General features: G+C 59.8%; 5 protein-coding genes across 7 annotated transcripts; 2 read left to right on the forward strand and 3 right to left on the reverse strand.

Annotated features, from left to right (window-relative positions):
- Positions 1-526: 526 nt before the first annotated feature.
- Positions 527-13628, reverse strand: CHRD (chordin). Of its 2 annotated transcripts, XM_031968085.1 has the most exons (24): positions 12573-13627; positions 11838-12411; positions 11518-11621; positions 10982-11111; positions 10582-10710; positions 10152-10251; positions 9893-9980; positions 9339-9480; positions 8698-8838; positions 8469-8551; positions 8223-8370; positions 7997-8103; positions 7753-7872; positions 7134-7290; positions 6763-6983; positions 6123-6236; positions 5441-5755; positions 5249-5342; positions 5081-5137; positions 2546-2649; positions 1931-2033; positions 1403-1557; positions 1105-1201; positions 527-990 (listed from the first exon to the last, which is right to left on the reverse strand). In XM_031968085.1, exons 2-24 carry the CDS (start codon positions 12151-12153, stop codon positions 938-940), a joined length of 3078 nt encoding a protein of 1025 aa, XP_031823945.1. In that variant the 5' UTR covers positions 12154-12411; positions 12573-13627; the 3' UTR covers positions 527-937. The 2 variants fall into 2 exon arrangements, with proteins under 2 accessions (XP_031823945.1, XP_031823946.1); XM_031968086.1 differs by having other exon boundaries at positions 1403-1554; positions 11838-13628.
- An 818-nt stretch (positions 13629-14446) lies between these two features.
- Positions 14447-19710, forward strand: THPO (thrombopoietin). The gene is made up of 5 exons (XM_031968087.1): positions 14447-16349; positions 16756-16886; positions 17018-17104; positions 18412-18579; positions 18770-19710. Exons 1-5 carry the CDS (start codon positions 16121-16123, stop codon positions 19448-19450), a joined length of 1296 nt encoding a protein of 431 aa, XP_031823947.1. The 5' UTR covers positions 14447-16120; the 3' UTR covers positions 19451-19710.
- A 2841-nt stretch (positions 19711-22551) lies between these two features.
- On the reverse strand, positions 22552-28903 carry POLR2H (RNA polymerase II subunit H). 2 transcript variants are annotated; one of them, XM_031968098.1, is made up of 5 exons: positions 28666-28903; positions 25517-25600; positions 23570-23663; positions 23202-23285; positions 22552-22947 (listed from the first exon to the last, which is right to left on the reverse strand). In XM_031968098.1, the coding sequence occupies exons 1-5, from the start codon at positions 28736-28738 to the stop codon at positions 22830-22832; spliced, it is 453 nt and encodes a 150-aa protein (XP_031823958.1). In that variant the 5' UTR covers positions 28739-28903; the 3' UTR covers positions 22552-22829. The 2 variants fall into 2 exon arrangements, with proteins under 2 accessions (XP_031823958.1, XP_031823959.1); XM_031968099.1 differs by lacking the exon at positions 28666-28903 and adding an exon at positions 28057-28132.
- Positions 28904-32141: 3238 nt separating this feature from the next.
- On the forward strand, positions 32142-54956 carry CLCN2 (chloride voltage-gated channel 2). The gene is made up of 24 exons (XM_031968757.1): positions 32142-32301; positions 35210-35366; positions 35546-35677; positions 36160-36288; positions 36374-36507; positions 36591-36668; positions 36794-36872; positions 37141-37266; positions 37933-38017; positions 38220-38321; positions 39155-39239; positions 39486-39641; positions 41448-41517; positions 41759-41995; positions 43426-43529; positions 43640-43698; positions 44156-44289; positions 45935-46107; positions 46854-46959; positions 47111-47184; positions 47330-47528; positions 47632-47675; positions 54235-54321; positions 54438-54956. Exons 1-24 carry the CDS (start codon positions 32242-32244, stop codon positions 54630-54632), a joined length of 2805 nt encoding a protein of 934 aa, XP_031824617.1. The 5' UTR covers positions 32142-32241; the 3' UTR covers positions 54633-54956.
- FAM131A (family with sequence similarity 131 member A) lies at positions 54912-60656 on the reverse strand. The gene is made up of 5 exons (XM_031968100.1): positions 60509-60656; positions 59634-59727; positions 58619-58801; positions 58388-58516; positions 54912-56976 (listed from the first exon to the last, which is right to left on the reverse strand). The coding sequence occupies exons 2-5, from the start codon at positions 59701-59703 to the stop codon at positions 56507-56509; spliced, it is 852 nt and encodes a 283-aa protein (XP_031823960.1). The 5' UTR covers positions 59704-59727; positions 60509-60656; the 3' UTR covers positions 54912-56506.
- Between the last annotated feature and the right edge of the window lie 292 nt (positions 60657-60948).

The raw sequence follows: 60948 nt of genomic DNA on the forward strand, positions 1-60948 counted from the left end.
CCAGGAAAGAGGAAGACCGGACGCCTTCGTTTGGCTCCAGCCGTTGGAAGGCCCCCATTTTGCACCAGGGCTGCTCTGGGAGGGAAGCGCTCCCTGCCTGTCTGTGTGTTGGCAGAGCTGGCAGGTTAGCCGGGCTTTTTGCCAAGTGGTTACTCATGGGGCCCGCCCAGCATGCTCCAGGACTTCCATCACTGGCCCAGCTGCCAGGAGTGAAGCAGGGAGCTCGGGGCAGGCCCCGGGGGGACAGACCCGGGGGGAAGCCAGTGCCCCGTCTGCCAAGATGGGCCGCCCAGCCTGCGCCTGGTCTTTCCTCTCACCCTCGGAACAGCCCCCAAAGCCATGCTGGGCACAGTTTCTGCCTCCTGCCTCTTTCTTTGGGCTCCCGACCCCTGAAGGCAGAAGCGGTAAGAGCTCGTAGCCCCGTCCGGCCCAGAGAGCTCATCCCCATCACAAGGGACTTGATGCCCCAGCTCGTGCCCATGGCTCTCCCTCCCTCCTCAAGTATAAGAAGAGAGCCTCAGAGCGATGAACTGAAAAACATTTTTAATAAATATACACATTTCCAGTATGACTCTGCTCAGCTCAGGGCGAGGATGGTGAGGTTGGGGGCGGGGGAGCCTTGGTGCTGAGTGAGGATAAATTAAACATCCCAAAAAGCCGGTGGCGCTATATACAGGGGCTGGGCAGCGAGGGGCGAGGGGCCCGAAGGCCGGGGCAGGGGCAAACAAGTGGGGGCAGGGAGAGGTGGAGCAGGCAATGCAGTGTCGGGGCCGGATACTGGCGCCAGCTTGGAACCCGGGTCCCCGATAGAGCCGGGGCCTGGGGGCAGAGATGGGGCCATGCTGGCATCGGTCCTCCCTTGGATGACCTGTCCGGCCGCCCACTCCCCTCGGCCCCGGCCTTCTCGCACACACTTTGTTCAGGTTCCGTCAGTCGCCTAAGAGTCGGCAGCTTCTTTCTCCAGCTCGGGCTCCAGCCTGGTCTCAGAGGCTGCAGGAGACACGTGGAAAGGTGTCGGACAGAGGAGCCAGCGGCTGCTCCCACCCTTGTCTCTCCTTCCCAAGGCCCCGCCTCAGTGGGAACTGCCACGGATTCCACACTTACATCGGGGTGAGCAGTGAGAACAGCAGCGGTTTTCCTTCCCGGAGCCACAGGCCAAGGCGGGGGGGCAGTCGTCCCTCTCACAGTGAGGAACCCCGGCCTAGGACAGAGAAGACACTGGTGGGCTCCCGGCAGGCGTTGGGCACCTTCCAGCACCGGGGCTCCCGGTGTCTCCGGATCCCGGGCTCCTGCCTCTGCTGGCACCTTTCCTGCTCCTCTGGGTCTTCCCACATGGATCCCCTGGAAGCTCTCCCGCTGTGCCCCTCCCACTATCACTCCCTGGCCCAAATAGAGCACTCACCCCACACCTGCACGTAATGCAGGTCATCTCCCCAAAGGGGGGCACCGACGGATGCCACCGCTGACTCTCAGGGAACCACTGACCCCCGAAGCGACAGCCTCTCGGCCCGTCCGCCTGCATGGGATCCCCCAGCCAGGCCCGAGCTCCAGAGCCTGCTGCGGGAAGAGAGGAAGGGAAACGGGAAGGAGGAGGATCAGAGATGGAATTCAAAGGAGGAGGAGGATTCAGAGATGGGGACAGATCCTCTCCCCCCAGCCAGGGAACTCCAGGCGCAATGCCAGCTGGGCCGGACCCGCTCACCTGGCCTGGACCCGCTCACCTGGGGCAGACCCGCTCACCCGGGCCAGACTAGTTCACCTGGGCTGGACCCGCTCACCCAGGCTAGACCCGCTCACCTGGGCTGGACCCACTCACCCGGGCTAGACCTGCTCACCCGGGCCAGACCCACTCACCTGGGCTGGACCCACTCACCCGGGCTAGACCTGCTCACCCGGGCCAGACCCGCTCACCTGGGCCGGGCCCACTCACCTGGGCACTGTTTGCAGCAGTCGGTGGGGTTGGCCCGGATCGGCTGGGCGCAGGTCAGTCGGGGACACTGCACCTTCTCGCAGTGCACCTCCCCCGTGGCTCCCTACAGGGGAATCAGCAGGATTGGAAGGGACCAGGAGGCTCGGGAGGGGCGAGCTAGCCCACAGGCCCCATCTGACCCAAACCCTTAATACACAGCAACATACATTCATTAAGTGCCTACTGTGTGTCAGAAATGGGGCCAGATACCAAGGATACAGTCACAAACTATTCCCATCCTCCCCACCCCCAGCCCATGGATGCCCACACCCTCTCTCCCCATCCAAACTTCTGCTCCTTCCACCAATTTTCATATGACACAGACGCAGGCTCTTCCCCACAGGCCGCCCTTCTCAAAGCTCCGGCTTCTCAAGCCCTTAAATTGCGCCACAGAGAACTGAACACAATGGTCCAGATGTGGTCGGAGCCGCGCAGAGCCCGGAGGGACTGTCACCCCTTGTTCTTGGAGGCCAGCCCTCCCTTGAAGCCAGAGATCAAATCAGCTCCTCTGGCGGCTCGTGCTGAGGAGGGGACGGGAGGCTGGTTTGGGAGGCCGGTTTGGGAGGCTGCCCGTACCTTACAAGTACACACGGCACACTTGATGAGACCAAAGGGGGGCACCACGGGATGCCATCGGGTGCCTGCCGCCCGCCAGCTCCGGTCACCGTCAAAGTAGCAGCCTGGGGAGAGAAAAATAAGGTCCAAAGTCAAGATCAGGGAGGCTCTTTCCAGGCCACAGACCGATATCAATCAATCAGTCAGTCAACTAGCATTTGTTAAGTCCTTACTACACACTGCAATGCAAAAAGGAAAAAAAGTCCTTCCCCTCAAGGAACTGACATTCTAACGGAGGAAACGGGTAAATGGACAATACCAGACAAGAAACCTCAGAAGGAAGGCACTGGCAAGGGGAGAGACCAAGAGCGGTCTCTGGAGAAGGCCAAAATTGGGTCAACGAAACTGGGAGACCAAGATGATGGCACGGGGGACAACGGGAACTAGAACAGCCGGGAGGCCCTTGTCACCGGCTTGTTGAGGTCGTCCAATAGAATGTAAGAAAGGCTGGGAGATGAAGGGCTTTCAGACAGAGCATTCTGTCTCTGATCCTGGAGATGAATCAAATTTAAAGTCCAGAAACATTTGGTAAGCACCTACTGGGTGCCGGGTACCGTCCGAGGTACTAGCCCCTGGAGAATGTCTGTTTCATTCTTGGCAATGCTCATCCACAAATAGGAGCTTCATAAATCCTCACTGTATCATTCATTAATTGAAAACAGAGAGGAAAAACAATAGACTGTGCTCTCAAGGAGCTTAAGTGGGGGAGGAAGGGTCACAAATCAATATGACAAGGTAGAGGGTAGTGAGTACAAAGGGGGGGGCCGAGACAGAATTAGAAGTTCTTGGGAGAGGGAGAGTTTGCTTCAAACTGAGGCAGAGCAGGAAAGGCTTCTTGAAAGGGGCAGAATTGGAGTTAGGTCTTGAAAGGAGGAACTTAAACAGGCAGCAATGAATAGAAGTCCTTTCTGCACAAGTAAAAGCTCAAGGGCAAGAGGGGAGGACAAGTAGAGGGATGGGAAAGCACTAATCCCCCAGAGGGATGGGAAGGGAAATCAGACCCAGAATGGGTCTCAAATCCTAGGCTCCAGAGGTTAGATTTTCTGAAGAGGACAGGAAGGAGCTGGGAAGACTCTACGATCACATGTGTGCCTTAAGAAGTAGATCCAGTAAAGGATGGAGTGAAGAAGAGACAGACAGACCAGAGGACCGCAGCACCTAAGCAGAAAGGGATCTCAGAGGCCGCTAGGCTAGCTCTCTCATTTTACAGATGGGAAAACAGACGTCATCTCCAAGCATCTCAACCAAATGGAGCCAGGGTAAAATTCATTATTGTCACTGTCCGCTAACTCGACAATCTGGTGACAAGGGCCTCCCGCTGTCCTAACGCCTGGCTGGGCCCCAGCGGAGCCCATGTAGATTCATCATTTTTAGTTCAAAACCTTTTCCTCTTCCAAGATGACTGGGAGCACATCCCCACCGTTCCAATGGCCCATATTGAATTCCTGAAACCATCTTTTGTCTTCCCTCTCTCTAAGCCCCCATAGTTGGGCGGCTGCAAAGTCTTGGCTATTTTAACTTCATCGCTCACTCATTCTCCTCTCTCCACCATCACCACTTCTCTCCTGTATCATGTCCTCATTGTTCTCCCTCCTTCCAAGTCTCTCTTTCCATCTTCCATAAAGCTGCCAAACTGATAGTCCCCAAAACAATTTCCGATTACGCCCCTTTGTTCCCCCAAAATCTTAATGAGTCCCTGTCGGACACAAACTCCTCAGCCTGGCATTTATAGGACTCCATTAGATGACTTCCCCCTAAGCTTATTTCCTATTATTCCCCTTCACGTATTCTGTTCCAGTCTCACCATTCCGCTAGCCATTCCCCATCCATGATGTTCCAGGAGACCTGCGTCTATTCAGGCCTTGGCCCAGGTGGGCCCTCATATTCCAAATGCCCCCCTCTTCACTTCTGACTTCTGGAGTCTCTCCCGATTCCTCTAAAACACAATTCCTAGGCTACCTGCTAGATGAGACCTTTCTTCATCCTTTCAGCTGTTAAGACTCTCTGGCTCCTGTTCTCTCTGTGTCTCTGTGTCTCTTTCTCTCTTTTTCTCTCTCTCCCCTCTCCCTCCCTTCCTCCCTCCATCTCTCTCCCTCCTCCATCTCTCTCTCTCTCTCTCTCTCTCTCTCTCTCTCTCTCTCTCTCTCTCACTGTTAGGTGCCCTGCCAAGGCCTTGCCCATAGTAGGTACTTCAGAAATGTTGCTTTAATTGAAGGAAGCTGCAGGTAACCCGTTACAAGCCTGTGGCCCCCAATCCAGGGAAAAGATGAGGAGGGGGCCTGCGCTAGGGGAGGGGCTGGGGAAGGGTGGGGCAGGAGGGCGGCAGATTCCAGGGAGGAGGATTTGATCTTCCCCCAACGAAATTGGTTTCCTTAGAGGTCAGCTTCCACCCCCGGCCCTGCATTCATGCCCTTCGTTCCCCTCTCCTGCCGTCTCCTAGAACCATCAGCAGCTCCCTCTTCTCCCTCCCCCTCCGCCTCCCGGCTCCTCCCTCACCTTCTCCGGGATCCCGGCTCCGATCCAGCCCTTGTCTGTCTGCAACGTCCGATTTTTCTGCGGAGCAAGGAGGCGGGGCTCAGTTTCCCCCCGTGCCCCAAACTTCCCTCTTGCCCTTTCCTGCTCCTCTCCTCTGTTCCTCCCCTCCCCCCGTCCCTCTTTGGTTACTGGGACAAACTGGGCAGCACTGGTCTGGAGCCTGCACGGGGTGAGGGCAGCTCGGGGGAGGGCACACCACGGGGTCACAGATCACCGTCCGCCTCTGTCGGGAGAGAGGGCCGCGGGGAGGATGAGGAAGCTCCGGGGGCCCTGCCCCCAGCAGCCCCCGTCCCCTCCTCCCCGCCCCCGGGGCCCCCTTACCTGGCAGGTGCAGAGAGAGCAGAGCGGGTCGTAGTTGGGAGCCCAGCGCGCTCCGTGCGGACGCTGCTGCCCCTCAAAGAAGCACGTGTTGGGCTCGAGCAGGGGCCCGCCCCCGACCCCTTTAGAAACCGACGCCAGCGAAGCTTCGGGCGGGGGCGGGGGCGCCGCTGGGCCCACGGACGCGGGCACCGCGGGCGCGGCCACCTGCGGGGCTTCGGGGCTCAGGTAGCTCCTGGGCGGCTCAGGGGCCGGCTTGTCGGGCAGAGGGGCCGCCAGCCGCAGGCTGCCCACCTCACACTGGTTGGGGATGTGCACCTGAAGGGAGAGGGAGCGGGGACTGAGGGCGCCTCCCTCCCGCCCGCTCTCCGGGAGCGGCCCGGAGCCCCCCGGGACCCCCTCCCTCCTACTCTCTTCTCTTAAGCGGTCCTGGGGCCCCCGGGACCCCTTCCCTCCCATCCCCCAAGCGCCCCGGAGCCCCCCGGGACCCCCTCCCTCTCTCCCATCCCCTCCCCCTAAGCGCCCCGGAGCCCCCGGGACCCCCTCCCTCCCTCTCTCCCATCCCCTCCCCCTAAGCGCCCCGGAGCCCACCAGGACCCCCTCCCTCCCATCCCCTCCCCCTGAGCGACCCAGAGTCCCCGGGGACCCCCTCCCATTCTCCTCTCCCTGGGCAGCCCCAGCCCACCTGTCCCCGCAGTTCCCCACGGGGGCTGTTCTTGGTGCTGACCAGCAGGAAGGCCCTGCCATGGGAAAGGTGGTGCAGTAACTCGGACTCCAGATCCTTCACAATCCCCTGGGCCTGTGGACACAGACCCAGAATGGAAGACTTGATCTAGAGCTGGAAGGGACCTCAAACATCATCCATTCAACTCTTCCATTTTACAAATAAAGAAACTGAGGCACAGAGAAAGTGATTTGTCCACAGACTAAGTGGAGTCAGGTTCTCCCGCTCCAAGCCCGGTGTTCACAGTATCAAACAGAATAGTCTTTATCTCTAAGAGAAGCCCGGGAGGTTTTATCTTCCCAACCCTGTCAATGAGGCTCCAAAGCTGCCACCTGGAAACGACCTCAGATGTTTTCTAGTCTAACCTTCTGATTTCCCAGAGGAGAAAACACAAGGAGTATCAGCAACACTCACACCCAGGACCTCTGAGTACAAATCCAGGGCTTTTTCCGTGGAACCTGGATCCCCAGCCTTCCATCTCCCCCAGGAAGGGCCCAGCTAGCGGAGAACGACCGGAATCCCCGTTCCCCGGAGGGCCATGGACTTGTTTCTTTATTTGCCCACATAAGGCCCCCCGATAATGCTCAGCGAGTTCACTCACCTCAGGACCATAGAATCCCTTCAGCAGGCGCTGGGGCCCTGGAAGGCCGGGGGGGCCGATGAGGTGGACAGTGACGGTGCCCTGCTCAGAACCACTGAGTCCAGCCAGCAGGACCTCATAATGCAGATGGCAGTGCCCGTCCAGGAAAAGCCAAGCGTGCCCTGCAGCTTGGCTTCGGATGGGAGGCAGGGCCAGAGCTCCTGCCAAGGGCACCGGAAGCACTGGAAAGGGAGGGGATGGACAAGATAAGGGGAGGACCTGCTTCCTACAGGGAGATCCTGGCCCAGGGTGCCCGGCCACATGCCTGGGAAGTCAGCCATCAGATCCTCCTGACCGGTAATGGGGTGAAGGGAAAGCACTGTGGTACTCACCATTTTGACGGGCATTATACCCACTGTAGGGCACGGTGGCAACATGCCCACGCAGCTCCCCCTCAGGGAAGTCCTTGGTGCCCACATTCAGAAACAGCTCATTCTGTAGCAGCATGTGGACTCCCCGGGCACCTAGGCCTGGACACATGCCCACGATCTGGCAAAGCAAGGCAGGGGAGGGGGATCCCACCCAGGAAGGTGGGATAGACAGAAGCAGGTCAGCAGAGGTAAAGAAGACTTTAGCACCCAAGCACACACACACACATACACACACACACGTGTACAGTGCACACATACATGCCTACACACCCCTCAACTATTATGCAGAGATGGGGGCTGGTTTTGAATGTAACACTACAAAGAACATTGGATTTTTTTCAATGGATTGGTTATTGGTTAGTTTTGTGGAACATTTTTTTTTCTTTTTCCTTTTTTATTCTTTCTTAGACAGGATGGCTCTCTAGGAGAGGAAGGGGGGAGAATATATTGGGAGATTTAGGTGACAGTAAAAACAAATGATAATAATAAAAATGCATTTTCATTCAGCCTCCTCAGCCCAAGGGAGGGCTCTTCTAATCCTGCACCCCAGCCCTGCCCTCCTTCCCCGGGATTCCCTTACCATGCGCCCTCCTTGTTGGCCCCTGGTCATCTGACACAGGACACTGCGCTGGTTCCTCCTGTGAGGCTTGGTCTCCAGAGTCACGGCTGTGACCTCACTGGCCGTGCCCACTACTTGCACCTGAGGGCCAGGGACAAAACGCAGAGGGGAGGAGAGGATCAGGGGCCCTGAAGGCCTCCAACTGCAGACCCTCCAGTGCCCAGCCTCCCCTGCAGCCAACTCCCCAAGGACTGCAGCCCCTAACCTGGTAGAGCAGAGAGCCGTTCCCCAGAAGCCGGAGGCTGGCCGAGCCCGCGGCACCAGTCTCCGCTGGCACCAGGGCTTCTGCGCCACACAGGACACTTTGCAGGGCTTTGGAGAAAAATGAACGAGGATGTAGAGGAGCAGGAGCGGGGCAGGAAAGGCCATCCTATTAAAAAGCCCACACCCCTCCCTCCAGCTGGGGAGGGTGGCCCAGGGCAGCCACTCACTGTCACAGCTCTGCCTGGCAATGATGTGCCCACTGATTCGGGGGCCAGGGCCCTCCTTCCTCTCCAGGGATATCTGAAGCTCTCCCAGAGCCAGCCACTGCATCTCCTGAGCCGTGAGGTCGGGCAACACTTCAGCAAAGCCAGGCTCCTGGAGAGGGTTAGGGAGAGCGTTCAGGGAGAGAAGAGTTATGAAGGGCAGGATTCTGGCCCGATCGAGAGGTCTGGGAGGACAGGCTGGGCCCTTACATGAGCAGAGACATTGGCCTGGAGCTCTCGGAGGAGCTGGTCCTGGTGTTGAATCTGCAGTCGCAGGGGAGTATGGAAAGATCCTGCAGAAACATGGATGGGTGCCTGTCTGCTTTAGATATCCATGCCCTCCCCCCTCCCCCCTCTTGGCTCCCTGGAAGGAAGGTGTAAGACCTGCAGGAAGGGTCCAAGGCTCACCAATGCCTTGCTCCCACTTCTTCTCACTCACCACCACTCTTAGAGTCCAGCAGCCCCTGGGAAAGCAGGAGGAAGTGAAGGGAGTCTTCTGTGTCACTCAGGGTGAGCAGAGCGATGCCCCCAGTATTGGCTTGAGGTGGGCCCTCTAAGGTCAAGATGGCACTAAAGGTCTCTGGGTACAAGGGGAGAGGAGGAATTTCAAAGCAGGCCTCCCCTTTCCCCATTGGACACAAACCTCCACAGAAATGGCTCAAAAGAGGGGGGCAAAAAGATCCCCCTCTGCTAAGACTAGGGCTCCCATTTGGATGGATGGGTGGATGGATGGATGGAAGGATGAGTGGATGAATGGGTAGATGGATGAATGGGTGGAAGGATGAATGGGTGGATGGATGGATGGATGGTTGGATGGATGGATGAGTGGATGGGTGGATGGATGGATGGATGAATATTTATTGCGTCCAGCATTGCACAAAGGGATGAGGATACAAATACAAAAAAAGTAAAATGGCCCCTTGAGAAACAATAGGGTAGGAGGGGTAAGGTGCCCGGGACAGCGGTTTTGTTTGGGGGAGTCACAAGAATCATGCATGGGGACATAGAGCAATTGACTGAAATCTCCAAGCCAAGGCTCAAGGTCTCACAGGTTCCCCTCCTCCCCCCATCAGTCCTCACCTGCAGCCAGTGCCCGGTGGCGAATCAGGGGCCCCCAGACCTCCCCTGAGGGGTGAGTGGGTGTGACCAGCACCACGTGCAGCTGCTCAGCCCGAAGGAGCCGAAGGGACAGCCGGGGCAGTGCCCGCCACATCCCACAGACCTGAAGTAGATGAATAGAAAGAATAGACAGAGGCAGGCAGAAAAAGTGACACCGACACAGATAGAGAAACAGATAAATGGATAGCGCTCAAAGCAAGAGGACACAGATAAATATAATCCCCAAGAGGACTTAGAGGAAAGAGCCCCAGCTTACTCCGGGGGACTGGGCGCACCACTTCCTTCTCTGAGCCTCTGCTGTAACTACAAAATCGAGGCTGGACTGGGCGGTGAGGAGGGGGCTCTTTCAGCTTTAAATCTATGAGCTGACATGATCAGCCGATGGCCCAGGTCGGCGGCACCTTCCCTTGGTCTCCACCCCCGCCCTCCCCTGGTCTCCACCCCCGCGGTCTCGTCGCCTGGCTCAGGAGCAGGGGGAGACGGGCGAGGCCGCCAGGACTGGGGAAGGGTCTCACCAGGCCATCCTGGGCTTGGAGAGCAGGATGCTCGAAAAGGATGTTGCCACTTGGGTCTGTGAATCGGACTCGGGTGACGCGCTCCAGCCTGCAGGGGAAGGAGAGGGTTAGGGAGGGGGGACCAGGACGCAGCTCCTCGGGCGCCCCTTGCCGCTCTGCCAGGTCCTCCTTGCCCTTCCCCCCGGCTCCGGTTCCGGGCCCTCCACACCAGGACACTCTGTTCCCCCAGTTTCTCTGGCCCTTCTCCCTCTCGGCTCACCCTCGATAGGAGACGGAGAAACGCAGGGTGGACCGCAGCAGCAGCACCCGGCTTCTGGCTACTGCCTGCGACCCTCTGCCGGTCAGCAGGGCCACAAAGTCTGCGGGAAGAGAGCAGCCCCGAGCTCCACTCAGAACTTCGCGCCCTGCGAGGGCCGGCCAATAGCCACCCACCTTCCCCGCCCCCGTGCCCCTGCCCGCACATACCCTCCCGCCAGATGCCCCAGATCGTGCCAGTCCTTTACCCTCTGCCCATCCTCCCTCCCCCCATCCCTCCCGTACCCCCGTGCCCATCCTCCCTCCCCCCATCGCTCCCGTACCCCCGTGCCCATCCTCCCTCCCCCATCCCTCCCGTACCCTCTGCCCATCCTCCCTCCCCCACCCCCTCCCGTACCCTCTGCCCATCCTCCCTCCCCCTCCCCCTCCCGTACCCGCGTGCCCATCCTCTCGAGCCCTCTTTTCAGCTCCAGGGTCCCCGCGGTTGCTGTAGCTGCGGTGCTCCGGGTCCCGGGGGTACTCGAAGGCCGAAGCGGGGGGCTGCTTTTCGGGAGGGGTCCGCTCTGGTAGGAGCGGAGGAGGATCGAAGAGAAGGGCTCAAAAAACTTCATCCCAGCCACCAACACAGAGGGGGGAGGGTCCCCTGGGACCCACGTCCTCCCCCACCTCCTAAGCTCTGCCACCCGACGGGGCTATCGGCGGAGCGGAAGAAGAACCCAGGGCCCCGACCCCCAGGGAGCCAGGGAGCGCGCAGGACGAGGGGCTGAAGCCCGGAGCAGCCCGTCTCGGCACCTGGGGCGAGGGGCGGAGCCTAGGCCTGGGGGCGGGCCTTACCAGGGGGGCACGTCTGACAGCAGTGCCCCGGCAGCTGCCGGGGCTGCCCGCAGTTCGGCACCGGACACTCGGGTTTGATGTTCTTGCAGCTCACTCGGCCCGGCCCCCGGCCCCGGCGACCCCAAGGGGGCTACGGCCAAAGCAGGGACAGGAAGAAAACGCGGTCAGGAAGGGGGGGGGGCACCCCAGGCGCTAGAGAGTCCGCTTGGGGAACTGGGAGCGAGGTGGGGGCGGCCCTCCCCACGCATCCGGGCCAGGAAGGAGGGGGAACTGACAGGGCGGCCCGGAATTACGGAGGGTCGGCAGAGGCTGCCCCCAGTGCCCGGGGGTGAGGGAGCAAGGGAAAGAACCTGGCCCCTCGCCCTCTCCCGTGCTCCCCACAGACCCGCCGAGGGCGTCCACACCGTGTCCCGGAGGCCTGGGCCCTCCCCCACCCCTCTCCATCACCACGGGATCATCTGGGCTCCCGGCAGTCCGAGGTCCTCCAAACGGGCGGCCCGGCGCCGAGGGGCCTCCGCGTCCCGGCAACCACTCACCAGCTCGCAGGCACAGAGCACGCAGCGCATCACCCCGAAGGGCTCCCCCAGGTCCGGGTGCCACGTCTCCTCCAGGGCATAGAGCTTCCCCCCGAAGGAGCAGCCTGCGGGACGGGCACTCAGCTGGCAGCCGCCGCCTCCCTGCCCGCTGCCCTCCCGCCCCTGCGCCCATCCCCTCCCGGGCCGGCCCCGCTGACGCCCTCCCGCCCCTGCGAGCTCGCGCTCTGCTCGCCTCGCTTCGCCTCGCCTCGTGCCAGGCGTGCCCCCCAGCCCCGTGCCCGCGGCAGCATCGGGCACCTGTGCCACCCGCCGCCACCTACCTGCCGAACCCCGGGCGGGCAGCGGCTCCTTCTCGGGCCGGATGGGCAGCTGGGGGAGCTCGGGGCCGGAGGCGCGGGCCGCCCGGGACCCCAGCGCCAGGAGCCCAAAAAGGAGAAAGTGAGCCGGCGGGCCCGAGAGGCTCCGCATGACGCGGGCCGGCGAAGGCGGGCAGCCTCCGGGCTGGGCCGGGCCGGGCGGGGCGGGCGACGCGAGGCGAGGAGGTCGGGCGGGCCGGCCGGCCGGGGACTCTGGGAGGCCGGGCCGGGGCCGGGGCCGGGCCGAGCCGAGCCGGGGACTGCGATGCCGGCGGGGCATTAGAACGGCGGCGGCCGGGCGGGACAGGGCGGGCGGACGGTGCCTAGACGCGGGCTCCAAGCGGCTCCGCTGCCCGGGGACGGCGGCTCCGGCCCCAGCCCCGGCCCGGGCCCGTTTTATGCCCGGCGCCCAGGGCCCCGGCCGGGGGCCTCCTCGTCAGCAAACGGGGCGGCGGCGGCGGCGGCGGCGGCGACACTGCGAGGGGCCGGGCCGAGCCCAGCCCGGGGGGTCCGGCGCTGCAGACGCGGCCCGCTGGAGCTGGGGGAGGGGAGGGGCAGAGCGGGAGGGAGGGGCTGGAGGGGGGCCAAGGGAGGGAATGTCCCTACGCGGGGGCGGGGCGGGAGCCCCCCGTGCCCCCCCTCCTCCGGGGGACGCCACCTGGGGGGGGGGGGGGCGGGCAAAGCCGAAGACGCACTGACCATTCTTAGCTAGGTGCCGGTGACACCCCTTTGAGGGGCTCCGGATGGGAGGGACTTCTGCGGCTCGGGCAATCCGGGGGGGAGGCCTGGGGTGGCGGAGAAAGTGGGGTTCTTCCCCGAGAAGGAGCGCAGCCCAGGGGCCAGGAGCTCAGGGACAATCTTAGGGAGGAAGCAGAGGAAAGCCTCCCCTCCCCCCCTCGCCCCCCGCCCCCAACACCTGTCTCTTGCCCGGGGATTTCGGCTCCTTCGCTCAGGGTCCAGTTCCAGCTACCCTCCCCCATCCGTTCCAGCTCCTTCCCGGCTCGGCTCCCGCTCCGCCACTCGCCCCACCCGGATCCATCTGCCTTGCCCTCCGTCCAGCCTCTTCTCTAAGCACTTTCCGCTCTCCAGGCTCCGGGGGACCAGGGCCATGTAGCAGGGACGCCTTTCCTCCCGGTGGCCCCTCCCGGCCCTTCAGGAGCTCGGGCAGAGCGGCCCAGCTGCAGGCCCAGCGCCGCCTGCTCCCCCCTCCGGCCCTCCAGCTCCTGGGACTCCCCTGGCAGAAGCTCCCCCCTGACTTTCTGACCCTGTCTGCCTCCCACCTGCACACACTCGCACACTCACACTCACTCACACTCACACACACACACACACTCACACACTCACACTCCCCACTACCTCAGCTCCCAGCCACCCCTCCCTTCCTAATCTGCAAAGACATCTTGTCTGGCTAGACTGGAAAATTCCAGGGTTTGGGCCTTGTTCCCGAGGAGACAACGCTGAGCGAGGAGAGGAGCCCGGGAGCGAGGAGAGGAGCCTGGGAATGAGGAGAGGAGCGGGGAAGGAGCAGCAGCCGGAAGGAGGCCGGGGGATCACGAATCAGAAGCCGAGAGTTAGAGAGAAACCGAAGGGGGTGTTCAAGGATCAGGGATGCACTGGTAAATGTTTAACAACCAGCTCTCCGAGTGTAACTACAATGCCTTTTCGGCTTCATCTGCATTCGAGACATTTCATCCATCACCTTCTTAGGTCTAGATGATGAATAAAACAATAAATCAAGACCCCATTTGGAGCATTTACTGATTTCTGAGCTGGAAATGCTCACACTGAAGATTTAACAACTCACTCCGGGGCTCTCGGAGCTCCCGGGATCTAGCTCGGGCCCAGGAGGAGGTATTCCCCGACCGGAGGTTCACCAGCAGTTTCCCAGCAGAAGTACACAGAGACCTAGTTATTTCCTCTGTCACATCAGTGAGCCTGTTATGTGCCAGACACGGTGCCGAGTGTTGGAGAAAGCAAACACAGGCCCTCCCCTAAGGGAGCTTCCGTTCCAAAGGAACACGGGACGTACACAGAACCGCCGGGATTATCTCAGAGGGGAAGGCAGGTGGAGCAGAAGGAGGGAAGAAGATGAGGGAGAAGCGGGCAGAGGGGAGGAGGAAGGGCCAAGAGCAGGGAATTCCAGCTGCCCAAAGTGGCCGGTCCAGCAAAGGTCGCACGCCCTCTCCCTCCTGCTCTACTGGGCCCCCAAACACACCTGCATTGCCTTCCCTGGGCAGTGAGTCCTAACAGGATCGTTTTCTGTCCAAGGAGCCTCCAATTGGTGGAGAGGGTGTAAAAAAAAGAAATGGGGAAGAGTAAAAGTCAGTACAGAAAGAGGGTCAGGGAACAAGGCGTCCCATCAAAGGGTGTCATTAATAAATGTCAAAGAGACACTGAGATGAGGGGCAGGGGAGACAGAAGCAGAGATAAGAGACAGAGAGAGAGAGGCAGACAGAGACAGAGACAGAAAGAGAGACAGAGAGAGACAGAGACAGGACATTTCCCAAACCAAAACAAGCTACAGATGTGCTTTCTGGGGTGCAGTGAGACTAACAGAGACGGCCTCAGATGCACAAAGACAAGGGTTCAAGCCCTGCCTCTGACAGTTACTGGCTTTGGAAAACCACTGAGGTCATTTATTCTCTGAGTGCTCTCTAGAATTCCCAACAGAAAAGAGCTCCCCTCTAACCATGAGCTCGGAGGTCCGGTCCCCCCGGGCTCCGCTAGGGCTGGGGGTCTTCTTGTCAGGACCATCCCAGGAGAAGGCTTGGGTTCCAATTCCCACCCATCCCCTTCCTAGAAGAGGTGCCATGTTTCCCATTTCCTGGAGAGGAGCCCCCAAGTCCAACTGAACAAAGTACTCTCCAATCTGGGAGTTTCTGGAGGGGCTTTTCTGGGTGAATGGACCGAGGCGCGGCTGTGGGCGGGAAGAGGAGGGCGTCACATCCGGGGGCCCCAGTCGGTGCTTGGGTGGCTCCCTGCTCTGATTGGGCAGGAGTGACCAGGCCGGGCGAGTGACCCTACTGCTTTGGAAGGGCTGGGCCCCAGGACTCCGGGTCCCCTGCCGGGCCATCTTCAGCACACCTGCGCCCAAGGCTCTTCCCCACCTGGTGAGTGTGGGCACGGGGGGTGAGGGCAGGCCGTGAGGCTAGTCAGGGGTTGAAGAGGTAGGAAGGAGGCTTTGGGGCTGGGGGAAGGGCAGTTACACTGGAGCCACTGACCTTTGTCAGGAAGCCTGGAGCCTCTTCCCAGAATGGGAGGAGCAGGCCCGAGCCAGAGCTGGAGTAGGGGGTGGGGTGTGGGGGAGAGGAGGGAGGCCCGTTCCTAGAGGCAGTTCATCCTGGGGAACTATAAGGGGTATAGCCCCACAGCGGTAAAAAGAGAGGAAGGTGAGCTGGCTACAGGGAAGCTGACTCAGGCCTGGAAATCCTATCTCTGGGGGTTTGGGGGGAGGCAAGAACTTCTTGGGATGAATGCGAACCTCCCCATCACTTTCCTGGCCTGTCCCCGTCCAAGCTGAGGCTGCTTTCGGGGCCTCCGGGATCTGGGGGGAGAAGAACGAGGCAGAGGAGTGGAAGGTAAAGGGGGGGAGGGTCCAGCCCTGTTGACAGACTTACAGGAAATCCCAATATTGAATCAGGTGCAGACCTCTTTGCACAACTTGTGAAAAGAGGAAGCCGTGTGGGGGGTCTGTGAGGGGCTGGAAAGGGGCCTGCTGGGGGCAGGGAGGAAGGGACAGACTTGGAAGTGCAGAGGCCACAGCCCCAGAAAGGAACCAAGCAGGAACCCGATTCCTGGAAGTCTTGGGGCCACAAGAGGATCCCCACTCCCCTAATCCAGGGCCCAGTCTGTCTGCTTGGGAACCAGAGATACCAGGAGACAAGTGAGGGGGCGGAAAGATCCAAGTGGCTTCTAGGTGAACAGAGAGAGGGACAAAGCTAAGCGAGCGGGGAGCTCTCTCTACTCTCCCCCTCCAGGCCCCGGTTCTAGCAGCCGCTTCTCAGTCACTCCCAAGTGTTCCCACAGCCGCCCCCCTCGGGAGCCCCAAATCCTTGCTCATTCACACCCCGACCCCACCCTCCAACCGGACACTCCCGGAGCCTAAGCCAGCAGCTGTCCCCCTGTGGGCAGAGCCCGCCTCTCACCCACCCCGTCCCCATGCCCATAGAAGCCAAAGCGTGGGGGAGCTCCCTACGGGCCGGGGTGCTCGAGCCGAGGTCGCCGGGTCCCCGGGAGGCGGCCCGCAAATGCCAACGACCGCTTCTCTCGCCGCCAGAGCTCCGAGCGGGCCGGGAGGCGTTCTGCTCCGCAGCTGCTCGGAAGGAGCCCCCAGCCCCTGCCCCCGGCGCCAGCAGCCCACTCTGCCCAGCCGCTCCGCGCTCCAGCCGCCTCCATGGCCCCGGGCGGAACCCAGGGGAGCAGGCCCCCCGCAGGGAGCCACCCCGGCAGCCCGCCTGCTCAGCATGGAGCTGACTGGTGAGTGACCGGGGCGGGAGGGGCTCGAGCCGGAATGATCCTTCAAGGCTCTAAATCCTCCTGGAATTAGGGTTTGGAGCATCAGTCTTTGGATGGCCGGCCTGCATTTAGAATAGGAATTTCTGGACCGTCTCCAGACTAATAATAGCTTCTATTTTTACAGCACTCTAAAATTTACAAGGCACTTTCCTTTCAATATAGGGAATATTGTCATCGTTTTACAGACAAGGAAACTGAGGTTTACCCCGGGGGAAGTAACTTGCCCAACATCATATAGTTAATGGGTGGCAAGGTAAGGATTTGAACCCAGGACCTGTGGTTTCAAATCCCTTCCACCATCCTCAAGCTGGCAGCCACATCTGTGTCTATTGCAACTAATACCCTCTGACTGTCCTCCTCATGCCAGAGCTGCTTGTTGTGGCCATGTTTCTCCTCACTTCGAGATTAACCCTCACCCTGACCAGCCCCGCTCCTGTCTGCGACCCCCGGCTCTTCAACAAGCTGCTCCGAGACTCTGCCGCCCTGCACAGCCGACTGGTAAGACTCCTGGGGGACCCTCCCGTGGCCCCATCCCCAGTCACCCACACGGGCCCATGACTCCTCGCTCCTTGCCCCCGTGACCCCACGCTCCTTGCCCCCAGACTCAACCCCACGCTCCCGATTCACAGAGTCAATGCTCGGACCTCGGCCCTCTGCCCATCCCTGTCCTGCTGCCCACCGTGGACTTCAGCCTTCGGGAATGGAGAGCAAAGACGGTGAGATGTCCCAGGGCCGGGATCCCAGGCCCGGCTCCCCCAGACCCGCAGCCACGAGCCCTTCACCTCGGCCCCATCTTCTTGTCCATCTCGGACGACCATGGCAGCCGGCCCCCGAGTTGTGTAATCCGGCCTCCCTTTCAACGCTGGGTCATTCACAAATTGGAAACGTGTCCAGCTTCCTCCAAGTCTTAATAAAATGAAACTACAAACCCGACCCCGGGGCCAAGCTCTCTCCCTGCAGGATGACACAGGCGGGAACCGACACTCGGGGCTCAGCCCCAGGTTCCTCGGAACCTGGAGCAGCCCGAGAAATGGGAAGGGAGGCTTTTGGAGAGGGCAGGAGGCTCCCTGAAAGCTAATGGAGCCGGGGGAGCCCCATGCCTCGTGTGAGGGGGTGAGGGGGACCCCACGGCCCCATCCTACTTGGAGGAGAGATTTAAATGCACCCAGTTGAGTCCCACACGTACGTTAGGGACCAAGGGAGGTGGCACAGAGAGGTCCCGTCGGGGAGGGCCCGTCCCTGCCCACCCACCCCCTCCATCTGGCACTTCTAGTGCTGATTTGTGGGCCCCTAGCAATAGTTGTAGGGACGCAGTTGCAGCCCCCGTTCTTTCCCTACCTCAAAGGGAAAGGTTCGCCCTTCAGCCCTGGCTGAGATGCCGGGTGTTAGAAGCGGGTGGCGAGGGCTTGCCCACTGACTGCCACGGGTCCTCCTGCCGCGGGTCGTCCTGCTGCACCTTAGGAAATTCGCTCACAAAGGGAGGGGGCTCCCCACTGCCCGCTTGGGAGGCTGCTCTAGTTCTGAGCCTTTGTCGGTCCGGTTGGGCCGGTGAGAGGATCACAGACCGAGACCCAGAAGGGGCCTTTGGCGTCCCGGCTGGGCCGGCCTGCTCATTCTCACACCGAGGCTCAGAAGCCCATATGACTTGCCTATGGTCACAAGTGGTAAGTGACTGGGCTGGGATCTGACCCTAGAACTTCTGGCTGCTTGGTGTCTGCTGGGACCTCCCAGAGCTTCCAGCCCATGATGGAGGGGGGGATGCAGGAGCAGTCCCGGGTTCTCCGCCCCGGCCAGGGGGACACCAGTCAGAAACAGCCATGAGGAACGAGCTTCAGCTACTGCAGGGGCCTTCGGGGGGGGGGGGGGGCCGAGGGCCGATCGAGGACGAGGAGAGGGGTCCAAGAAAACCCAGGCGGCCTTGGTTAGGGAGGCCACAAAAGGGAGCACCTGCGTTACTCTCCTACAAGCGTCCCTCCCACCAGCCCCTTCAACGTGGTCTTCCTGCCCCACCTTTCTTCCTCAGGAGCAGACCAAGGGGCAGGAGGTCCTAGGAGCCGTGACCTTATTGCTGGAAGGTGTGATTGCGGCCCGGAAGCAGCTGAGCCCCAGCTGCCTCTCGTCCCTGCTTGGGCAGCTCACAGGCCAGACGCACGTCCTCCTGGGAGCCCTGCAGGGCCTCCTGGGAACTCCGGTAAGAGCCAGCTCGAGGCACCCACGGAAGTGCCTCTTCCTTGCACCATCTCCTCCCAGAGAACCAGGAGCGCCCAGCAGTGGGCAACGGGTGTCGGGTGGGCCGTGTTCTCCCTCCTTGCCCCTGGGCCTAGACCCCTGCCCTTGTCAGAGACATGATCTCTGGCCTTGGGCCCGTCCTCTGCCCCCAGTCTCTCCCAAAGGGCCAGACTGCAGCTCACAGGGAGCCCACGGCCATCTTCCTGAGCTTCCAGCAGCTCCTGCGAGGAAAGGTGCGTTTCCTGCTGCATGCACTAAGGCCCATCCTCTGCGCCAGGCAGGACCAGAGAACCCCAGCGACCCCCGGCAGCGGCTCCGTGCCCTCCATCAGGACCACCCCTGGGCTCACGGACCAGACCCTGGCAGCGCTGGAAAGGGGCCCGGGGAGCTCCACCACAGAAGCCCCCGATCCCACCAGGATTCCCGGACTGCTGAACCACACGGCCCGTGCCCTGGACGGTGCCCCTACGCACCCGAACGTGACCGTGGGGCCCTCAAACAGAACCCAGGCTCCCCCTCCCGGACCCTCAGGCAATGCTCCGGCAGACTCCCCCCAGCCTTCCAGCCAGGAGGGAACCTTCCAACCACCCATTCCTTTGGTCGAACTGCTTTTTCCCCCAAGCATCCCCTCTCCTGCACGCCACATGCTCCCCTCTCCCTCACCCAGGGATCGACTGGGCCCCACACCCAGGGCTCACATCCCTCCTGCTCCCTCCTCGGCCACAAGCTCAGGTAACACGGCTCCTGCAACGTGCTGCCTTCACTCCCGGGACGACACTAGGGACCTCAGCCCCCACCTCCGTCCTCCCAGGAGCCGGCCGGAACACTCGTGATCCCCAGCCTGGCCCGAGCTCCACTGCCCAGCCTGGCCAGACTCTCAGAACTCGAGGGCCGGGTACAGAAACCCGGAGGCCTCCCCACGACCCCCCAGAGCCTTCTCCAGCCAGAAGGGAACATTTTTCACTGTACAATTTCAGAAAATATTTTTTTAAGCAGATAAATATTTGTCAGAAAAGTGGATTTTCTTGGAACCTTTGGTTCATTTCTTCCCAACTCCCCCCACACACACACCTCCTGGTGATCTCTGGTTCTCCATCACCCCAAAATGGCCTCTACCTGCAGCTCTCTGGAAATACAAAAGCAGGTTTCTTTGTTCCACATGAAGAACCAATCCAGGGCTAAGCCCTCTGGCCCCCATTGCTTTCTGGGGGGACCGTGCTTACAGGAAAGACTGTGATATTCCAAATCCAAATATATCCAAACCCTCCCCCCCTCCTCGAATCTGCTCCGATCCTGCTCAGCCACCGGCCTGGAGCCCACGTCAGAGCGGCCCCAGAAAAGCAGGGGAACAGAAGGGAAGGTGAGGGGGGGGATTCAAGCATCAGCAGCACTCGGGCCTTCTAGTAGGGGAAAGTGGGATCCCTGAAAGCTGACAGGAAGTCCCGGGGCACCTCACACCTCAGCTAAGGTTTAGAGACAGCCCCAGGGAAGCCCCGGCCTGGCTAACACAGCTGAGCAAACAGCCTGTCTCCGAGAGGAAATTTCACCGGGTCCAAGCTCCCGATTCCCTCCCGTGGAGGTGGGGAGAAGTGCAGGAAGCATCCTGCCTGCTCCCCCAGTCCCACCGCAGGAGGGGAGAGTCTGCCCTATTTCCCAGAAGCCCTGAGTGACTAAAGAGGGGCTCTGTAGGATTCCTGTCAAACTCTGCTGAGCATCAGATAATGAATCACAGAACAAAGGTTAACAGAGCTGGAACACGGATCTTAGTGATTGAGGGCAGCTCATTTTACAGATGAACAGACTGAGGCCCAGAAAGCATCCCATGCCCCCCTCACCCCCAAGGCCACTAGGTCTGACTCTCCAGGTTGCCCATTTCTACTGGCCCTGCCCAGTGCTCTCTGCCATCTACCACACCGGGGTTTTCCGGAACAGGTAGTCCAAGATGCCCAGCAGAGGCAAGCTCCCAGTATAAACCAGGGAGATCCCCAAGAACAAGGAGCAGTAAACTCTCCAATGGAACCCCCCAGGATGCTGATGCAAACTGGGTCCCCAAAGCCGGGACGGGAGGCGCCGGGGCACTGCTGCCTCGGTTCCACCCGCAGGGCCAAAAGGTCTTATCTGGCTGTTGGAGGCCAGGACAATGTGCGGCCTCCAGCCCCTTCCCTTTCTCGAGTGGCGCCGGCCGGGCCAAACAGTGCGAATGCCAGGCCTTCAGGATGCCTTACTGCCCACTGGGCCTGCTCGGGCCTGGCTGAATGAGGATGGTGAGGACATCTCCCCCCAAGGGGTCTCGGAAGGCACTAGATGGGACCACCTTGGAGCTGCCTCTCCCCCTTCCCAGAAGAGGCCGCACCGACCCTGGGCTGCTGGGAGAGGCCGATTGCAGACATGAGCTCCTTGCGCCCACACAAGTCTGCCTGCCCGGGCTAGGAAGGGAAGAGTAAGTGTTTCCTGCAATTTGCTTCTGGGGAAACCGGATGAGAGGCAGGGATCAAATAAAACTCTTTATGGCATATAAATGAGCTAGCACTGACACAGACTCGAGCGTGGCTCCCGGGACCGTCCGATTCAGGGCGACTCACACACACACTCCAGGAAGTTCCAAGCGGAGACTGAAGGCTGACCTACATAGCTCCGGACCAAGAGCCTCCCTACTCATAAGAGAAAAAAAGATCTTTCTAGTCCGAACTAGTCCAGTCCCGAAGCCAGCCCACAACTGGAGGCCCGCCAAGCCAAGGAGAGCAGAGCCTTTCTTCCCCTGACAGCCAGGCCCCGGCTTCACTGTCAGGACACCAGTATTTCATGTGGATTGTCCCAGAGCCTCCTGGGGCTGGCCTTCCTTGGGCCCACCAATTTTGGGAGACAATTGTGTTCTCCCTCCATCCACCTCGAATCCACTCCCATTCCCTTCCCCCCACTTAAGATTTCAGAAAGCTGCTGAGATTCCCAAATACATTCATTTCCATTCCCCCCTTCCCTCCCCTTTCTTTCATCTGCCCCCCCCTCCCCCAGGGAGAAACCACAAAAACACTTTTCCTTTCTCCCTGCAGAGCTCATTCACTTTCAACCCATTTCCCTAAATCCGTCCTTAACACCTTCTTCCCAGACTTGAAAGTGGCAGGGAAGGACACAGCAGGAAGTATCTAAGGAGACCAACCCCTGGGATAAAGCAGCTTCCAAAGGACAGATCCCTGCTGTACCGCCCAGAATTTCCCAGAACTACAGGCTCCTGAGCTTGCTTCCCTTCATCCAAAAAAGAAAACCAGGGACTCTCAGGCAGTTTGAGGCCTCGGCTAACATGCCGCCATTTCCCAAGATTTTCCCAGCCTGCAGTCTCGAAAGTTAAAGGGACATACTGTTCTGAAGCAAAGAGACCAGACCGAGTCTCCCTGGGGTTGCTGGTGCCCTCAGAGGTGTTCGGAGCAGCCCCCTCTCCCTCTTCATTTATTACTGAATAGCAAAAACCACTGCCTTTTACCTTCCCTCCTGGATCCCTGGCAGAAATGCAATCGGACTCAGCCCCCCATTGGCATTCACATCCATCAAATGCTCTCCCATGTTTCCATTCTCCCTAGACACAATCATGCCTCGTGTCCGTGTCAGAAGGCATCCACTCACGATTGCAAAACACAAACACGCACATGCACACGCATGCATGATCAATTCCAGGCTATGCAAATGACTCCTCCAAGATCTGAACAGATTTCCTAGAGGGAAGCAAGTGCTTCAGTAGCTATCCTGGCCAACGTGGCCATCCCCAGGGCTAGGCCCAGAGACTCTGAGCAGAACCACACAGATTAAATACTGAGGCACGCTGAGTGAGGCTGGCCAGAAACATCGCCTCCCAGCCCTAAGTCAGATGCATGAAAAGCTTCGGGAGAAGAACCTGAAAAGGCAATTTCCAGGTAGGCAGGAGGACAGGAAGAGAAACAAATACAAAAAATCACAGTTTAATTGAACCAGCACACAAAGTATCTGAAAGCTCAACCTGAGCTCCTCCTGTGGGGATCCAAAGAAGGTCAGTTTTCCACTGAGTTCGGACAAACCACAAGTGATCCCCAAGTCCATTAAGTGAAGGAAGAACCTTTCTCCCAGAGAACGAGGCCCTTCTTCACCCCTCCTGCTCCCCCTGGAGCCACACTCAGGAAGACCAAAGCCTCGGCCGGGCCCCACCAGATAGGGAGGAGGGGACAGCACGAGCTCCCGCGTGGCTCAGAAAGCCAGCTTCTTCATCAGGAGGTACACACGAGAGTCCACTTCAAAGCCGTGCAAGTTGTTGGCATCTCCCTGGAGTCTCATGAGCAGGCCCCCGTAAGACACATATGCGGAGCTAAAGCAAGAAGATGCAGCCAAATCAGTCTGGGGTCCGAGGCAGCTCAACCACAGTAGTAGTTCTCCCCCACCCGGGGGCGAAAAATGGGCCAGAAGAGCCAAAGCTAGGGTAGCCCGGGAAGGCGGCCAGGGCACCAGAAGCCTCACACCTACCCTCTGGCCCCAAGTCCCTGGAAGTGCAAGAGCCCACTCTGCCCTACCCCACCCGCAGCCGGCTCTGGGACAAAGCACGAGGCTAGTAAAAGCACTTACAGGCGAGTGGCCGCTTCTGTGGAGGTCTCGTCCCCCTCAATTCTGTACACCTTTCCATACATCACGTACTCAAACTGGTCGGCCCTGCAGTGAAAGGAAGATGCTCCTGGGTCCTACTCCCCGCATTGTCCCCTGCACAGCAAGCAGCAGCCGCTGTGCCCGGAGCCAGACAGACGACCCCACGAGCGTGTGCTGGCCCGGCTCTTGCCCGGAGCAGACGGGGGCGGGATTTCCCTCTGGTGCCTCAGCTCCTGCCAAGCTCCAGGCAGCCAGACAGAGGTCACCAGCGAGGTCTCCTTAAGAGAATGTCATCAAAGAAGTGACTCAAACCCAGGTTAAAGAGCACCTGCTCTTCCCTGATCTCTCACCTGGAAGGCCGGTCGTCTGTGGGGTTATACTCCCCATCGTCCAGGGTCCCATCTTCATATAAGGTGCTAGCTATCACCAACCGGAACTTGTCACCTGAAAACCAACCACAGATTTGGTGGAGAGTCAGACCCGGCACTTTGTCCTTCTCATTCTGTTCACTGAAACCTGGCTTCCTCCCGGCCGTGACACCCTAGTTCAAGCTCTCTGGACAGTCCTGGCTGCTTCTAGGATTGCTCTTCTCCAACCCATGACTTTTTCATCTCTGAATACATCACTGTTCTGCTCAAATACCCGCACTAGCTCACTAGGGCCTACAGCAGGATTTCTTTTTTCTTTTTTCCCTTCAAAAGCATTTTATTTTTCCAAATACTGGTATAAAGATAGTTTTCAACATTCATTTTTGTAAAACTTTGTGTTCTAAATTTTTCTGCCTCCCTTCTCCTCCCCAAAAGAGCAAGTCATCTGACGTTACATATGGGTTATTCTTTAAACATATTTCCAATTTGTCGTGCTGTGCAAGAAAAGTCGGACCAAAATACAGCAGGATTTCTTAATATACACTAGGTACATCAACTTATCTATGTATATGTATGTGTATGTGTGTGTATTTATAGCTCTTTCAATACTATTGCTTTCCCTTTTATTTTATACATTCAAAGCATGATTCTGAGAAGGGATTCACAGGCAGTCAAGAAAATACCAAAAACCTTAAGAACTGTATAGAATAAAATACAAATTCTTTAGCCCATGATTCAAGGCCTGCCACAATTTGGTTGCTTAATTTCACATTATTCTCCCTCCCTTCCCCCCTCTATAATCCATCATGTTCCTGTCAGACTAGACTATTTATTCCATGAACCTGACACGACCCACTCTTAATATTCCCTCAGTCCTGGAGCACAGCTCTCCCTTCTCTATGTCCTTATCACAGCCTTTCACCTTTCCTAGGTGCCCCTAGCTGAAAATCCTCTCTTGCCCCTGAAATATTTCTAGAGCCCTTTTTATCCTGATCACTCTTCTGGCCCTATCACACTGTTCTCAGTATAATGTAGCTCTGTCTCTACTACATCCTTATCTTGCTCGCCTCTCCAGCAGAAGGTAATCTCTTTGAGAACAGGTACCATAATTTACCTCTGCATTCCCCACTATCTGACACAGTGCCTCAGATATGGTAGGAACTTAAATCTTGGCTGAATTATTATATCAATTCCTAAGTCTTCATATATTTCTCTGTATGCTTCTTGGCTGTCATTTTTGATGGCACAAGGGTCACATGTTCATTTATCATCCGTCGTTCAGCCATCCCTCAACTGCTGACTGTGCAACCTCTTTTCAGCTCATTATGGCAAATGCTGCCATTGTGGATGTCTAAGAGCTACGAGTCTTGTCCTTTTAACCACAGTCCTTGAAAGCACCAATTACAAAATGCAAACAATTCTGTGGCTCTTATTGTATTTGGCTACCCCGCTTTCCAAAGGATTCTGTCAATGCACCTTTTCCTCAACAATGTGGACAGTGTGTCTACTTTGCTACAGCCCCTACAATAGGGAAGAGCATCATTTTTCACTCTCTTTGCCAATTTAACTCAGAGGAGGTGGCCCCTCTGAGTTACTGTGCTTTCCATTTCTCTGCTTAGGGAGGCTGAGAAAGTTTTGGATGACCACTGATCATCTATATTTCTTCCTTGGAGAACTTCATAAAATCCAAAAATAAATCTGTAGAAAAGATTGAGGGGATGACACAAGCAAATGGAGATTTTTGTTATTTTTTTAAACTGTAAATAATGTTTTTAGCTTCATGGCCAATCTCTTCCTTCTGATTTTGTTCTTCATTGCTTGTTTTTGTTGATGACATCTATGTGTAGAATACAAATCATTTTCAATCAATAGCAATCGCCAACAATAGAAAGAATGGCAGATTTTCTGGTCATCTCCTCCATTACTCACCCAAGTCCACTGGATAGATCTGGATGTTAACGTCTAAGATGAGGTCCATCTTGAAGGATTCACTCTCACAGTGCAACCGGGACACTAATGACAAAGAGAAAGATGAGATGCTTGTAAAAGTGCATTTAAATCTCTGGATTCTAGCCCATCTTCTATAACTAATTCACTATGAACTGAGACAAATCATTTCCTCTCTCCTAGAAAATTTGATCTGTTTCCATATATGTAAAATGAGCAGGCTGAACCAAATGATCCCTAGGGTCCTTTCCAGCTGCTGCTGTGAGAATGGCCAATAGTGGAGTGTCCCTGTAGAGTATGTGATGAGAGCAGGAAAGAATCCTGATGTGGGAAGTTACATTCAAGTAATACGTACTGATGCTGGGGAGCAGGGAGCATCTTCCCCAGAAAGGGAAAATGGATATGCATAGTGTGGAAGTGGTGCTAACAAGAAGGGACTTGTGTATTAGGCTTAGGAGTAAAAAAAAGAAAGGATCTCCTGAGTTGGGGAAAACAGAGAAAGCTATCAGAAGGACTCTTGTGTATGAGCATGTGAGTGTGTATCGTTGTCTATGTGTCTGACTTTTGTTCAGAGAGGCTATGTGAGAGGTAAGGAAAGAAATGTCTTTGCATTTGGTAGAAAGGGGAGTGGGAGAAAAATCCCTTTGGAAAACTATCACAAATGAGGGTCTATGAATACTGAGCATAGGTATGTTATGGGGAGGGGGGGGGGACCTCTGAAGAAGAGAAGGAAGCAGAAGAGGCCCCAGATCACTAAGGAGACAGTTGAAACATCCCAATGTATGTAGGTGGAGGGGAAATTTAGTAATGTGACAGGCTCTGTGCTAGAGACCGAAGATACAAAGAAAAAGCAGTCATTATCCTCCAGGAACTTATATTTTAATAAGGAAGACAAATGGGAAGAAGCACAAGATAAATAAAGAGTATCTAAAATAATCCAACTTAACTTTAAGTGGTCTAATCTCAGAGGAGAAGGCCCTAGCAGCTGAGAAGACCTAGAAAGACTTCTGCAAAATGCTGGTGACAATCAAGCAGAATCATAAAAAAAAAAAAAAAAAAAAAAAAAAAGTCAAGTTTTCTATGGAGGTAGAAGGAGGGAAAGTATTTCAAGGACAGACAGCCAAGAGGGAGAATACAAAGGATCATGAATAAGGAACGAGTAAGTTAGCCTGGTCGAAGCTTGAGTGGATAGGGAAGAGGGAAGTATAAGAATAGGAAGCAGCCAGGCTGTAAGGGGCTTTAAATGCAGACAGACAGATAGATAGATAGATATAAAACATGTATGTGTATATAACAGGGAGAACCAGAGTGCAATGATCTGGTCAGGCTGGGCTTCAGGAAAATCACTGGCAGCTACTGGGGAGAAATCGAGGGCAAGGAAACTAGTTAGCAGGCTGTTTGTCAGTTCATCAGAAAGTGATTAGGGTCTCAAGTGGCTCCTGACAACGCGAGGGGAGGGAAGAGAGGTTTTTAGATCCTTTTGTATCCCAGATGCTCGGCACTTATTGCATGTGTCCTGACTGAGAAGATTCAACTAAAGTCATGTCATGGACAGAGGGCAAGATTTGGAAGCTGCCTTGATCTGTGGGTGACGGAGAACGTGTGAGGGCTAAGGACAAATGCGAAGGCTGCAAACCTGGGTAATGCAACAGGGAAGTTTGAAAGAAGGGCAGCTTTGGCTGGAAAGACAGTCTGAGCTGTCTGGAACACAAGACATGAGACTTCTAGAAACAGTCAGTTCACACTGTCCAACAGGCCACAGGTGGCAGGAGGCAGCAGGATGGGATTAAAGGGGAAGCACGTCCCTCGTGACAAACACAACCTTGAGACTGCCGGCAGAAGTTGGTCACTGGCTCTCCACGCCCTAATGCAGAAGGTGTTTGCTGCCCTAAAAATCCCTGACAACTTGATACACAAGAAATCCTGTCCCGCTGCCTGCCTGGGGGTGGCATCCTTAGCTGACAGCCTCTGCCTGTCAGGATGAAATTCCTCTAGTCCGGCAAATGCACTAGGGAACGTCAATGTCTCTTTCTGCAAACGTGTCTCTCCTCCTGACACCCCGGTTCTGGCGGGGCTCCTGGCTGGCTGGCAATAAGCGCTCCTCAATGCCGTTATCCGCGCTGTCCTGCGAGTCCTCTCCTCCGCACTTCAGGATTTCAGGACTAAATGCGGAGAGCACAGGGATAACGGACCCCACGGCCGCCTCCACACAAGAAGGCATTGAGAGAGAGAGAAGGGCCTTGGAGAGGGCCAACCTGCCGAGGTGCGGGTCTCCCCAGGAAATGGACGCTCCCCGAGACCATCTTCCCTTTCCCCCAAACATCTCCAGCCCCAGCACTCGGGCCCAGCTCCCTGCCCCCCTCAAGCCCCCTTCTGTGAAGCCACAGGGGATTCAACCGCTTCTGCTGGGGCCCCCGCATCACACGCCCGCCTCGGCTCTCTGCCGGGAGACGACGCCCACCCTCTCCTTCCCCGCCGGCCCCAGAGCTCTCGACAGGAGCCTTCCGGGCGGGCCCTCGGACCTGGCGCCCCTCGGTGGGTGACCGGGCGCTTCTCCATCCGGGCTACTCCCCACAAGGACCCTCGCGCTCCCTTTGGCCGCCCCGGCAGTTTTCCCAACGAGAGACGCTCCCCCTGCCCCCCGGGCCTGCCTCGCGCCCTCAGGGACGGCGGCCCCGAGCTCTCGGGTCACTATCTGCCGCTTTCCCGCGGGTAACTTGGGGACTGCAGCAGCTCTCGGGGAGAGGGGGACGCAAGCTCTCGGTATCCCCGCACTCGGCGCGGCAGCGGCACACAGTGGGTGCTTAACACACGGCGGCGGCGGCACACAGTGGGTGCTTAACACGCGGCGGCGGCGGCACACAGTGGGTGCTTAACACGCGGCGGCGGCGGCACACAGTGGGTGCTTAACACGCGGCGGCGGCGGCGGCGGCACACAGTGGGTGCTTAATAAACTGACTGGATTCCGAGACTTGGGAAAGAAGTCTCCGGAGCGGGCGGGAGGGGGAATCTCCGTGGGGGCGGGGCTTCCCATCCAAGGGGGAGGAGGGCGACTCTGGAGTAGAAATGAGAGGAGGGGGCTCCTCGGTGACGCACGGAGGGGGGCGGGGTCTCCCCGGGGGGAGCCTCACCTCGGTCGAACTTTTTGCCCTCGGGATCGATATCCTTCACGTCGAAAATATCCTCGAACAGGATCCCAGCCATGGCTGCCCGCGGGAGGCGACGGAGGCCGAACCAACGCGAGCGCGAGGCCGGCGCGAGAGCCGCTCGAGACCGGGGGCCGCGCGTGCGCAGAAGCGCAGCAGGCAAACTGGGGGCGGGCGTCCATACACGCAATTCCGCTTCCGCTCTGCCTCTTCACCGCTTCCTGCCCCGCTCCCTCTCGCCTCGGGCCGCTGGCCTTCTCGCGACCCTGCTCGGAGCATGCGCACTTCGACGAGGGGCGGGGCCCGGCTCAGCGCGTGGCTCTCCGGGCACCGGCCCCGCCCCTGTCCCTGACGCTCCTGCAGTTTCTCGGACCCCTTTCTGCATCTCGTTTCCTCCCGTAGTTCCTAGCATGAATCTAGCCGTGGGTCCCCGAGCTGCGCTTGAAAACCCGCACCGCTGCGGCTGGAGATCAAGCTCCGCCCCGAAATCCCAGCCCCGCCTCCCACACCCCGGAGAGCCAAAGACGGGCGCCAGCCCCGCCCGTGGTACCACCCCCAACGCTCCAGAGCCTCTAAGAACGTGGCAGGGTCTCCCCGCCTCCCGGATCCTCCTCCCCCTGCGCCCGCACGGGCCTATGAAAATGCCGAGAGAGACTTCTTCCCCCGCCTTCTGGACTCGGCCCCGCCCCGAACCCGTTCGGGCCTATGAGAAACCAAGATAAGCTGTTGTCCCGCCCACGGCCCCGCCTCCCTGCTCGGCCGCACCCCCAGCCGTGACCTTGATCTGGTAGCTCAGAGTCCAGTGCGCGCCCCGCCCGTCCGCGGGGCGCCCCGGGCTTTGGCACACTCTGTTCCCGACTGGGGCCGGGCCCGGAGCGAGCCTCGCCTCCCTCCTCCTCCTCCTCCTCCTCCTCCTCCTCCCTCCAGCCCGGGGGAGGTGAGCACAGTCAGTCCTCGGAGTGACCGCCTCCCCCGGGCGGCGGGACCAGAAGTCCTGGGATGGGGCCCCGCCCCCCCGGGGGACCTGCCCTGAGGTCGTCGGGCGGCGGCCCTGCCCACCCCGACCCTCCCCGCTCGGCAGTCTCTTCCCGGCCCTGTCCGTTACCTGTCCCTGGTGCTGCCCGTCCGGGCCGCCCACCCCCCCCCCCCCCCGGCAGCCCCCCTCCCCCCTCCGCATCTCCTCCCGAGCTCTGGGACGCGGGGCCTCTTCCCTTCTCTCCCCTCGGGGCCGCACGTCAGCAGCAGCTCCTCAGGTTTCGGGCCTGGGGCCCTGCCAGAAAAAGCGACCTCTGCCCCCCACACCCCTGCCGAGTGAGAGCCATGCTCCGGGGAGTGGCTTCTGCAGCTCCCTCCAGGGTTTCCTCCTTTCTGTCTGTCTCCAGCCGCCCCTTGTCCCCCTCCCCATCATTGCAGCCCTTACTGGATGCAGCACCCGAGAGAGGCCCCCAGACATAAAGAGGAAAGGGCTCCGTGCCACCCTCCCCCAAAGCGGTCACCCAGCATCCTTGCTCTCTTCTTCCACTGCTGATTCTGTCCTGCTGACCCCAGGAAGACCCCCCAAATCACACCCAGCTTTTCTCCCCCTCGTGGCTGAGTGAGCCTTCTCCCACGGAGAAATCAAGCCAACAAAGTCTCATAAGGTGGTCCCCACACACAAAAATCACAGGAATATCCACACACAGCAGACAAATCCCCTCGGGTGCTGGGACCCTACAGAGAAACGCAGAAAAACAAGGAAGTACATCCCAGCAAAGAGAGGCTCAAAGTGATCTAGGAAAGGATCTAGTCAGTACTTTGGGCTGGAGAGTTCAAGGAAGGAGGTGGCACTCGGGCTCAGCCTGGATAGGACAAGAATCTAAGGAGCAGAGGGAAGGGGGTAACTGGCAAGCACGGGGAGCTCCCTTCATCAGGAAACTGATAGTCCAGCTTAGCTGAATAAACCAATGAATTAGTTTTTTTAAAGGCTTCATTAATCATCCCCTTTATTTCATGAGTTGTTAGACAGAGAGCGAGCCTGAAGTTGGAGGACTGTGACTTAACTTGGAATGGCGGATCAGAAGAAGCAGATGGAAGAAGGCCTAGACTGAGGAGACTGAAATTCATAATAAAGGCAAGAGGGGGCCACTAAAAGTTTTAGAACAGGAGAATCAAACTCAAGACTGGACAGGAAGAAGATTTGACAGTGGTGAAGAAAGAATTGGAACGGGCTGAAATGAGGCAGGAAGACCAGCGTACTCAGTCAGACAAGCAGTGGAGACGACTTAGCTGCATCAATTTGGACCCTGTAGAAAGTGACTTCAGGTGTCTAAAAGAAGTTGGATGCCAGGAAAAGGCTTCTAAAGAACTTTTTTTTTAGCTATTGTAGCTCTAACATGACCTTGAACTCTTAGCCTCTCCTCCTTGACAGCAAGGACTCTCGCTGGCATGTGGTAAATATTTGATCATGGGTTGATTGGCTGTTGGCCCTCAGCCTCTTCAGCTCCCACCTACAGGACGATGCTGTGGAAAGAGACTGGATTTGGGATCAGAAGCTGCTTCAGCTAAGGGATGACTGGCAGCTCACTGGCTTGTAAAATGGGGTGATTGGTCTTTCCAACCCGGATTTTAGGATGGGGGATCCACACAGAGCCGCTTGGGAAATGGCTTCTTCTGTCCCTCTCATCTGCAGTCCCATGTGGCCCTGAGTGAAGCCCCCAGAACTTGCCCCTTGGGCCCTAGGTGCTGAAGGGATGAGTCTGCAATAGGCTGTGAGGGAAGACGAAGAGAATAAGGAAGAAAAGCCCTCGGCTTCGCTGGGAGCTCAGGCCCCACTGGGCCGAAAGCCTCGGGCCGGGGCCAAGTCCCAGCCAGCCTTCCCACTCCCAGAGCCAGCTCTCCGGAGCTTCACCACCCTGAACTGTGACCCGTTGGCTCGGGCTGGATCCCTCCCCCGCCCCACCCCCTGCCTAGGACCGCAGATCTCCCTCCTTTCTGGTATCTCGGTCCCAGATCTGGGGCTGGGAAGGACCTCAGCCGCCTCTGTACAATGTCTTCTTCTGACAGCTCTGGAAACTGAGGTTTGGTAACTTCGCGAGGTCGCAGCGACTCCCGCTTGGCTGAAAACAGCCCGGTTCTTCCAGGCTTGGGGGCGGAACCGCGGCGCTCCGCGGGCCCTCGGGGGGAGGGTCCAGCCCCAAGCGGGAAGAGCAGGAGAGGAGGGGGTCCCGGCCCGACCGTCCGAGCGCTCCGCCAGAGTCGCGGGCGGGGGAGGGGGCGGCGCGGCCGCTCCCCGAGCCCGAGCCGGCCCCTCCGGGCGGAGCAGCGCTGCCCTGTCCAGCCCAGCCCGGCCCAGCGCGGCTCCTCGGGAACCGCCCCTGGCCCGCCCGGGAGGGAGGAGACGAGGGCACTGGGGGAGACGACACCGGACTCGGGCGGCACTCGGGAGCCTGCGGGGACAAGGCTCGGGCAGCGCCGGGCGCCGGGCCGGGGGGAGGACGGCGCTGAAGCGGGGCCCCGGGCTTGGGGCACTGAGGCTGAGCTGTCGGAGCCGAGCCCCGGGCCGGGCTGCCCTACGTGGAGGAGATGGCGGCGGCCGCGGAGGAAGGGATGGAGCCCCGGGCTCTCCAGTACGAGCAGACCCTGGTAAGCGAAGGACCGCTCGGAGCCAGTCCCAGCCCTCTCTTCTCCGGCCGCCGGGGCCAGGGCTCGGGGCAGGGGCGGGGCTCCTGCCCGGGACCCGCTGATTGCCGTCCCTGCCTCTCTCCCCTTCTCTCAAGCCCCTTCACACACACCCCCCGCAACCCACACGCAAAGGGAGCAGGTAGGAAAAGACCTGTGGGGAAACTGAGGCAGACATGAGGTGAATGACTGACTCGTCAAGGGAGACCAAGATCGGAGCGGGGGCCGTCGGGAGCGCTGGACAAAGACTCCGGGCGAGATGTCCCCGATCGGCACGACTGTCCCCACCCCCTCCTTTATTCTCACCTGGGCACGGGCCAGAGCCCCGGCACCACCTCTCCCTTGACCTTTTTCTCCTCCGCAGCTCCTTGCTCTTCATCTCCTGCTCCATCTCCTCCCTCCAGGGGCCGCATTCCGGCTCGCTCGACTCTCAGCCCAGAACCAGGCGGAATTGTTGGGGGTAGTTGGGACGGTCCCTCGCAGCCCGGAGCCAGACCCCGGGGGGTGGGCTGGAATGCAGGCCCAGCTCCAGTCCTGGCCCTGTGTCCTCTGACCCCATTAGGGGGCCGGGATCACTGGGGCGCTGGGCTGGGATGACTCACTGGGCCGATCTCCACTCCACTTTGGATCTCGGCTGCCATTTATCTCCTGCCAGAGCCCATGGGGAGGGCAGGCAGGGTACGGGGGTGCTCCCCAGGTCAGAACCCAGCAGCTGGGATGGAACCTGGGGAGAGGCAGAGGAGGAGCAGGGGAAGCAGCAGTCAGCGGGGCCAGCGCTGAGATCAGAGACTGCGGGGGGAGATGGGGAACGAGGGAGGGGCTGGCCGGCAGGGTCCGCTGGAAGGAAGCTGAGGAGTGGGAGGCTCCCTGAGGAGCAGGAACAAGGACAAAGAGAAGGGGCTGAGACTAGGTGAAGGCAGGAGAGATGGGCTAGGGGACACTTCCCCAGGAAAATCCACTCGCACCATGGACGGGCTCGCAGGTGGAAGGAGTTCCCTGAGCAATCAAACTGAGAGCCTCTGCCTTCCAGGGCCTCTTTCTGCCTCTCAGTTCTCTTTAGGTGCCGCTGGGACCCTAGCCTTTAATTCTTCCTTTTGATGAGAGCCTAGAGTTTTTTTTAATTCCTCCCTTCCCTCAATTCTTCTTCACCATTCCCTTCTTTCCTCCCTTTCTCATTTTGCTTTTGATTTCTCTCTGCCTCCTTAGCCTTTCTTTCCTTTGCCTCTTTTCCTCCCTTCCTCTTTAGTTACCTTCTTTCTGATTTCTTCGGTCCACTTCCTTCCCATTTCTCTTCCTCCTTTCTTTCTTTCTTTCCTTCTCTTTCTCTCTCCTTTCTCTTCCTTTCCCTTTCTTTTCCATTTTCCTTCCTCTCTTTTCTTCCTCTTCTCTTCTCACTTTGTCTCCCTTTCCTTTCCTTTTTCTATCTTCTCATTCCCTTCTCTATTATTTCTTTCCTCTCACTTCTGTTTTCCCTTCTTCTCTTTCACCTCTTTAGTTGTCTTCCCTCTCTTCATTTTCTTCTCTTTCCTTTCCTCTCTCTTCTCCCCTTCCTTTCTTTCCCTTTTCTTTTCTGTCCTCTTCCTCCTCCTTTTCCAGCCCTTTCTCTTCCTTGAGTTCTCTCCAATTTCCCCTCCCTTCTCTTCCTTCCTTTCCCTTTTCTCTCACCTCCTCCTCTTTCTCTTTTTTCAGCCCTTACTCTTCTTTGAGTTCCCTCCAATTTCCCTCCCTTCTCTTCCTTCCTTTGCTCCTGTCCTTATCTTTCCCTTTCCCTTTCCTGCTCACTTTCTCTTCCTCCTCTCTCCCTCTTCTCTCCCCTTCCTTCTCCTCTCTTCCTTTTCTCTTTACCTGTGCCCTCTCTCATCTCTTTACCCTACCCTTTCCCCCCTTTCTGTCTCTCTTCTCTTTTCCCCTTTCCCTTTCTTCCTTTCCCCCCCCCCCCTCGCTTCCCTCTCTCTCTGTCTCTCTCCTTTCTCCACTTGCCTCCCCCCACATTTCAGTCCCAACAGGAGCCCTTTGTGTCATGTAGCTCTGCGGGTGGTGGCCGGAATTTACTCTCCCCCCCCCCCTTCCCCACACACACACACCCAGCTTGGCTGGTCTAAACCAGTAGCTCACTGATTTTTTTCCCCATTCCTCACCCCCACCTCCACCCCATCATCTAAACCCAGAACTTGGCCCTTTAAGTCATCTCCCCCATCACCTCCAGGAAAAGGTTCTCCATCCCCTCAAGTTGTCCCCCCTTTGGAAAGGGGATGTAGGGGCCCAGAGAGGGCTGGGGGGGCAGACTGGAGTTTCCTGGTTCCCCGAGAGTGTATCTCTAGCTCTCTGCTTCTGGCTAGGCTGGCAGGATCGGGGAAGGGTGAGGAGACTAGGGGGGTCACAGAAAGAGGATTAGGAAGGCAGCTGAGGCAGCCCCAGGCCAGGAAGGCCCAGAGAAAGCATCGTGATAGGGATTGGAGTCTCCCCTTTCCCTAAGCCAGGGCGGGTCTGGCCTTCAGCTCTTGGGCCTCCCCCGTCCAGTGCCCCAGTGCACCCAGGGCTCCCTGACCTTCTCTCCTCCTACTTCCTGACTTCCTACCTCCCGTTGTCCAGTTGTCCAAGAGCTCCGCTCTTATCCATGACCCTCAGGCATAGGACAAAGGCCCGAGGAGGCTGTCCCCACTGGAGGCGTGCCCACACGCTGTGGCTCGCGCTCTCACCCGGCGGCCCCCCCCAGACTGTAATGTCTCCATTGTTCTCCGCGGCCCTGCTCCTTTGGAAATGCCCCAGGTGGAGGAGGCGGGTGGAGGCTGGAGATAATGTGCAGGGCTCTCCTTGGGTCCTTGTCCTCCCTTCACCCCACCTGATGCCCCTCTCCCCTCCCCCCCACCAGATGTATGGCCGGTACACCCAGGACCTCAGTGCCTTTGCCAAGGAGGAGGCTGCCCGGATCCGGCTGGGGGGCGCCGAGCCCTGGAAGGGGCCTCCTTCTCCCCGGGCGCCCCCCGAGCTCCTGGAGTACGGACAAAGCCGCTGTGCCCGATGCCGCAGTGAGACCGGGGGCGAGGGGGGCCGGGGAGCAAGGACGGGACCGGGGCAGGGGGAGCGGGAGCGGGGCTTTGTCCAGGGAGAGGCCGAGGCACTCAGAGCCTCTCTTGTTCGGTGGGGGGGCGGGGGGGAGGGGAAGAAGTCGGCTTTGAGTAGCCCCCCCTTCCCTTCCTTGCCCTAGTCTGCTCTGTCCGCTGTCATAAGTTCCTGATCTCGAGGGTTGGTGAAGACTGGATCTTCCTGGTGTTGCTGGGGCTGCTCATGGCGCTGGTCAGCTGGGCCATGGACTATGCTATTGCTGCCTGTCTGCAGGGTGAGGGGGGGCTCACCGACTGATGTGCTGTGGCCTGGCCTGGCCGGGGTCCCCGGAACTGCTGCCTCTCGTCCACTCGACCCCCGCCACTCACTGATCTCCCCATGCTCAGTCCTGGCTTCCGGGCCCAGGCCCAGGCCCTGTGGGCCCATGCTCAGGCCCTTGTGAGCCCATGCTTGGGTGCCTGCGGGCCCATGCCCGGGGCCAGTCCCCAGACGGCCCAACCACAGCCCCCTCCAGACCACGCCGAGCGCTTCTGCTGCCACCATTCCGCTGCATGGCTCCCCCGGGGGCACTAACCACCCTCAGAGGGCCCCTTTCCTCCCAGTGTCCACCCTCACACTCCCTCACCTCGCTTCCATCCCCCGGGAGGACTCGGTCCTGTCCTTGTATCCCCGATACGAGCCGGAGCCCTGGGTGTGTGGGGGAGGAGGAAGGGAGGGAGGTCGCCCGCTGGGAGTCAGCATCCTGTGTCCTTCCAGCCCAGCAGTGGATGTCCCGGGGCTTGGACACCAGCCTCCTGCTGCAGTATCTGGCCTGGGTCACCTACCCCGTGGTCCTCATCACCTTCTCGGCCGGATTCACCCAGATCCTGGCCCCCCAAGCCGTCGGTAGCGTGGCGAGAGAAAGGGCTGGGGGTGGGAGCGGGGGGGCTGCGCAGGGGGGCCCAGCTCCAGACCGGCTGTTCCCCCCCAGGCTCTGGGATCCCAGAGATGAAGACCATTCTCCGGGGCGTCGTGCTGAAGGAGTACCTCACGCTCAAAACCCTCGTGGCCAAGGTCATCGGGCTGACCTGCGCCCTGGGAAGCGGCATGCCCCTGGGCAAGGAGGTGGGCACGGAAGGGCATCCGGGAGGTGGGGGGGCGGGCCCCAGGGCGTCGGGACCCCCACTCAGGCCCCTCTCCCTTCCCAGGGCCCCTTTGTGCACATCGCCAGCATGTGTGCGGCGCTCCTCAGCAAGTTCCTCTCCCTCTTTGGGGGCATCTACGAGGTACAGAGCGAGCTGGGCTCGGGGAGGGCCCTGGAAGAAGGGGTCTCGGGGGGCTGGGAGGAGCCACCTGGGGTCTGGCTGTGGGAGACTCCGTTCTCACGCCCACCCTCCCCCCTTCCCCCCAGAATGAGTCGAGGAACACGGAGATGCTGGCAGCCGCCTGTGCTGTGGGCGTTGGCTGCTGCTTTGCTGCTCCCATCGGAGGTAGGAGCCCTGGGCCGGGCCCAGCTCCTTGCTGGCCTTGTGTTTCCCTCCTCCCTGCCTGCCCAAGTCAGGGCAGTGTGCCAGGGAGGGAGCACCTGAGGGGAGGGTGGGGAGGCCTGGATTCGAATCCTGCCCCTAACACTTCCCAGCTCTGTGAGTCAATGAACCTCTCCTCTACAAGCAAAGGAACCGGGGCTGCGGCCCCGGGGTCCCCTGGAGCCCCGGGCCCGCTGGATCCCATCTCCCTCCTCCCTCTCCCTTCCCTCAGGAGTCCTGTTCAGCATTGAGGTCACCTCCACCTTCTTCGCCGTCCGTAACTACTGGCGGGGCTTCTTTGCCGCCACCTTCAGCGCCTTCATTTTCCGGGTTCTGGCGGTCTGGAATCGGGATGAAGGTGGGTGAGGGATGAGGTAGCGACAGGCGGTCCAGGGGCCGGGACACGCGGTGACGTCCCTCAGACCCCGGGGTCTCCTTGGCGATAATCGCTACGGCTCCAAGCTGGCAAACGCCGCTGCCTTTGACCCCCCCATGCCCAGCGAGGAACGTGCTCTTATTTTCTCCTTTTTACGGATGAGCAAACTGAGCCCGAGAGAGTTTAAGGGCCTTGCCCAGGATCTCGCAGCTAGTAAATGTCTGAGGCAGGATTCAAGCTTGGGTCAAGAAAAGCACCCCCACCCTCTGGTCTCGGTGTCTCCTGCCTAATAGATGCTCCTTTGGGGCAAAGACTGTTTGACTTTTGACTCCGCATTCACATCCCCCAGAAGCCCTGGCACATAGTAGGTGCTTAGGTTAATGGAATCGCCCTGCCCTGGTCCAGTGAAAAGAGGACCTGGACCTGGAGACGCAGAGAGCCTGGGTTCGAATCTTGCCTTGGACGTGGCCTCTGTGCATCACCCGGCCCTTCCGGGCCCGTTTCCTCCCCCATAGAATGGGATAACTCGGGCCCTTCCACTCTGAGCTCCAGGTGCCCGTCCCTTGAATGAGGGACTTCAGAGGAGGCAGTTGGGGGGGGCCCTTCGGACCAAGATTGCCTCGCTCTGCTTTCTCTCCTTCCTCCCAGAGACCATCACCGCCCTCTTCAAAACGCGGTTCCGCCTTGACTTCCCTTTTGACCTACAGGAGCTGCCGGCCTTCGCCGTCATCGGGTGAGGCCCAGAGGTTTGGCGAGAAGGGCCAGGAAGGGGGGGGAGGCGGGGGGGGAGGAGAAAAGCTGGGAGGGGGGCAGGGGAACAAGGAGAAAGGGGGGAGAGAGCTGGGAGGGGGGCGGGGGACGAGGAGAAGGGAGGGCTGGGAGCCTGAGCGGCCTAGGGCCCCCTCTGCCTCATGCTCGCGCTTCCTCCCCCCCAGAATTGCAAGCGGCTTTGGGGGGGCCTTGTTTGTCTACCTGAACCGCAAGATCGTCCAGGTGATGCGGAAGCAAAAAACCATCAACCGCTTCCTGATGAAGAAGTAAGAGAGGCCAGCCCTGCCCTGCAGTGGTCATGGGGATGGACGGGGCAGGGGGGAGCAGCGGGGCAGAGCCAGGGCAGGAGGGCGTCCCAGAAGTCCTCATGTTACAGATGGGGAAACCGAGGCTCGGGGCAGGGCAGATTTGCCTCAAGTTCCACAGGGAATGTCAAAGATGGGTCCTGGGGTGTAGTCACACCAACCCCCCCCCCCCCAGGGCAAAGAGCAGGGAAGAGTCCACGGGAGGGCAGCTCTGGAACACCTGAATAAGCAGCCCTGAGGGAGCATGGCTTCCCTCTGCCCCTGATCTCCACCCAAGAATCCCGGAGAGACTCTTGAGCGGATCTTCAGGGTGTCCCAGTTCTCCTCACCATGGGCCCTTCAGTAAGGTGCAGGAGGAGGCTCGGGCCCAGTCCCAGGCTCAGAAAGAGCAGCTCTCCCCGCATTGTGCAACTTTGCACAAGCCACTCCCACCTCTGGGCTTCAGTTTCCCCCTTTGTAAAATGGGGTGCTCAGGATGGGTAGCCCCCCAAGCCCCTCTCAGCCTCAGCTCTGTGCCCCCATGGCCCTGCTGTGCCCCCATGATTCCTCAGGCCCCTCCCAGCCTTGGCTCTGTGCCCCCATGGCCCCTCAAGCCCCTCCCAGCCTCAGCTCTGTGCCCCCATGGCCCCTCTGTGCCCCCATGGCCCCTCTGTGGCTCAGGTCACTCATCTATGACACGACAGCCCGGCCTCTCCCAGCTCCAAATCAGAAGCCCCTCGCTCCCTCGGTCTCCTACCAGCAGCCCCCATGGCAGCCTTCAAGACAGCCTGAGCTTGGATTTCTCTCATTTTTAGGCGCCTGCTCTTCCCAGCGCTGGTGACCCTGCTCATCTCCACCCTGACCTTCCCGCCTGGCTTTGGCCAGTTCATGGCTGGACAGGTAACTTTTCCTGCCCTCTGGTTTTCACAGGCCCTTCATTTTCCAGTATCCCCCTCTCTGCTCCCTCCTCGTGAGCCTGCCCGAGACCAGAACCCGCCTCAGACTGGGCTCCAAGAAGTCCCAGTGGACTCAGCTCTCGCTTCTTCCCAAGGCCTAGGGCCCCCTCCCTCCCTCCCGGGGCCCCCTTCCTGCCTGGGGCCCCTCCCGGCACATCTCTCCAGCCCAAATAACCCCCTCCACCTTCAGCTCTCCCAGAAGGAGACTCTGGTCACTCTGTTCGACAACCGGACCTGGGTGCGCCAGGGTATCGTGGAGGACCTGGAGATGCCCAGCACTTCCCAGGCCTGGAGCCCCCCGCGCGCCAACGTCTTCCTCACCCTCGTCATCTTCATCCTCATGAAGGTGTGCAGCCTTCTTCCCCCGGGACGGGGCGGTACAGTGGGAAGCGCCACTTAAGGTGGGAATCCCAGCCCTTGGCCCTTGCTGCTTGGTCTCAGAAGCGGGAGCCGGCCGTCAGACAAATCCAGGCCCGATCCCAGCAAACAGGAGGCAGGGACCATTCTCCTGGGGAACGGCGGTCTCTGAACAGAGCAGGGAGGCCCCCGCTACGGGAAGGGCTGCAGCAATCCCAGGGGCTCAGACTAAATGGCAAAGGAGGTCACCACCATCTCTTAGATTAGGGCATGTTGGGCAAGTCACACAATCCCAAGTCTCAATTTCTTTATCCGAAAAATGGGAAACATCCTTGTCCCACTTCCCTAAGAGTCTGTCATGAGGAGAGTCTTAAAGTGCTCCTGGGAGCCAGGGTTATAGCCCGGACCCTCCGCTGGCACCTCCTTTGGGGGGTTACAACACACTAGTGGTTTAGACTCAGCCTCCGACTTAGGCCAGTGAGCTACGGACATCCCGTGTGGCGAGAAGGATTAACAACGATAATAACAAGGAGCTAATGTTTAGATTATAGTTTAGAGGTTAAAAAGTATTCCTCGGGGTTTCTCATTCGCTTCTCACTACAACCCCCGGAAGCAGTCTAGGAACCCGAGGCTCAGAAAGGTTCCTGATTTGCCCAGAGCCCCCCAGCCAGCAGTGTCTGCACAGGTGCCTGCCCAGGGCCCCGGCGGCTCTCTGCCCCCGCCTGGCTGCCAGCATCAAGGCACCTGGGAAGTGCCCGGCCAGCCAGCAGCCGGAAGCACTTACTCTGTGCCGGACACTGGGCAAAGTGCTGGGGTCCAGAGAAAGGCCCAAAAAGCTCTCCCTCAGAAGCTAATGTCTTAGTAGACAATTCTGTGACATAACAATGTGACAATTCTGTGAATAACTAATACACACTCACACACACACACACACATTCCCTTTGCAAACCATATTAGATAAATATTAGCTATTCTCAAGATATATACAGAGTAGACACAAAACAGGCTGAAAGATGTCACTGGCAGCTAAACAAAAAGCCTCCTACAGAAAGGGGACGCCCCAGAGGTGAGGAGGGAAGGTGCTTCAGGCATGGGGGACAGCCAAGGCAAAGGCTTGGAGATGAGAGCTGGAATGCCATATGCTAGAAGCAGGTAGGAGGCCACTCTGGATCCTAGAGGGTGTGCAAAGAAATCAAGTCCAAGAAGACCAGAAAGGTAGGAAAGAGGCAGCTTGGGAAGGGCGCTCGGGGCCAGAGACCGTTATGTTTGATCCTGCCACAATAGGGATATCCAGGCGGAGAAGTTGATAAAGCAAAGGACTTAAGAGTTAGGGGTTCAAATCCTGTCCTAGATATCTAGCATCTGTGTGACCCTGGGCCAGTCACTTAATTTTTCTGTTTCTCAGTTTCCTTTATCTGTAAAATGGGGATAATAATATCACTTCTAGGGTTCTCGTGAGGATCAAATGATAGAATATTTGTGAAGTACTTTGTAAAACTTAAAGCATTATGTAAGTGCTAGCAATGATAATGATGATAATGATGACGATGGTGGTGATGGTGATGATGCTGTGATGCTGGTGATGATGATGCTGGTGATGGTGATGATGGTGATGGTGATAATGACGCCATTAGGGTTGGGGAGGGAGCTAAGATGGTCAGAGCTGCACCTATGGGAGATCACTTTGAGCAGAGGTGGGAGTCAGCAGAAACTCGAGGCAGAGACAGCTGGGAGCTCTCGTTAGACACCAAACGGGACGTGCCTCAGGGATGTCCCTTGTCCTCCCCCTCCACAGTTCTGGATGTCGGCTCTGGCCACCACCATCCCTGTGCCCTGTGGAGCCTTCATGCCGGTCTTTGTGATTGGTGAGTTTAGCCGCTGGCTGACCTCTCCTCCCCTCCTCCCGCGGCCCCCCTGGTGGAGAGAGGCAGCTGAGATGCCGGGACGGTCACTTTGGGAGAAAAGGTTCCATTTCAGATTTGAGCTTTGTCACTTACTGCCAGGGGGACCTTCCACAAGCCCCTCCCCCGCTGGGGCTGCGGGGGCCGCCCCCGGGCCCCCGGGCTGCCTGGGGGGCGGTCAGCTTTTTGGAACCCTCTCTTCCAGGAGCAGCGTTCGGGCGCCTGGTCGGGGAGAGCATGGCTGCGTGGTTCCCTGACGGGATCCACACGGACGGCAGCACCTATCGGATAGTGCCCGGGGGCTACGCTGTGGTCGGTGAGGACGCCCCCAGAACCCAGCCTCCCTGGGACCGCTTCTCTCGGGATTCTGGGCCCAGGCTCCGGCTCTCAGGCTCTCGGGCTCTGCTGCCACCTGCTGGCGGAAAAAGGCCTTTCTCCCTCTGCTAGGGCCAGAGCACCGTTCTAAGGCTTTCAATCAAGAGATCAATAAGGAGCCTTTATTGAGCATCTACTCTGTGAGATGCGCCAGAGGCACCAAAAGGAAGGAAGGAGGAAGGAAGGGAGGAGGAAAAAAAGGAAGGAAGGAAGGAAGGAAGGAAGGAAGGAAGGAAGGAAGGAAGGAAGGAAGGAAGGGAAGGAAGGAAGGAAGGAAGGAAGGAAGGGAAGGAAGGAAGGAAGGAAAGGAAGGAAGGAAGGAAAGGAAGGAAGGAAAGGAAGGAAGGAAGGAAGGAAGGAAGGAAGGAAGGAAAGGAAGGAAGGACGGAAAGGGAGGGAGGGAGGAAGGAAGGAAGGTAAGAAGGAAGGAAGGAAGGAAGAGAGGGAGGGAGGGAGGGAGGAAGGAAGGAAGGAAGGAAGGAAGGAAGGGAAGGAAGGAAAGGAAAAGGAAGGAAGGAAGGAAGGAAGGAAGGAAGGAAGGGAAGGAAGGAAGGAAAAGGAAGGAAGGAAGGAAAGGAAGGAAGGAAGGAAAGGGGGGAGGGAGGAAGGAAGGGAAGGAAGGAAGGAAGGAAGGGAGGGGAGGGAGGGAGGAGGGAAGGGAAGGAAGGAAGGGGAGGGAGAAAGGGAAGGTAAGAAGGAAGGAAGGAAGGAGGGAGGAAGGAAGGAAGGAAGGGGAAGGAAGGAAGGAAGGAAGGAAGGAAGGAAGGAAGGAAGGAAGGAAGGAAGGAAAGGAAGGGAAGGAAGGAGGGAGGGAGGGGAGGAAGGAAGGAAGGTAAGAAGGAAGGAAGGAAGGAAGAGAGGGAGGGAGGGAGGGAAGGAAGGAAGGAAGGAAAGAGGAGGGAGGGAAGGAAGAAGGAAGGAAGGAAGGAAGGAAGGAAAAGGAAGGGAAGGAAGGAAAGGGAGGGAGGGAGGAAGGAAGGAAGGAAGGAAGGAAGGAGAGAGGGAGGGGGGGAGGGAGGGAAGGGAAGGAAGGAAGAGGGAGGGAGGAAGGAAAAGGGAAAGGAAGGAAGGGAAGGGGGAGGAAGGAAGGAAGGAAGGAAGGAAGGAAGGAAGGAAGGAAGGAAGGAAGGAAGGAAGGGAAAAGGAAGGAAGGAAGGAAGGAAGGAAGGAAGGAAAGGAAGGAAAGGGGAGGGAGGGGAGGGAGGAAGGAAGGGGGAAGGAAGGAAGGAAGGGAAGGGGAGGGAGGGAGGGGAAGGAAGGAAGGAAGGAAGGGAGGGAGGGAGGAAGGAAGGAAGGGAAGGAAGGAAGGAAGAAGGAGGAAGGAAGGAAGGAAGGGAAGGAAGGGGAAGGAAGGAAGGAAGGAAGGAAGGGGAAGGAAGGAAGGAAGGAAGGAAGGAAGGAAGGAAGGAAGGAAGGAAGGAAGGAAGGAAGGAAGGGGAAGGGAGGGAGGAAGGAAAGATTTCCTGCCTTAAAAAAACATTACATTCTACTGTGCAGTTACCATCTGCAGTGGCCACCTGTGTGGCCGTCTCAGTGACGTGTGTGGGGGTGGGAATGGGCCGGCTGGGGGCTCTCCCCGGGACACGTGGGTGCTCTTCCCGGCGCGCCCCTTCGGGGGCAGTGACCCCCACTGTCCACGGGATGGTTTGGCTCACAGGCCGATCGCCATCCGCCCGCATGAGGCCCATCCTGGCCCCCCTTTGGCCTGCAGCCCTCCCTCTGCAGCATCATCCGCCGAAGCGCCCCCTGCCGGCAGGTGGGGCCGACACCGTGGAGGGCCGCTGGTGGGAGGGGGGTGAGCCTGGGGTGGGGGGGGGGAACAGCGGAGGGACACAGTCTGGTCTGGGTGTTGGCCTGTGGCTTCAGACTTGCCTCCTGCCCCTGGATATCTGAGGCCCCAGTCTCTTCTTCTATGAGATCCAGGCTGCCTGGCCCTTCCTAACTCCGGGATCACTCCCATCTGGCCCCTGACTCCAGGCAAAGCCCCCAACTCCAGGCTACCAAGGTCCCCGGTGTTTCCAGCGGGTTCCCCATGCCTGCACTGACCCTGATGAATCCCACCCATCCCTCTAGGCCCTTTAATGAGCTTCTCTCTGAGCCTCAGTTTCTTCATCTGTAAAATGGGGAGGAAGAAGACTCTGCAGGGTATCTTCTCCTCACCCTCAGCTCCGGAGCCCTCTCGGGACTTCCCTGCTGCCATGGCTGCCCCAGCTCTCTTGTCTTCCAGGCAGTACCGGGTTCGGGTCGAGGACATCATGGTGCGGGACGTACCCCACATCGCCCTCAACAGCACCTTCCGGGACCTTCGGATGGCATTACACCGCACCAAGGGCCGGACCCTGGCGCTCGTGGAGTCCCCAGGTAAAGGCGGGCTGAGGGGGCAGCTGGGCCAGTGAGTGGCCGAGGTCTGGCTGGAGCGAGCTGCGTCTGGCGCGGTAGATGAGAAGAGAAATAACATTTACCAGCATTTCTAGAGCACCGTGGGGGGCGCGTGGCCACAAGCCACCAGTTGTAGAGGACCCAGGTTCAAATCTCACCTCTGACCTTTATTACCCATGAGTCTTGGGGGAAACTCCTCTCTCCAGGAGACTGTGGCGTTCTAGATTGAGGGGCTGCTCTCAAAGGGTGGAAGACCGGGATTAGAACCCCCTCTCTGACACTGACCCGCTGTGGAAGCTGGGGTGAATCTCCCCATTCTCAGGGCCTCATGATGGGGGCTGGGCCAGGTGGCTTCTGAGGCTCCTCCCAGCTCCAGACACAGGGACCTGAGTTCAAATCATAATTCTGCCCCTTGAGACCTACTGAGACTTGTCTGTCTCCGCCATGAGCCCATGTCGTGGAAAGGGCACAGAATTCGTAGTCAACATTTCCACTTAGTTCTGAGCAAGTCGCCCCATCCCTTAAGCCTCAGTCTCCTAACCTGCAAAAAACAAAGTGATTGGGTTAAATCAGGAGTTGTTTTGGGGTTTTTTTTGCAATTGGGGTTAATTGATTCACCCAGAGTCACACAGCCAGGAAGCATTAAGTGTCTGAAGCCAGATTTGAACTCCTGACTTCAGGGATGGTGCGCTATCCACTGGGCCACCCAGCTGCCTCTAAATCAGGAGTTCTTAATGTAGGGTCCACAAACTTGACCTGGGGTTTAAAAAAAAAAAGGACCTTGACAACTGTATTTTCACTTATTTGGTTTCCTTTTTAATCCTATAGATTTTATTTTAAGCACTTAAAGGCATTAATTTGGGAAAGGTTAATGGACTGAGCAGCATGCCTGCCCAAGGGGCCCCCAAAACTTAGCAAGGGGGGCTGAGTCAGTAGCTCAGCTAGAGGTGGATGCTCATCCACAACCCCCCCCCATTATTATCTTTGAGGAACTGCATGTTTATTTTGGGAATTATTTTCCAGTTACCAGTTGAACTGATTGGGGCCAGACTTTGGAAAGCCACGTGAAGTTCTAGGGCTCTTCTTGCTAGAGCCGGACTCAGGGGCTTGGGTTCCGTAATCTTGGCCAAATCACAACTTGTTGTGCTAAGTGACCCCCCGACCTTCTCCTCCTTGGGCAGGTTTCCTCATTCTTACAATCCAGGGGTTGGCTCTTTGGCCTCTGGGGGACTCTCCATCCGTGAGCCTCCCTGAGCCTCGGCTTCCTCTCCTGTAAAAGGAGTGGGCCGTGATGACCTGCCCTTCCCGCTATCCTCTTGTGCCACCTCGGTTTCCTATCCTGTAAATAGAAGGCATGGCCGGGAGGCTCAGGCTTAAGCCATGGAAGGCTCCCTCAGCCTCCTCCCTGCTGCCCACCATGCTCCCAGGCCGCCCACCGTGTTCCCCGGGTGCCCACCGTACTCCCGGGCCGCCCGCCGTGCTCCCAGGGCTTCCCGCCGTGCTCCCGGGCCGCCCGCCTGCCGTGCTCCCCGGGTGCCCACCATGCTCCCGGGCCTCCCACCGTGCTCCCCGGGTGCCCACCGTGCTCCCGGGCCGCCCGCCGTGCTTACGGCCCTCCTCTCCGCAGAGTCCATGATCCTGCTGGGATCCATGGAGCGCTCCCAGGTGGTGGCCCTGCTCAGCGCCCAGCTCAGCCCTGCCCGGCGCAGGCAGTACCAGCGGGAACAGAGGGCCGCCCAGGTCTCTCCGCCGCCAGAACAGGAGGACCCCCACGGGCCGGAGGCCGGCGTCCGGTTCCAGGTGAGTGCGGCCTCCTGGGGGGAAGGGCCCAAGGCCGCTCCCGCGGCTTCTCGGGGAGCAAGGGCCCGAGCCCCACTGGGCCCCGGAGTGATGTGGGGGCAGCGAGGGGGGGCCGGGCAAGCCGCCTGCGGACTGGACGGCACAGAGCGAAGCCGGGTGAATATGGAGTCGGAGCCTGATTCCTCCCTGGTCATTCCCACTGGGGGCCGGCCACTGAAAGCTGCCCCTTGGGGGCAGCCAGGAGGCCCGGGGCACCGGGCCAAGAATCTGGCCCCAGATCCGGCCTGGCTGCCTGAGCCCGGGCAGGGCCCGCCTGCCAAAGGAGTGGGGAGGAAAGGGCCCCCTCCCTGCCAAGAAACCCCCCACGAGTCACCAAGGAGCGACACCGCTGGAGAGCGGCCGGAAATAGCGCCCGATCCCACCCCTGGAAAGGGGGAGCGCGGCTTGCGGTGACTTCTGTGAAGGAGCCTGCAGTGGGCGCTGACCCACCAGGGGGAAGGGGCCCCTGTCAGCGGGGGCGGGGAGGCCGGGGTCGGGGCCAGGAAGCGCTGGGCAGCCTCAGAGGAAGCACCTCCCGCCCGGAGATGCCCTTTCTTGATCAAAGGGGCGGTTGGTACCACTGACAGCCTCCCGTGCTCCCGGATCACGCGGCCTTGCTGAGCCTCAGTTTCCCCATCTGTCACATGCGGGGGGGGGGGGGGGGGGGAGGGTCCGCCCTCGGTCTCCACTCCCGTGGTCCTTTGCAGGTGAGCGGCGAGGAATCGGGACTCCCGCCCGCCCGGGGGCAGCCGCGGAAGCCGCTGAAGCCGGCCCTCAAACGGGGGCCCAGTCCTGGGGTAGAAAGCGCCCCGGGTGAGTCCGACCTCCCCGCCCCCATCCATCCCGTCCTCTCTGACAGGGAAGCGCGGGGCGGGGGCGCGCCCTGCCGGGGAGGGGAAGCAGGGCCGCCCCCTCTGCCCGCCCGGGGCCTCTCCATTCACTGGGGGGCATGTTTGGCCCGCAGGGGTCCACGAGCCGGCGGGCATCGCCCTCAGGAGCCTCTTCTGCGCCAGCCCCCCGGCAGAGGGGGGCTCGGAGGTACCCCAGACCCCCTCCCCCCCTTCCCGCCCAGCTTTGCGGGCCTCCCTCCCCCAGCTCCGCTCCCCGCCCCCGGGGCTCGGTGCCCCCTCCCCTCCCCCTCCCCCTCCCTAATAGTCTTCTCTCTGGTTCGGCCCTCGCCAAGCTGGAAAAGCCGGAAGCGGGCGACAAGCGCAAGCTGAAGAGGGTGCGCATCTCCGTGGCGGTAAGTGCGGCCCCCCTCCCCCCCTCCGGGTCCCCCAGCCCCGGGCCGGCGGCCGGGCCCCGCCCACCTCTCCCGCTTCTCTTCCAGAGCGACCCACCTGGACCGGGAGAGAGGCCGAGGGAGGCCGGGGCCGGGGCGGGCGGGGGGAGGGGCGGGGAGCAGCCGGGCCCCCCCACTCACCCCCTCCCTTCCCCAGGTTCTGGAATGGGAGGAGCAGTGACGAGGGGGAATTTTAGGATAAGATCGACCGGCCCTTTTGTTGGTGGAGAGGACGTCCCTGCACAAGGTGGGGGCCCGGGGTGGAGCCGAGCCCCCCGGGGGGGGGGAGCCCAGGAGGGACCGGCCGTGCTTGGGGTGGGAGGAGGGCTCGGGGGGGGGAGGGGGGCTAGAGGAGGGACCGGCCTGAGCCTTTGGGGGGGGAGGGGCGGGGGCGGGGAGGGGGTTGGGGAGGAGCGGGACCGGCCTGTGCCTGGGGCTGGGGAGGAGACGGTGATGGGGGGAGCCCGGAGCGGGGGGGGGATGGGGAGAGCCGGGGGGGGGGAGGGGCTGGGGGAAGACCGGGCCCCCGGCCTGGGCGGGGAGGAGGGGGCGGGGGAGGGGGGGGAGGAGCCGGGACCGGCCCGTGCTTGGGGCTGGGGAGGAGCTCGGGGGGGGGGAGGGGCTGGGGGAGGAGCCGGGACCGGCCCGAGCTCGGGGGGGGGAGGAGCCTGGAGCGGGGGAGGGCGTGGAGGAGTGGGGACCGGCCCGAGCCCGGGGAGGACCCCGAACGCCGGCTCCCAGGGAGCTGGCCCGACTCAGTCCCGAGCCTGGGGGATGGCTGGGGAACCACGGGCCGCAGCCGGAGGGACCCGGCGGCCCGGGCGGGGGGCGGGGGGAGGGGCAAGGGGGACAGTCCCAGCCCCAGCGGGGGGGGGGGGGGGGGAGGGACTGGGGGACAGTCCCAGCCCCTCCTGGGCTCGGCCCCCGCCGAGCCTTTTGTGAAGGATCCATTCAGGCTGCCAGGCTCAGCACTGAGGCAACCGGGGAGGGGGGGGGGGGGCAGCTGGGGGAGGGCCAGGAGGAAGGGAGAGACGCGCTGCCAGAGGGCCGGGAGGCCGCTCCAGAGGCAGGGAGACAAAGCCGGGAGGATGGGAAGCTCTGAACCCCCACGGGCACCGGTCCTGGGCGGGGGAGAGCCCTCGAGCTGGAGCCCGGTCCGCGCCTCCTTCCGCCGCCCCCCCCCCCCCCAGCCCCGCCGCTGGCAACGTTTGGGGCAGGAGGCGGCGGCGGCAGCGGCGGCGGCGGCGGAGGAGGAGGAGGAGGAGGAGAAGGAGGAGGAGGAGAGCCGGAGGCGGCCCAGGGGCCGGCCCGACGCCAGCTCCATTCAGGCTCTCCCCAAAGCGGGGAGGCCAAGAAGGCTCCCACCGTGGCCAGGCAGACTCCGCGGGGCCCAGAAGCCCCAGAAACAAACGCCACAAAAGAGTGGCCCGGGGGCCACGATCCGCCGTCTCCGCTGGTTACTGGGTGAACCCGGGAGACCCAAGTCCTCCCTCCCGGCCTCAGTCTCCTGCCCTGTAAAATGGGGCTCCCCAGGGCTCGGTCCGTGAGCCCGCGGGCCCCACATCAGAGAGCGGGGGAGGGGGGCTGGGGGCACGAGCCCCGCGGGCGCCCCGCGGCCAGGAAGGAGCTGGAATCCTCGCCCACCGTTCGGGGCCCCCTTTTAGCTTGCGGAAAACCCTCATGGTGGGCGCTAGGGGGCGCCGTGGTGCAGAGTGCTGGGATCCCGCCCCGCCAGTAAGTGGGCGACGCCGGGCCATCCCTTGGCCCTTCTTGCCTCAGTTTCCTCACCTGTAAAAATGAGCTGGAGAAGGGAATGGCCAACCCCAAATGGGGTCAGGAAGAGTCCTACGTGACTGAAGTGACTCAGCAACTAAACCTTCACTGTCCCTGACAGAGGCCATGTAATTATTGCCATCCAGCCCGTGTTACAGGTGAGGAAGCTGTGGCTCAGACTGGAATGTGCCCAGCCCAAAGCTCCCCCACAAGCCCAAGGCGGGGCTGACACGGGGCCAGATCCGGGGCTCCTGGGCCAGATCTAGGGCTCCAGGGACAGATCCAGGGCTCCGGGGACAGATCCAGGGCTCCGGGGCCAGATCCAGGGCTCCGGGGGCCAGATCCGGAGCTCCCAGGGCCAGATCCGGGGCTCCCGGGGCCAGATCCGGGGCTCCCGGGGCCAGATCTGGGGCTCCGGGGGCCAGATCCAGGCTCTCGGGGCCAGATCCAGGCTCCTGGGCCAGACTAGGGCCCGGGCCGATCCAGGGCCCGGGGGAAGATCTGGGGCCCCGGGCCGATCCAGGGCCCAGGGACAGATCGGGCCCGGGGCCAAATCCAGGGCTCTGGGGGCCAGATCCGGGGCTCCAGGGCAGATCCGGGGCTCCGGGGCTCCCAGGGCTCCCGGGGCCAGATCCGGGGCTCCGGGGGCCAGATCCGAGGCTCCCGGGGCCAGATCCGGGGCTCCCGGGGCCAGATCCGGGGCGGGCCGATCCCGGGCCCCGGGCGATCCGGGCCCGGGCCGATCCGGGCGGGGCCAGATCCAGGCTCTCGGGGCCAGATCCAGGCTCCTGGGCCAGATCTAGGGCTCCGGGGCCAGATCCAGGCTCCCGGGCCAGATCTAGGGCTCCGGGGCCAGATCCAGGGCTCCAGGGACAGATCTAGGGCTCCGGGGCCAGATCCAGGGCTCCGGGGGCCAGATCCGGGGCCCCGGGGCCAATCCAGGCTCCCGGGCCAGATCTAGGGCCCGGGCCGATCCGGCCCAGGGACAGATCTAGGGCCCGGGGCCGACGGGGCCCAGGGCCGATCCCGGGGGCCCCCGGGCCAGACTGGGGGGCGGGGCCAGATCCAGGCTCTCGGGGCCAGATCCAGGCTCCCAGGCCAGATATAGGGGCTCCGGGGCCAGATCCAGGGCTCCAGGGACAGATCCAGGGCTCCAGGGACAGATCTAGGGCTCCGGGGCCAGATCCAGGGCTCTGGGGGCCAGATCCGGGGCTCCAGGGCAGATCCGGGACTCCGGGGCTCCCAGGGCTCCTGGGGCCAGATCCGGGGCTCCGGGGGCCAGATCCAGGCTCCCGGGCCAGATCTAGGGCTCCGGGGACAGATCCGGGGCTCCTGGGCCAGATCCGGGGCTCCTGGGGCCAGATCCGGGGCTCCCAGGCCAGATCCGGGGCTCCGGGGCTCCCAGGGCTCCTGGGCCAGATCTAGGGCTCCAGGGACAGATCCAGGGTTCCCAGGCCAGATCCGGGGCCCAGAGCCTAGGCCATTGTCTGGAGCTGGCCCCTCCTTGGGTGGAAGGGGATGGAGGAGTCCCCACAGACATCTGGGCAAAGGCTTAGGAGCCAGAGGGAAAAGGGAATCAGAGGAACCCCGAGGAGGCCAGGAAGGTGGGCCAGCCTCCCTCCTGATGCTGAGCCAGCTCCAAGCCCTGGTTTTATTGGTGAGCCGGCCGGCTCCCGAGGAGCTTCAGTGATTCGTCCAAGATCAGTGGAATAATAAGTGGCGTCGAAGGATCTGAGCCCAGGCCGGGAGTCCCTGCCCTTTGTGCCTCCAAACATTGTCAGGGGTAGGGACTGGCAGCCTTGATGCTGCTGTTTTATAGGCCAGAGAGAGGGTGTGTATTAGTGGACAGAGTACCGGACACCCAGCACTGGCCACATCAAATGTAAAATGGGGATGGAAAAGCCAAGGTTGCTGCCCCAGGGGGAAGTCTTGGGTTCAGAGCTGGAAATGGCCTTCGGGCGCATGTCGTCCAACCCTCTGGAGTAGCAGATGAGGAGGCTGAGGCTCAGAAAGGTAAAGGAAGGAAACAGGCGTTTATTAAGTGCCTACTGTGTGCTAAGCACTGTGCTAATAAGCCCTTTATAAATGTGATCTCCCTGAACCCTCCCAGTCACCCTGGGGGGTGGCTTCTGTTATCATCTCCATTTAAAAGATGACAAAACTGAGACTGAGCTGGGCTATGTGCAGTGACTTAGCATCCTCTAAAGCCAGAGTTGACCCGGGCTACTTCCTCCAGTGAGATGTGTAAACTTTTAGATATCCACTCTGTATCAGCACTGTTGGCAGTTAGCACAGTACCTGGCACATAGTAGGCATTTAATAAATGTTGACTGACTAACAGCCTTTATCGGTGCCCAAGTCGGGACCAGAGCCCATATTTCCTGTCTGTCCTTTAGGGAGCCCGGCACCACGGCCTTCCAAATTAACCTCTGGTTCCATTTAATTCCAGAAGCATTTATTGTCTGCCTGTAGGGCACTGCAGGGACGATCAGGGTACACAAATGACACTGGGCCTGCCCTCCTTGAGCTTAGTCTGAGCAGAGTGGTCAAACCACCCACACAGACAGGACAAAACAGGATAGAGTTCATTGGTAGAAGGGCAGAGGAAGCCATGAGAAGTTTCAGGCTCACTTCTGGCTGGGAAACAAGGCAAGACTTCTTAAAGAAGGTTAGAGCAGGACAGTACTCTCCATATCCCCTAATTCAGTCCCTTCATTTGTAATTGAGGAAACTGAGTCCCAGAAAAACAAAAGAAACCCACCTACACAGCTAATAAGTGGCAGAACCAGGCCTGGAACTTAGGATTCTTAGAACTCTTGGTCCAGTCTTCTTTCCAGGATATTGTATGAGGAAAAACACAAAATAAATTTAAAGATGCTGATGGACTGCAGAGACCCAAACACAATAACTAATGCTTTACAGGTCACAGAGAACCCAAAATCAGGAAAGCACTGATGATACCGACTCCCGACTCTAACCCTAACCCTAACCCTAACCCTAAAATGCCTCCCGACTCTAACCCTAACCAGCCCCTAAGTTTGACTTGGTTTTGGAAAAAAAAAAAAATCTTGGATGTAATTTTAAAAGGATGGTCTAGGAAGATCTAAAAAAGGAAGTAGTGATCACTAAGTCAGCCAGACTTCATTCAGATCTGGACCTATCAGATGGAGCTCATTTCCTTTTTCACTGGATTGGTAGATCTAACAGAAATGCTGCAAATAGTTTGATTTCTGGCAGAGTATCGGACAGAGTATCGTATGCTAATTCTTGAGGAAAAGTTGGAAAGGCGCAGGTGAGATGATAGTACAATGTGTTAAGACTCAGAACTGGTTCAATGGCCAGACCCAAAGGGAGTCATTAATGGCTCTCTGTCACTTTGGAAGGAAGCCCTAGCAGAGTGTCCAAGACATCTGTGCTTTGGCCCTGTGCCATCTAAATTTGTTCAGCGTCTTGGATAAAGACACCGGAATCATGTTGATCAAATTTGTAGATGTCCCCAAGCTAAGAAAGATGCTATCTTGTAGGCCGTGTCCGGGTCTAAAAAGATCTTGTCAGGTCAAAGTTCACTCTACTAGCTTGAAACTGAATAGGGATAAGTGAAAAGTCTTGCATTTGAGTTAAAAAAAATTTTTTTTTCCATTACTACAAGATATGAGAGATTTGGCTAGAGAGCAAAGATGTGGGAATTAAAAAAAATTAATCTGTGGGTTTTAGCAAATCGTTAAGTTCATATATACATCAACAATGTGACGTGAAAGAGCCGAGACAATCTGACTACATAAGAGAGATCGGTGAGAGGCTATAAACATCACGCTCTTCTCTGATCAGACCCTGTTTGGAGTGTTGTGTTTGTTTGGTTCAGGGCACCACTAGTAAAGAGGGGTTTCTAGAGAGTGTTCATTAGAGGGTATCCAGAGGAGCGATCATAATACTCAGGAGTCTTAAATGTAAGTTATGGGAGGATCAGCACAAGGAAATGGCAACATTTATTTAGCCTGGAGAAGGTTTAGATGTCATCACATGTGTGAAAAGCTGTCCTGTGAGAGGGGAAAAAAAAAGCTTGGTTTTCTTCTGCTTGTCCCCAGAGGGCAGAACCAGGAGCAACGAGTGGGAGGGAGCTGCCAAGAGATCGATTTGGGATGGATGTTAGGCAGAGCCCCTCGAGAAGGAGAGTCATCCCCAATGGGGGCTTCACTACTTGGAAAGGTGGTGGGTGCCCCTCGTGGGAGGATGGCCACTCGTGGGGTACCTGCAGAGGTCCCTTCTAGCTGGGAAAGTTAGGGATGATGTGACCCCTGGAGCTTGCCTGACTGGGTTTCTGTTGTGACAGTCGGCTTTCTTTCTCTGTAAAATGAATGGGTAGATGAGATCATCTCGGATTAGAGCCTGAGCCCATTCAAGTCCAACTCTATTATTTGATGATGGAGGAAACTGAGACTCAGAGAGAGTGATTCACTCAAGACCCATATCCTTGTTGACAAAGGAAGTATTTTTAAAAAATCATAAAAAGAGCAGGAAGGTCCAAAGAGGAACAAAACACCTCCCTCCCACTATCTGCATGGCAGACAGTAAGAGTTTAATGAATGCTTGTAGAATGAATGAGAGAATGAATGAATGATGAGATCGGAGCCATGAGGAGGAAAAAGATTAAAGAAGAAAATAAGGCTATAAGATTGCACCAGTGAAGAAAATCTCATAATGAAGAGACATTTCCCCTATGGAGAACAGCGGAAACTGGGCTAAATTGCATCACATGAGACAAGACTAGACAGAAGATCACATTTTCTGACTCTAATGCAGAGGAATTGGTTTTCCTAAGAGCCCCGAGTGTCCCTCCTCCCCAGCTCTGTGCTCCTGGCTGTTTTCTCCGTAAAGCTCTCCCAGACGGGGAAGTTGGGAGAACTGGGGTGCTGGGAGGCCAGAGTGGGGACAAAGGCCCGGCAGGGGGCCTTTGTGCGCCCTGGGTGACTTCCTCTGCAGGATCTCGGGCCAGGGCTCTCTAATGAGGTTGATTCTCCTCTTCACCCCCGTAGACTCACACCATCTTCTCGCTGCTGGGAGTGGACCACGCTTACGTCACCAGCATCGGCCGGCTCATCGGCATCGTCACGCTTAAGGAGGTAAGAGCCGGCGGCTGCTCTCCTGCCCCTCACCCCAAGCCCCACTGGCACCCTCTCGCTCTCGCCCAATGGAGGGGCTGCTTCCCCCCCTCCACCATCCTCTGTCCCCTTTCCAGCTTCGGAAAGCCATCGAGGGATCTGTCACAGCCCAGGGTGTCAAAGTCAGGCCGCCGCTGGCCAGCTTCCGAGACAGCGCCACCAGCAGCAGTGACACGGAGACTACAGAGGTGCACTCCCTGTGGGGCCGGCGCCCCCGCCACAGCCCACCCCATGAGGGCAGCCCCTCGGACAGCGACGACAAGTGCCAGTGAGGGCGGCGCGACGCCCACGTCCCCTTGGACGGGAGCCACAGCCTCTTCCGGGAGATCTGGAACCAAGCAGGCACCAGCCCTCCCCTCCGGACTGGGGCTGCCAGCTGCACCCAGGGTATCTCCCCCTGGGGAGGCTTACGAGCGGGCGGCTGCTGGACTTTCGGGGGCAGAGGAGGGACCAGGGCTGCCCAGCTGCGGCCCCTCTCCTGGAGAACAGGACCGGAAGGGGGGACGCCCCTCCTGGAACCTCCAGGGACCAGATGTACATAGAGATTTACAAAGATTTTTATATTAATTTAATAAAACAGATTCTTAAATAGAACAAAATAAACCCCTAATGAGCCACGTAAGCCTGGAATGTCTGTCCCCATGCCCTTACCCTGGCCACACTCTGCCCTGCCTCCAGGGCCCGGTCTGCCAACGTCTCAAGGAGATCTCCTCAGGGTTCTGTCCGTGGCCGCCCACCAGCGACGCCCCGGCCCAGCCACTGGCTCCAGGCCGGGGCTGAGCTCAGGCCACACTTCCTGGTACCACCTTCCTCCAGGAGTCCCAGCACTCTTGGTCCAGCTCTAGCCCTCAGACACAGGATTTCGCTCCTTGCAGCCCCCGCCCTCCCTGGCCCTTTCTGAAGCTACCTGGCCCAGAATTCTGTCGGCACATACCGCACACATCCCTTTCCCCAGTTCCACGTGCCAGAACTGCTCGGTGATAAAAGGCGGGAGGGGGAGGAGGTACGTGGGGTCTGCTCCCCCAGCCCCGGGGGCCCCAAATACAGGGGAAAGGAAAAAGGAGAAGAGGAATCAGGGCCTAACAAAGATATGAAACTGGATGGAGAGAGAAAGGACAGTGGAGGGAGGGGACAGTCAGAGAAAAGGAAATATAAGCAGAAAATAAATCATGAAATCCAAATTTAGAACTGGGGGGGGAGGGGGAACCATAACATCTATTTAGTCTAAACTCTCCCCCCATTTTGCAGGGGAGGAAACTGAGGCCGAGGTAAAGTGACTTGGCCAGGGTCAAACAGGAAGTGATCTTCAGAGGCAAAATCTGGACCCAGGGGGTCTGGCTCTGGGTTCTGGGGGCTCCCCACCCCACCCCGGGCTGTCCCAATGACCGAGAGGAGGGAAGGAGGCGAGGCCAGACAGGGAAGGCTCGTGGCTCCTTTTTCTCAATTCCTGTGCCCTCCACTCCAAGGTAGGCCCAGGACCGAAGGATAGACCAGAAACCCCATTTCTCTGGGGGGAAGATTGAGCGACGGTGAGAAGCAGCACAGCCTCCAAGCACAGAGCATGGCACAACACAGACCCAGCCGGGCGGGGGGCCCTCCCAGGACGCGGGGAGGGGGGAGGGAGCCGGCCCAGCTGGGCGGGGCGGTCACTCACTCAAGCACATTCGGAGGGGCGGGAGCGCCGGGTGACAAAGGAGGGGATGGGGTCAGGGGGCACGGGAGGAGGAGAGAGAGACGCGAGCCCCCCCTCTCTCCTGTGGAAGAGTCCCAGTGGGGAGAAGGGCCCCCCGTGGGGGGGTCACCTCTGGGGGAGGGCGGACGAGGAGGTACGTGTGAGGACGTTTTGTTTCGTCACGTGTGAGGACATGGACATTACAGTCTGCCACAGCTGGAGCGATGCCTCAAGGGGTCCCGGGCAGCCCCCGGCAAACCCCGGGAGTCGGGGCAGAGCATGCGTCCCTGGCCCCCGGCCCCTGCCTCCTCTCCAAACACTTTCATGCAAAACAGAACACGGAGGGGCAGGAGCCGCCTGGGAGCCGTCTGGGCGCTGGCGCTCCCCCGGAAGCCTCACGCCCCCTCCCCCCGCCGAGGCGGCCCGAGCTGGGCCCCCGGCCGGGCCAAGGAAAGCACGCGGTCGGCGCGGCGCTCACTGCTCCTCGGGCTCGGCCTCGGTCTCCTCCAGGGACACCACCCCCGAGGAAGCCACGTCGGACACTTTCCGCCGCAACTCCCAGCTGCCCCCGGGGGCGGGGCACAGCGGCTGGCAGTCCTTGCAGGCCGGGGGCTCGTCCTCGGCGGGCGACAGGCAGGACTCCGTATAGGACACGGAATAGAGCGAGTCCCGGCGCTCCAGGGGGCCCAGGCTCTGGAAGGCACTTTCCCTGCTCGGGGGCAGTTTGGAGAGGAGAAGCTCTTCGGTTAGCAGCTTGGTGGCCAGATGGGCCGGGGAGCCCAGGAGCCCGTCCTCCAGGCTGCAGAGGCTGGAGCACAGCGTCTCTGGGGACACGGTCTGCGAGGAGTCGCTCTCGGGGTCGCAGGAGCCCTGGCGCAAGGGTCGCGAGTAGCGTCGCCCAGAGAGGAGGTCCTGGAGATGGGGCCCCAGCTGCCCGGCTACGTCTGGGGGCCGGAGGAGAAAGGTCAGCCCTGCCATCGCCCCGCATCGGGGGCGGGAAAGCCCCCACCCACCCACCGGGACACGGCTGAGAGCTGGGGGGCGCCGCCAGCAGAACGAAGGAGGAGCAAAGGGCAACGCGGCCTCGGCCCGGCTGAGAGGGTCCGGCCGCCTGCGCGGGGACCGAACGGGGGCCAAGCTCCGTGGGGGGGCCCTTCCCATCTGCTTGGGCCCCCCACCCCTGACGCGGCCTATCCCCTGGCCCAGTTGGAGCCCCCTGGCAGGCGGCCTGCTCCCGAGGGGGCCAGAGGAGGAACGGGGCCTCTGAGGGAGGGGCCAGGGTGGAGAAGCCTCTGGGCATGGGGGGCCCGCCCAGCTGGGGGGGCGCACAACTGATCAGTCCCAGGGCCGGGGGAGGCCGTCAGAGCCAATGCCTCACCTTACAGAGGAGGAAACTGAGCCGTCCTCCCAGCTCCGTCTGGGCAGGAAATGCCCTCCGGCCCATCGGATCGGCCCCGTGAGTGCCAGCCTCCGGGAGCCGGGGGGCCAGCTACCCGGCATGGGTCAGAGGGAGGGCTGGAGCCGCCAGTGTCCGATCTGTGCCCCCCAGGCTCAGGGGGAAGGGCTCGCCCTTCAGGCCTCCAGGGCCCGAGTTCTAATCTTTGCAGGCATTCAAACCTGGTCTGCCTCTTTGCAATCCCCTGTTTCGTTCTTCCATGGGGGCCATTCTCCCAGACACAGAGGACCCCCCCCAAGCTCCTTCACTGGAACCCCATTATCCTTCCTGTAGCTGACTAGTCCTCCCTAACGGGGCCCTCCATGGTGTGGAGGAGCAGCCCGGGAGCACAAGGAAGAAGAATGCTTCATGGCTCCTCCAGGCCCGTGCAGGGAGGGGGAGCAAGGATCCTAGAGGCAACAGAGCTAGGGAGTGGGGAAAAGGACCTCGGAGGCCATGCAGTCTGACCCCCCCCCCCCAGCTTACTGAGGACCCTGGGGGCTGGGAGGGAAGTGACTCAGGGAGTGACTCCCAGAGCTGGAGGGCACCCCACAGGTCAGCTGGTCCAAGCCCTTCCCCTTACAGATGGGTAAACTGAGGCCCAGGGAGGTCAGCTGGTCTGAGCCCTTCCCTTTACAAAACTGAGGCCCAGGGAGGTTAGAAAGGAAGTGATTTAGAAAGTGACTTCCGGAGCTTAGAGGTACCACAGAGCTCAACTGGTCCAATCCCTTCCCTTTACAAATAGGTAAACTGAGGCCCAGGGAGGTCATATAGTCTCGTCCCTTTCTTCACAAACAGGTACCCTGAGGCCCAGGGAGGTCACACAGGTGACCAAGGAGAATTCAAACCCCGGCCCTCTGACTCCAAAGGCCGTTGCCTCTTCCCTGTCCCGAGGGGGAGGGAGTTCTTTTCTGGCTCACCTGTAGGTTGGGGGCTGTCGGCCCCGGCCCCAAAGTCCTCATCGTAGGATTCATCCGTGGAGTCCTCCCCATCCACGGAGGACCAGGCTCGAAGCTTGGCTTCCGCAATGGCGAACTGCTCGGCCACCCCTGGGTTCGGGGGCAGGGGGAGAAGCGTCACGGCTCGTGGGGACATCCAGGAGGAAGCCCCCCCCCCCGTCCCGCCGGGCCCCCTCTCTGCCCCGGACTCGCCTGCAGCAAACCGCGCTTCCTGTTCCCCCTCGCTGAGGTCCGAGTAGGAGGAGAAGGCCGACTCCAGGGCAGAAGGCGAATCCCTGGGCTTGCTCCAGCCCTTCCACTCGATGAGGTGGGCAACTCGGCCCTGGGCCATGGCCGTCGGCTTGGTCACGTGGTCCTTCACCACCTGGGAAATTCCTGTGGGCCAGGGAGGGGGCCTTGAGGAGGGGCCGGGCCCAAGAGCGCTCCCTGAGGGCCCGGGACCCTCCTACAGGGGGGGGCCTGGGGCTCAGACACTCAAACTGGCCTCTGGGCCCAGACCCCGCCCCGCCCCGGCTCCTTGGCTGGATGGAGAGCCCGGCCTGGATGTCCCCGGCGGCCCCGACCCCCCCATCGCTCGCTCAAGGTCACACGGTAGGACACAGAGGAGCTGGGAGCCCGGATCCGGCACTTCCTCGGCGCACCAGGAGGCAGTGGGCGTGCGCCCATCCACGCACATATGGCTGCCTGTTTACATGGAGGGGCTCCAAAGGAGGGGGAGGGGAGCCTGAGAAGCAGCTGGGGGGCAGGGAAGGGTTTCCACAGCCTCTCCCCGAGACAAAGCTGCGGGGGACCAAACAGCCCTGCGATGGGCGGCCCACGGGACCCTGTCCCCGGGCACAAGGGAGCAAAGAGGACGATCCCTAGCTCAGGAGTCAGAGCTGTCCCCGGGGGGGGAGAAAGGATGGAGGAAGAGCCAGGCACCAAGCTGTGGGCACTCAAGCTATAGGCACATAAGTTGCAGACACCTGACCTGTGGGCATTAGGGCTGCAGGCACTCAAGCTGTGGGCACTAGGCTGTGGGCACTCGGGCTGCGGGCATGGCCACTCTGAAGGAGTCCCTAGGTACTCTGGGAGGGCACGAGCCGTGTGTGGCCTGTGAGCCACCTTCTAGCCCTGAGGTTCCGAGTCCATGTCGGGGGGTTCTCGGCCCGAAGGCAGCTCGAGTGCCCCACGGTGCCAACCCTGGGCGAGCTGGGGGGGGGCATACCGTGCAGGGAAGAGCGGGCCAGGGCAGCGATCTCCTGAATGGTGAGTGCTCTCCGGGACTTGGGAAGCATTTCGACAGTGTCTTCAACATTCACCTGAGGGGAGGGGAGACGCCGCGGTGGGGGTCAGCTGGCTCCCCTCCCCCAGCTGGGCGCCCCCAGCAGCCCCGGTTCTGCCAGGCAGCGGTCACAACAGAGCGAGGAGCCCCCCAGACAAGGAAGATAGGAGGGTGGGAGGGAGGAGACAGTAACAATATTGAGAAACAATAATAGCAGGAACAACGTGCGTTTTCTGCCTCAGGAAGCTGGGCCAGAAGCTCTCGAGGGCACAGGGCGCAAGTGGGGGTTCCAGTAAGGGCCCCAAGCTCACACCCCTCCCTCCACTTCCCATTAAGGGGGCTCTCGGGCCTGGCCCCCGTCCCCCAGACAGGCTGGGGTCTGACGCCTCCCATGGCGACCCGGCTTTTGGGGAGGGGGGGCGGAGGATCCTCTGCGGCTCCAGCCCTGCCACTAACCCCATTCATGTTCCTTCCCTAGCTCCGAGTTGCTGCCTGCCTGAGACAAGGTGTACGTCTCCATGGCAACGGATCACCATGGAACAGTCTCCCCGGATACCATCAGGGATGCGCTGACGTCAGCCCTGGTGGGGCTGGCACGCCAGGAGCGGGGGCGTGGGGTCTGGCAGAGGCATTTGCCAAGAAAGGTACCCCTGTGTTGGGAGGGGGGGGAGAGCAAAGGTCGGGGGGAAGGAAGGAATGAAAAAGGAGATCTGGATTTACCGGCCGTAGGACCCTCACTGCCCAGGAAGGAATGGTTCCCCCCATTCCAGCTCTTATTCCCCCCACTCCAGCCCCCCCCAACAGAAGGAACACGGCACCTCGGATGAGTCCTGGCTGTCCACAGACGGCGGGTAGGAGGGGCGGCTCCACCTGAGCAGGGTCTTGGCAGGGTGCCGAGGGGACAGCCCCAGGGCTCGGGGCAGCTCTATCCACTCCGTGCCCCACTTGGGGTCAGCAGCCACTAGGGGAGGGACAAGGGCTGCTCAGCCAGGGGACCCCCCTCTCCCAAATGCCTCCGCAGCGACCTTCCCCCTCACCGTTAGGAAGCTCCATCTTGCCTCCTTTTGCCCCAGAAGCCGCCCTGGGGAGGGCTCCTGAGCTCTGGAAGACCCTTTTCCAGCCCCTTCTGGCTTCCTCTCCCCACAAAGTGCCCCCCCACTCCCCCCACTCCCTGAAACAAAACCTTCTCGCTCCCGAACCGTCCCCTTGGAACTTCCCCACTCACCTGTCCCAAATTTTCCCCCCCACCCCTCCCCGG

This window comes from Sarcophilus harrisii, chromosome 4 (assembly GCF_902635505.1).
Source record: "Sarcophilus harrisii chromosome 4, mSarHar1.11, whole genome shotgun sequence".
In the NCBI taxonomy this organism is placed as follows: Eukaryota; Metazoa; Chordata; class Mammalia; order Dasyuromorphia; family Dasyuridae; genus Sarcophilus; species Sarcophilus harrisii.

Excerpts from the sequence above, each read along its gene's own strand:
- POLR2H (XM_031968098.1), bottom strand. The coding sequence starts at position 28,738 with ATGGCTGGGATCCTGTTCGAGGATATTTTCGACGTGAAGGATATCGAT. Across the intron at positions 23,286-23,569 it reads ACAGACGACCGGCCTTCCAG|GGCCGACCAGTTTGAGTACG; the intron begins GTGAGAGATCAG and ends CTTTCACTGCAG. Across the intron at positions 22,948-23,201 it reads ACAGAAGCGGCCACTCGCCT|CTCCGCATATGTGTCTTACG; the intron begins GTAAGTGCTTTT and ends TTCTTGCTTTAG.
- THPO (XM_031968087.1), top strand. The coding sequence starts at position 16,121 with ATGCCAACGACCGCTTCTCTCGCCGCCAGAGCTCCGAGCGGGCCGGGA. Across the intron at positions 16,887-17,017 it reads CCGCCCTGCACAGCCGACTG|AGTCAATGCTCGGACCTCGG; the intron begins GTAAGACTCCTG and ends CCCGATTCACAG. Across the intron at positions 18,580-18,769 it reads AGGGCCTCCTGGGAACTCCG|TCTCTCCCAAAGGGCCAGAC; the intron begins GTAAGAGCCAGC and ends CTCTGCCCCCAG.
- CHRD (XM_031968085.1), bottom strand. The coding sequence starts at position 12,153 with ATGCCCCGCCGGCATCGCAGTCCCCGGCTCGGCTCGGCCCGGCCCCGG. Across the intron at positions 6,237-6,762 it reads AGGGATTCTATGGTCCTGAG|GCCCAGGGGATTGTGAAGGA; the intron begins GTGAGTGAACTC and ends CTGTGTCCACAG. Across the intron at positions 2,650-5,080 it reads GAGCCGGGATCCCGGAGAAG|GCTGCTACTTTGACGGTGAC; the intron begins GTGAGGGAGGAG and ends TTCTCTCCCCAG.
- FAM131A (XM_031968100.1), bottom strand. The coding sequence starts at position 59,703 with ATGCTTCCCAAGTCCCGGAGAGCACTCACCATTCAGGAGATCGCTGCC. Across the intron at positions 58,517-58,618 it reads GGAAGCGCGGTTTGCTGCAG|GGGTGGCCGAGCAGTTCGCC; the intron begins GCGAGTCCGGGG and ends CCCCGAACCCAG. Across the intron at positions 56,977-58,387 it reads CGACAGCCCCCAACCTACAG|ACGTAGCCGGGCAGCTGGGG; the intron begins GTGAGCCAGAAA and ends TCCGGCCCCCAG.
- CLCN2 (XM_031968757.1), top strand. The coding sequence starts at position 32,242 with ATGGCGGCGGCCGCGGAGGAAGGGATGGAGCCCCGGGCTCTCCAGTAC. Across the intron at positions 35,367-35,545 it reads CCGCTGTGCCCGATGCCGCA|TCTGCTCTGTCCGCTGTCAT; the intron begins GTGAGACCGGGG and ends TCCTTGCCCTAG. Across the intron at positions 41,996-43,425 it reads AAAAAGGCCTTTCTCCCTCT|TTACCATCTGCAGTGGCCAC; the intron begins GCTAGGGCCAGA and ends TCTACTGTGCAG.